Raw genomic sequence first — 64033 nt, 5'->3', positions numbered from 1 at the left:
TTGTAAGCGCTAGGCCTTGGGTTCGATTCCCGCCCGGGGCGGATTTTATCCTGAACGGATAATGTTTGTTCTCGGACCGGCTGGCTTTCTTCTATCTTGTCTTCCTTCTTTCTTGGATTCGGGACGATAAACCCCAACACTATGAACTTTCGTCTGTATCCAGGCAGGGGTACTACATTATTACTTTTTGTTTCTTAGAAGTTTCTCCCTTATTACCTTCTCTACAATTGACTCTTTCCCTCCATGACCGCTACCCCTAAATTCTCTCCCTAGATGTTGGATCACCACAAGCAGCTCCTGGATATCAGTACGGGTGCTCTGTTTCGACCTAACATTCTCCTCACCCGGGGTCCCCTGCTGATAGTCCGGTTTATGGCCAATGGAGGCACCGGGATTGGCTTCAAAGCGGACTACAGCTTTATATCAGGTGAGCTCCAAATTTCGGACAAATTCGTGGCGATAATGTGCCTTATTAAGTTATTATTGAGGGGTTACCTGGGGGAATATCTTTCTGCCTCGGTAGAATACTGTTTAAGACGCTTACCTGGTACCTAAACAGAGGGGCGTGGTTTTAATCCCAGCCGAGGGTTCGAGGTATGGAATTTTGTCAATACGTATAATGCAAGAAATTAACTGGAATAGTGAAAGCCTACTGCTGAAGTAAATGGACTTTTCAGTCTTCGGTTTTAGAGTATGACTGTATGCTACTGGTCCTCAAGAGACTGAGTATGATTTCTTAATCTTAAAGATCTTCGTTCATTTGGTTTCAGCCAACTATGATGAGAGGCAGCTGAACCCGTATACAGGTAAGTTTTTAAAATCACTAATCAGTCATATGAATCTAATAAGTTCGGACTTTGTTCATCAATGGTCATCTGGGCAACTAGCACGCTAGCAGTAGTGGTTCTTGCTAATTACGTTTTAACAATGGATAGAATAGGATATTAACCAATGATTTTCATTGGCGTAACAACAGCGCTTGAGTTTCATGTGAGACATGAATCCTACCGTAAGAGCGATTCTGGTGAAATTGATTCTGTACGCAAAAGGTTAAAATCAGTCATATGAATCTAATAAGTTCGGACTTTGTTCATCAATGGGCATCTGGGCAACAGCACGCTAGTAGTAGTGGCTCTTGCTAATTATGTTGTAACAATGGATAGAATAGGATATTAACCAATGATTTTGATTGGTTCACTTCTAGATTGCGGTGGTCTGGTTGAAAACACAGGGGGCGCAATCACCATGATGAGTATGCCGGAACAATACTACGATTGCGTCTGGATTGTGCAACCCCTGCACAAGATGTACTATCTGAAGACGCACCTGTATGTGCGCATTTCTAGTGCCAGGGGTTTAGGTGAGTACCTTCCTTCCTTTCCATGTCCGGTCCGGTCCTACTTAATTTAATAGTAGGTATCTATACTTAGGGTGGATTTAACCAATGCTTTTTCAGCCCATAGAAAGCTTGTCAAGCTAACAGTCTGTTAAGTTTCAATTGATTTGTATAGGGTTAACAGGGCTGTTAAGCTAACAGGCTCTTACGAGCTAAAAAGTAAGTTGGTGAAACCGACCCTTACCTATCAAGACACCTAACTCCATAATAATACCTACTTAGATCAAAACGCACCTGTATGTGCGCATTTCTAGTGCCAGGGGTTTAGGTGAGTACCTTCCTTGCTTTCCATGTCCGGTCCGGTCCTACTTAATTTAATAGTATACTTAGGGTGGATTTCACCAATGCTTTTTCAGCCCATAGAAAGCTTGTTAAGCTAACAGTCTGTTAAGTTCCAATTGATTTGTATAGGCTTAACAGAGCTGTTAAGCTAACAGGCTGCTACGAGCTAAAAAGTAGGCTCGTGAAACCGACCCTTACCTATCAAGACACCTAACTCCATAAAAATACCTACTTAGATCAATTTATTGTCCTTCATTCCGGACTCGAATTTCAAGACGCTAGTGGGATTTCAACCCCGGACTAGAGAAGTTCTTCAGTCAGTTTTCTAGAAGGTGAAGATATTGTCGTTTTCTTATCTCATGATACTTTTAGTTCAACCAATAGGTACAGTATCACGGGAAAAGACAAATGGAACAGTCAACAGTCTATTGAAACTATGGAGCAAACCAGTCCTAGTCGCAACATTCCTGGGACTCAAAACCAACCACAAAACAGTGGAAGTTGAAGACTGCTGAAGATGCTCATGCTCCTATTATTATTAGAAGACCAATTCTGATTCTGTCTCAATTCTATCCTGTTTCTAGACCAAATCAGAACTTTAGAACTTCATTTGTAATCCTGCTTGGTCATATGGCCTCGTTTTTAGGGAACAACTCCGAGCTTCAAATCCGGCAAGGTATCACCTCAGACCGGCCTCTTCTCGAGTCTCTCGTCTTTCCAGCGGCCGACAGCCCCCGGCCTCGCCGCGAGCATATAGTGCCCCTCCCCCGAGGCTTCTACATTAGTCTGAGGGCCTACTTCACTACGGCCTCCGCCCTGGAGATCGCCTACACGACCTTCTCCTATTTGGACGAGTACCATGTCTCCTTTCCCACGCAGACTCGAGGTGAGAGACCGTTTGCTTGACAGAAAGGTGTGTTAACGTCTGATCTTACCACAGGGAGTTTTCGGTTAATCCAGAGTGTCTCCTATTTGGACGAGTACCATGTCTCCTTTCCCACGCAGACTCGAGGTAAGAAGACCGTTTGCTTGACAGAAAGGTGTGTTAACGTCCCTTACCACAGAGGGTTTTCAGTTAATCCAGAGTGTAAGAAATACTGGCCTGTGTAAATCAAATGGGTGACGTCAGAGAGAAACCCTTGACACCGTGTTAACTCTTAGTGGTAAGATCGGTTATAGAGATTTGATAGAGGGGATCGTAACAATTGTAACAACCTTAAAACAGAAGGTCTTATCGTCCGCAAATCAAAGAGAAAAGGAGGGGCAGGTTTGGAGAAACGTCACGTGAGCTCACACGCTTTCTGTTTGTTCTTCAGATTGCTACACATCGAATGACTTCCTCTGTACAAATCAGCGCTGTATCCCAGGCCATGTGCATTGTGATGGCTTCGACCATTGCGGGGACAACAGTGATGAGGCGGGCAACTGTCATCCGGGTAAGTCTCCCAGTCTAGAGGACAAGGGTTCAGTTCTCGGTAAAAGGCGGAGATTTGTCTGCTCTATATTATAGAATCTATAGATAGCGTATTGAGATCTAGGACGTCAGGTTCTCAGACTAGGTCTCTCAAACGGTCAGGCAGACCCAGGTCTCTCAAACGGTCAGGCAGACCTAGGTCTCAAGATTTTTCCGCCATTCACGCCTACACTGTATGACGAACCCAGGTTTGTGAGACCGGAGTGAGTGGCGGGCCTTATACACACGTCACGTGAGCTCACACGCTTTCTGTTTGTTCTTCAGATTGCTACACATCGAATGACTTCCTCTGTACAAATCAGCGCTGTATCCCTGGCCATGTGCATTGTGATGGCTTCGACCATTGCGGGGACAACAGTGATGAGGCGGGCAACTGTCATCCGGGTAAGTCTCTCAGTCTAGAGGACAAGGGTTCATTTCTCGGTAAATGGCGGAGATTTGTCTGCTCTATATTATAGAATCTATAGATAGAGTATTGTGAGACCGGAGTGAGTGCCAGTTTTTGAGCTAGTTATGTCAGTCTGAGCCATATCAGAGAACAGTTTACAGTAAATTCTCGATGCACTCTGACGTGGAAGGACTGAGATATTAGCGAAAAAAAAGAGGGAGGGGTATGGACTTTGGTGGGACTTTAATGTAGGTCTCGGCTATCATGGGTTAGTGTAGCTTATCTGTACACCCGGACTTTCATTCTTTTCTCTTTGCCCCCCCACAAGCGTAACCATGCCTGCAACTGTGACGTCATACGAATCTCCGAGTCTCAACAGAACAGCGGCTACTCTTCCCCGCCCGAGGACAACGCCTTTGTCCCCTACTGCGGCTTTTACACGTCGAAGATATTCGTGCAACCTCGGTACAAATCGGAAACCCGAAGTGTGTCGATCAAGTTCCTCTATTCGCACAACCATCATCACGCGTTCACCGTGAAATATTCAGTGACCAGTAAGTGAAAGAGCTTTTTTACGTCATAGATGAAGTGAAGCCCTAGGAAAATACCACGTGTCATTGCATTCTGGAGGAAACCAGGACATCACAACTCTCTTAAGATTTGCTCTTTTTTAAGAGTTTTTGTAGAGATATGTAACAAACTGAAACTACTCAGAGTAGAGTACTCAGGTCCCAAAATCGAAAAAAGAAGCTGGGCAGTGTAGGAGAAAGCCAGCCGTTCCGAGCCTTATCTTCTAAGGCAAATCGGAAACCCGAAGTGTGTCGATCAAGTTCCTCTATTCGCACAACCATCATCACGCGTTCACCGTGAAATATTCCGTGACCAGTAAGTAGAAGAGCTTTTATACTCGTGCATATTTTTGCATTTTGTAATAAGGAGCGCGGTAGTGCTCAGCTCAGCCCCGCCAAGTCAAGAAAGTTCGACATACCTACCAACTATTAGCAACTAAGTAATACTGTAGTTAACTGTAGAACTTACTCAGAAAACGACTCCTCATTGGCCTCTTAAGACACATTTTCCTTAATTACTTACTGTTTACTGTTGATAAGTTTTGATGTTTTGACAAATTTAACTCTAGGTTGACACTCGACAACATAGATTCCCCTCGTCGATCGAAACAGCTTTAAAGCATTGCCTTGGTTGTGTCCTGTGACCCATACTTGGGAGCTCTTTGTTGGTTCTGCGATAGCTCTCAAGCAAGGTTTCCGATTTTGATGAAATTTGTCAAAACATCAAAACTCTTCAGGTGTGTGTGGACACTCCTTAAGACGTTACCACTTTCAAACATTCCTTCGCAGAGAACATCCGTCTCTTCGAGGGCAGTCTGGGTGGGGGCGGGTCCATTCTGTCCCCGTTCTTCCCCGTCCAATACCCCCGGGATCTGGCTATGGAGTATATCATTCGGTGTGTTGGGGTTAATGCCGTCAACAACTGCCGGATTCGTCTCGTCTTTTCCGACTTCAATTTGGCGTCGAGTTCTGTTATTGAGGTGAGAGGGAGGGTTTCAAGTTTTAGAAGGCTGTCTCTCGAAACATCACTCTACCGAAGAGTTACGTACCCAAGTTGTTGTTGTTTTTTTTTCAATAGGTTTGACAGAGGGAACTGCAACTGCCAAGGTCTTATCGTCCCGAAATCGAAGAGAGAAGGAAGACCGAATAGGAGAAATCCAGCCGTTCCGAGAACGAACATTATCCGTTCAGGATAAAATCCGCCCCGGACAGGGAGGGTTTCAATTTTTAGAGCCAGCCTAGTTAGCTTGGTTGGTAGCGTGTCTCCGTTGTAAGCGCTAGGCCTTGGGTTCGATTCCCGCCCGGGGCGGATTTTATCTTGAACGGATAATCTTTGTTCTCGGACCGGCTGGCTTTCTCCTATCTTGTCTTCCTTCTTTCTTGGATTCGGGACGATAAACCCCAACACTATGAACTTTCGTCTGTGTCCAGGCAGGGGTACTACATTATTACTTTTTGTTTCTTAGAAGTTTCTCCCTTATTACCTTCTCTACAATTGACTCTTTCCCTCCATGACCGCTACCCCTAAATTCTCTCCCTAGATGTTGGATCACCACAAGCAGCTCCTGGATATCAGTACGGGTGCTCTGTTTCGACCTAACATTCTCCTCACCCGGGGTCCCCTGCTGCCTATATTTTTTTATTAGTCTTTTTTTAAATCTATTTTTTATTTATTTATTTTTGATTGCATTCAGACGGATCAAATATACAATTAACTGCTTCTGGTGACAACAAAATGTCCTTGGTGACAAACTGACAATGGTCTGATGACCAAGTGACAGAAGTGCAGTAACTGGGGGTTCCATCAAGATCGGACGAAATTCAGACGCGACGGCGTCCGATTTTCCGACGATTTCCGACTTTTATGAAACGGCGTCCGATTTCCGACTTTTATGGCAAGATGATTTTTTTTTTTAACAAGAAGACGAAGAAAAATTAGAAGACAATAAATACCTTAGACTACGAAAAAAACCCGGTCCCGACCGGAGTGGTTTTATTCTAAAGAGACAGGCCAGATTCGTTCTCGGAACGGCTGGCTTTCTCCTATCCTGTTTTCCATCTCTCTTCGAATTCGGGACGATAAGACCTCACCAGTTACAGTTCCTTCTATCAAACCTCTTAAAAAAAAAAAAAAAAAAAATAGATACAGGAAATAATAAAAATAATAAAATCGGAGATACCTAGGTATATCTGGGCTGCCTATCAGATACTGAATTTACCAACTCACTTGTTACACAGGCTGTGGCTATGTCACAGGACGTAGGACAAACACAATTATTCCATTTTCCACAAGAACAGTTTCCAGTCATCCAAGTGCAACATCTAGATAAATGGCCTTTACCTAGACGAGAAGAATTCACAGATCACTCAGGTTAAGCAACGCTGAGCATGGACTGTTCATCTTGACGCCGACGTGCGACGGTGAGATTATGAAATGGCCTTTACCTAGACACCATGGCTCAAGAGTTATTCAGATGTCTGATAAGCACAGTCACTAATGTTAAGCAACGATGAGTAAGGTCCATCTAGATTGGGGTGGCGGAGTGGCGAGAGCATGAGATGACCTCTACTCCTCTGTGGCGTGGACTGAACTGGACTACATTAATTCACCAGGAATGACTTACTAATCTCTTTCTACCGATAAAATTCAGGCAAAAATACAAGATTCGGCAAATTGGTAGATATAGATACACAGATTCCATGTTACCTGACAATAAGTAAAATATATTTAACTCACTTAACTACCATATATCTCATAACAACTCATAACAACCATATATCTCATAACAACGATATATCCTCATAACTACCATATATCCAACCATATATCTCATAACAACGATATATCCTCATAACTACCATATATCCAACCACAAGTATATCTCATAACAACCATATATCTCATAACAACCATAACAACGATATATCCTCATAACTACCATATAGGTATCCAACCATAAATCTCAAAAAAAAAAAAAAAAAAAAATCGGAAATCCACCTAAAAAGAGAAGAAGGATTTCCTTGTATTTAAATAGTCGATGCTTGATTATTTCTTGTTCCCAAGGAACCGATTCTGCAGAGCAAGTAGGTACCTTAGCAAAGCATTAGGCGAAATTTCCCAGCAAAAACTCTTGGAAAACTTATTTACAGTTCTAATTAGCTTCGAGGGGAGAGCACCTGCTTTATAACCGCTAGGTTCCGTCCAAAACGAACCTTATCTTAAACAGATAAGGCTCTCGGAACAACTGGCTTTCTCCTATCCTGCCTCCCTTCTTTGTTCTTAATCTATTGGTTTTGTTGTGCAGATTTTTCAAATCTAAATTACAATTTTTCTGGTAGAAAAAGCGAACATCTGGTATATCTATAAGTATCGGCAGATCCAAGAACGATCCAGACCAAGATCCAGTAAGGAGAAACCCATTCCGAGAACGAACCTGTTTAGGATGAAATCCGTCCCGGGCGGAAATCGAACCCGCGACCTAGTGCTTACAAGGTGAACGCGCTACACTCCAAGCTAACTAGACGAGAAGGAGGAGAAGGCATGGTTTAGGACGCGTACGGGATTTGAAAACAGAAATAGCACTAGGCACAATCCTACTAAAGTATGCCCATACCAATATCGGTATCTCGAAGCTAACTAGACGAGAAGGAGGAAAAGGCATGGTTTAGGACGCGTACGGGATTTGAAAACAGAAATAGCACTAGGCACAATCTTACTAAAGTATGCCCATACCGATATCGGTATTATAAACAAGAATTACGATTGTTATGATCTCTTGCTGTCAGCAGAACATAAAAATATTATTCATGTAGAGTGAAGGTACTTGAACGTATAAGTAGGCATAAAAGACAAGACCCAAATACTGTCCAACCTACGTGCGTGCTACACTGAAAATACCTAAGAAGTAGGTACCCCTAGAAGGTAAAAAAAAAAATAAAAAAAAATCGGAAATCCACCTAAAAAGAGAAGAAGAATTTCCTTGTATTTAAATAGTCGATGCTTGATTATTTTTTGTTTCCAAGTAAGCTTACCTGGTACCTAAACAGAGGGGCGTGGTTTTAATCCCAGCCGAGGGCTCGAGGTATGGAATTTTGTCAATACGTATAATGCAAGAAATTAACTGCAATAGTGAAAGCCTACTGGTGAAGTAAAGGAGCTTTTCAGTCTACGGTTAAAGTGTATGACTGTCTGTTACTATTCCTCAAGGAACCGAGTATGATTTACTAATCGGAAATCTCTTCATTATTTTGTTTTCAGCCAACTATGATGAGAGGCAGCTCAACCCGTATACAGGTAAGTTTTTAAAATCAGTCATATGAAAAATTAAAATGAATCTAATACCTAAATGTGGATTTTGTTCGTCAATGTACAGCCAAGTAGCATGGGAGCTGTATTCGTTCTTGCTGATGATGATGATGATGATGAACCAATGGATAGAATAGGATATTAACCAATGATTTTGATTGGTTGGTACCGGTCGCTATGCGCATTAATTTAATGTTACTCATTTTCCTCACGAGGTTGAGTGGGCCCCGCAACAGCCAGTCACGGCCAGGAATCGAATCCACTGAGTCTCTCGCGTCTCAAGTGGCCACTACTCCATGGGAGCTGACTAAAGTGGCCTATAGATTCCTTTTTTAAACTGAATCATTACAAGAATCTATCTATGTAAATAGAGATAACGCCCATTAAGAATTTTTGGGTGTGTCAAAGGAAACAGCAAAAGATGGCACAAAGACAGACATGAGATCGGTCAGCTACAAAGAGACAATAGGGACATGAAAGGCGGTACAAGTGGGAATTCACAGAATTCAACCAATTCTTTGGTAAGACCAACACATTCAACAAGCGTAAAACCCTTCGAGTGCAATGCGTTTGAAGGCTCTACTAATACCGTGGTCATCACAAATTCGCTTCCAAATCGGAAACCCGAAGTGTGTCGATCAAGTTCCTCTATTCGCACAACCATCATCACGCGTTCACCGTGAAATATTCCGTGACCAGTGAGTAGAAGAGCTTTTATACTCGTGCATATTTTTGCATTTTGTAATAAGGAGCGCGATAGTGCTCAGCTCAGCCCCGCCAAGTCAAGAAAGTTCGACATATTACCAACTATTAGGAACTAAGTAATAGGGTAAGTGTACCATTTATAAATAAATACCGTTTCTTTGTGTTATTAAATCTCAACTTTGGTGCTCACTGCAGCATTGAAGACTTTTTCCAAATATCTTAATAATTCCAACACTCAACGTTTCACCTACCATGCTGGTACCGGTCGCTATGCGCATTAATTTACTGTTACATAGCTACTCATTTCCCTCACGAGGCTGAGTGGGCCCCGCAACAGGCAGTCACGGCCAGGAATGGAATCCGAGTCTCTCGCGTCTCAAGTGGCTACTACTCCATGGGAGCTGAGTAAAGTGGCCTATAGGTGCCTTTTTCAAACTGAATCATTACAAGAATCTATCTACGTAAATAGAGATAACGCCCATTAAGTTACTTCCCCAAGTTGAGTTCCTATCCAGACTTTACCTCGGCCACTCTAATGTTCTTCCTCGCAAGTGTTGGTAAGTGAACACAATATTGACGATGTCTTGACACTTGATTTTATGTATATCCATCCTTTAATCCCTTGGATGACGTAGGACCTCAAGTGGCCTAGGGCATGCTACGACACAGGCCACAAGCGTCTAATGTAGCAGTTGTTCCATTGCTACGAAATAAAAACGGCGATGGAACACTCATCTTTTAGAAGAAAAAAAATTATCGCAAAGATCACCCCTGATTGGGCCATTCTATCTGTTTCAGGTCTCATGATAGTTATCTTCACTCTGATTGGTATTCTGTACAAGATGGGATCCCGGGCCCGCCAGCAGAGAGAGCTCCATGATAGACTGCACTCCATCAGTCAGTTCCTAGGTAAATCTCTATTTTATAGTTTATAGCTAGTTTTGCCCAATATAGATTATACTTGAATTTTCTACTTGACACAACATCTACCTTCCATCAGTCAGTTCCTAGGTAAATCTCTATTTTATAGTTTATAATCCATCAGTCAGTTCCTAGGTAAATCTCTATTTTATACATAGTTTATAATCCATCAGTCAGTTCCTAGGTAAATCTCTATTTTATAGTTTATAATCCATCAGTCAGTTCCTAGGTAAATCTCTATTTTATAGTTTATAGCTAGTTTGGCCCAATATAGATTATACTTGAATTTTCTACTTGACGCAACATCTACCTTTTTTTTTTGTTTGATAAAGTTTTAACGTCGATGTATAAAGGTGTGTCCAAACATAGTCGACCGGCCGTCGATCGACGGGGTGAATCTATGCCGAGGCAGTGTGGACAGTTCGGTCGACTATGTGTGGACACAACTTAACAGCCAATGTTTTGTTTTAACGTCGATGTATAAAGGTGTGTCCAAACATAGTCGACCGGCCGTCGATCGACGGGGTGAATCTATGCCGAGGCAGTGTGGACGGTTCGGTCGACTATGTGTGGACACAACTTAACAGCCAATGTTTATAGTGACGGGGCTTTAGGTACCTTCTATTCGGTGACAAGCTACTCGCCTATTCACATTAGTCACTCATACGGATACTAAGCGCAACGTTACTTGACTAAAGTGAAACGAGCTATCGCCGCTAGCTAAACCAACCTTTCTACCTACCTAAAGCCAGCCACTCACTATCAGGTAGACCTGATGACAGTTACACCTGATCAGGTCTACCTGATAGTGTGTGTGCTAATCAGGTATCAGGGAGACATGATAGATGGACCTTTTCAGCCGTACCTGATCAGGTCTACCTGACAGTGAATGGCTGGCCTGAATACAGTTGTAGTTGTTAGTACCCCCAAAAAGGAGCCTCCGGCAGCCTAACTCCCGAGCAGTGTCCGCCATTTCACTTCCAGCCGAGTCCGTGACGCGGCCCAACAGTCCCCCGCCGCACGATGAACCCCCCGACTACGAACCGCCCCCTGACTACGCGGCGGCTCTGAAATCCGAAGCCGGACCTGCGGCGCCCCCGGACACACCCGCCGGGTTTGGGACGTGCGGCCGAAAGCCGGCGAAAAAGAGGAGGAAGCCTCGCCGTGGCGGATCCCTTAGGAGTAGCAGCTCAACGGGGAACTTTTTGTAAGTAGAAGAATACCATTTCTTTTTTAATGAAGGAGCGTGGTAGCACTCCGCCCCGCCAAGTCAAGAAAGTTTGACAGCGCTACTAGAGATATTATACGCTACAGAGAAAGTAGTCATTTTCAGGTAGTTGTAGAGGAAATACTACTAATGATGGAAGAAAACGAATAGAAAATAGAGTAGCAACGGATGTCTTATCGTGACGAAATCGAAAGGAGCAGAGGATAGGAGAAAGGCAGCCACTCCGAGAACGAACCTTAAATGTTTAAGTTCCCTCCGGGCGAGAATCGCACCCGGGACTTAGTTATTAAAACTTCAAGTCATAACTTTTTCACGTTCTCACAATGCTATGGTTGGACTAGAGAACAACCAACCATTAGGAGTAGCAGCTCAACGGGGAACTTTTTGTAAGTAGAAGAATACCATTTTTTTTTTTTTTTTAATGAAGGAGCGCGTTAGCACTCCGCCCCGCCAAGTCAAGAAAGTTTGACAGCGCTACTACAGATATTATACGCTACAGAGAAAGTAGTCATTTTCAGGTAGTTGTGGAGGAAATACTACTAATGATGGAAGAAAACGGATAGAAAATAGAGTAGCAACGGAGGTCTTATCGTGACGAAATCGAAAGGAGCAGAGGATAGGAGAAAGCCGGCCGCTCCGAGAACGAACCTTAAATGTTTAAGTTCCATCCGGGCGAGAATCGCACCCGGGACTTAGTTATTAAAACTTCAAGTCATAACTTTTTCACGTTCTCACAATGCTATGGTTGGACTAGAGAACAACCAACCAAAGCTCTTCTCTAAGGCCAGGCACTCACTATTAGGTAGACCTGACAACAGGTACACCTGATAGTGTGTGTGCTCTTTAAGTATCAGGTAGGCCTGACAGACGGACTTTTTCAGCCGTACCTGTCAGGTCTACCTGATAGTGAGTGGCTGGCCCAAGACATTCTCTTTCACCTAACTCTTCATTTCAGCCCTATCGCAGCCACCTCCACCACCTCCCTTCTCACATCCACGCAAGACCCTCCGACGGCCTTCACCTCCCTCTCACCAAGTTTTCAACCAGGCCTGGACTTGGCCATCAGCTCATTCCGGTGTGCAACCAACCAAAGCTCTTCTCTAAGGCCAGGCACTCACTATTAGGTAGACCTGACAACAGGTACACCTGATAGTGTGTGTGCTCTTTAGGTATCAGGTAGACCTGAGACGGACTTTTTCAGCCGTACCTGTCAGGTCTACCTGATAGTGAGTAGCTGGCCCAAGACATTCTCTTTCACCTAAATCTTCATTTCAGCCCTATCGCAGCCACCTCCACCACCTCCCTTCTCACATCCACGCAAGACCCTCCGACGGCCTTCACCTCCCTCTCACCAAGTTTTCAACCAGGCCTGGACTTGGCCATCAGCTCATTCCGGTGTGTAACCCCTGCCTCGGAAGCTGAAACCATCCCTGATTCGCCACCTCCACCGTACGCCTATGCAAGTAAGTTGGGTAGTACCTACAGAGTGTGTGAGAGGGCATTTATATTGGACACTAGGTATTTTGCCCAATATCTGGGAGGTCATGGACACTCGGTTTTTGTCCTACTAAGTCTTGAAGAATGGTGGATCTCCTAAATCGATGCATAGGTCTGCCATACCAACCTTCAATAATCGGCTTATTGCTGCAGAAATGCGAGGGTAGAGGACCCCTGCCTCGGAAGCTGAAACCATCCCTGATTCGCCACCTCCACCGTACGCCTATGCAAGTAAGTTGGGTAGTAACTACAGAGTGTCTGAGAGGGAATTTATATTGGACACTAGGTATTTTGCCCAATATCTGGGAGGTCATGGACACTCGGTTTTTGTCCTAAGTCTTGAAGAATGGTGGATCTCCTAAATCGATGCATAGGTCTGCCATACCAACCTTCAATAATCGGCTCATTGCTGCAGAAATGCGAGGGTAGAGAGACATTTAGGTCCTATCCCAAGAGGATAAACAAGGATAATGTTAGACGCAAACGACCTACTGTCCGTAGCGTAGTGTTAAAGCGTCAAAGGAGGAAAAGAGGTAAGGGTATTCTCGGTAATTATTCAGAAGCCACAATGAAAAAGAGAGCTCCTTTTTGTGTTTAACCTAACCCTGTAATAACACTGGTCACTGCTCAAATTGTGAAAGCCTTCTGAAGAAGTACTTTCTCACCCTCACCTATTCTTGTGTTCCCAGACTCTCAGTACTACATCTACAACAATATCATCATCAACATCGAAAACGCCGACACCTCCACGTCCACGCGCCACGTGACCACACTGGTTAGACGCAAACGACCTACTGTCCGTAGCGTAGTGTTAAAGCGTCAAAGGAGGAAAAGAGGTAAGGGTATTCTCGGTAATTATTCAGTGACTTCTGAACAAGTACCTTCTCACCCTCACCTATTCTTGTGTTCCCAGACTCTCAGTACTACATCTACAATAATATCATCATCAACATCGAAAACGCCGACACCTCCACGTCCACGCGCCACGTGACCACACTGTCACCTCTATCCAACACATCCCCACCATCAGGACAAACCTCCCTACTCGCCTCCATGGATGAGACACTGATCAACTTGGACCTATCAGGACACACCTCCCTACTCGCCTCCATGGATGAGACACTGATCAACTTGGACCCGGGCACTTCCAACGGAGACGGCCAGCAACGACCAAACCAACTGGAGACGAGGGTTGAGAATCTACAAAGAGATGCGACAATAGACGCCAACGACAATCCTCCAGCGAGAATAGATACCAACACTGGAACCTCCCTACTCGCCTCCATGGATGAGACACTGATCAACTTGGACCCGGGCACTTCCAACGGAGACGGCCAGCAACGAACAAACCAACAGGAGACGAGGGTTGAGAATCTACAAAGAGATGCGACAATAGACGCCAACGACAATCCTCCAGCGATAATAGATACCAACACTGGTGACAATCTAAATGAGGCATTTGAAAATGTATTGGGACGGACAGAAACCCCAATGTTGGACCGTCAGAACGAATCCGTTGTGGATATTGAAGAGCAAGACGTCAATACTGAGATGTCAGCACTACCAGGCACACAGGCAAATGAACGAGGCAATCTTGATAACGTAGTCACCAGTGATACAGCAAATGACGGTCCAAATACAATAGATGCACACATGGAATGGCAAGAAACTCCAAATGATGACGTTGTAATTGACACTGACGACAGAAGCGAAGAGACCAAGACGTCAATACTGAGATGTCAGCACTACCAGGCACACAGGCAAATGAACGAGGCAATCTTGATAACGTAGGCACCAGTGATACAGCTAATGACGGTCCAAATACAATAGATGCACACATGGAAGGGCAAGGAACTCCAAATGATGACGTTGTAATTGACACTGACGACAGAAGCGAAGAGACCACAGCTATGAATAGTGAACACCGAATTTCAAATATCGAATCCTATAGGACGCATGATATTGCCAAACAAAGCGAGGCATTTGAAAATGTATTGGGACGGACAGAAACCCCAATGTTGGACCGTCAGAACGAATCCGTTGTGGATATTGAAGAGCAAGACGTCAATACTGAGATGTCAGCACTACCAGGCACACAGGCAAATGAACGAGGCAATCTTGATAACGTAGGCACCAGTGATACAGCAAATGACGGTCCAAATACAATAGATGCACACATGGAAGGGCAAGAAACTCCAAATGATGACGTAATTGACACTGACGACAGAAGCGAAGAGACCACAGTTATGAATAGTGAACACCGAATTGCAAATATCGAATCCTATAGGACGCATGATATTGCTAAACAAAGCAAACAATCTACATGTTACCAGCAAGATCAAGATGGGAAATTCAGTCAACACAACAATATCAGTGGTACACAAATAACCATGACCACTATTCAGATAGGAAGCGATGACAAAGGTGAAGTAAAGGATAGTTTCGGATTTGCAAATGCTACACTGGATACAAATGGCATGACAAATCTCGGGAATTTGTCGGAATCAGACATCAGTCATTTGAAACAAACAATCTCAACACACTTAAACGAAGCGTCCAACCAGCAATCTAAACTCTTCAATGACCAAGACAGTTCAACTCTTAGTTCTGGATCGAATTCATTGTCTTCACAAAGTGAACTGATAGACAAAACCATCTTGGGCAATGAAAGACTCGGTAGTGACAAACTAACATTTAATGTGAACCAAAATCAGAGATTGACAACAGAAAGGGAGGTAGAAAATTCAAACGCAGCCCTTGGACAGAAAAGACCGGCCAGAAGAAAAGACATAAAAGGGAGACTTGTAGACATAAGAAGAGATGGAAGTGTGGAGGAACCTAGACCCCTGCCTCGGAAGCTGAAACCATCCCTGATTCGCCACCTCCACCGTACGCCTATGCAAGTAAGTTGGGTAGTAACTACAGAGTGTATGAGAGGGCATGTATATTGGACACTAGGTATATTGCCCAATATCTAGGAGGTCATGGACACTCGGTTTTTGTCCTACTAAGTCTTGAAGAATTGTGGATCTCCTAAATCGATGCATAGGTCTGCCATACCAACCTTCAATAACTATCGGCTCATTGCTGCAAAAATGCTAGGGTAGAGGGACATTTAGGTCCTATCCCAAGAGGATAAACAAGGATAATGTTAGACGCAAACGACCTACTGTGCGTAATGTTAAAGCGTCAAAGGAGGAAAAGAGGTAAGGATATTCTCGGTAATTATTTGGAAGCCACAAAGAAAAAGAGAGCTCATTTTTGTGGCTCGTGGTCAGATGAAGAGGTGAAGGGCTTTTCATAAATTAAGCAAATAGTATGTAGGTAGGTATAGGTACATACAAGAAACTAAATAATGTATACTTATAGTCTTATACATGCAATACTGAAATTAGTAGGTATTATTATTAAGTATTACATTTTTGTGTTTAACCTAACCCTGTAATAACACTGGTCACTGCTCAAATTGTGAAAGCTCCTTTTTGCGTTTAACCTAACCCTATAATAACACAGGTCACTGCTCCTTTTTGTTGCTATTTCCATTGACGTGACTTTTGAACAAGTACCTTCTCACCCTGACCTATTCTTGTGTTCCCAGACTCTCAGTATTACATCTACAACAACATCATCATCAACATCGAAAACGCCGACACCTCCACGTCCACGCGCCACGTGACCACACTAAATACGGATTGTTCCGGAAATAACGTACGGTTGGCAACCCTAGTATTATAAAACATGCAGGTATTTAATTCAAAACAAAGTAACTAATCTTATATAAAACATAACAACACACAAATAACATGCTACGAGCGAGAATGGACGGACAGAAACCCCAATGTTGGACCGTCAGAACGAATCCGTTGTGGATATTGAAGAGCAAGACGTCAATACTGAGATGTCAGCACTACCAGGCACACAGGCAAATGAACGAGGCAATCTTGATAACGTAGTCACCAGTGATACAGCAAATGACGGTCCAAATACAATAGATGCACACATGGAATGGCAAGAAACTCCAAATGATGACGTTGTAATTGACACTGACGACAGAAGTGAAGAGACCACAGCTATGAATAGTGAGCACCGAATTGCAAATATCGAATCCTATAGGACGCATGATATTGCTGAACAAAGTAAACAACCTACATGTTACCAGCAAGATCAAGATGGTAAATTCAGTCAACACAACGTCAGTGGTACACAAATAACCATGACCACTATTCAGATAGGAAGCGATGACAAAGGTGAAGTACAGGATAGTTTCGGATTTGCAAATGCTACACTGGATACAAATGGCATGACAAATCTCGGGAATTTGTCGGAATCAGACATCAGTCATTTCAAACAAACAACCTCAACACACTTAAACGAAGCGTCCAACCAGCAATCTAAACTCTTCAATGACCAAGACAGTTCAACTCTTAGTTCTGGATCGAATTCATTGTCTTCACAAAGTGAACTGATAGACAAAACCATCTTGGGCAATGAAAGACTCGGTAGTGACAAACTAACATTTAATGTGAACCAAAATCAGAGATTGACAACAGAAAGGGAGGTAGAAAATTCAAACGCAGCCGTTGGACAGAAAAGACCGGCCAGAAGAAAAGACATAAAAGAGAGACTTGTAGACATAAGAAGAGATGGAAGTGTGGAGGAACCTAGTGATGTGATTGAAGAGCACAGAAGACGTCCTAGAAGAAGAAAACAGGAGCAAGGTAAAGTGGCTTATTTACTTTTTTCAATTTAAATATAAAGACAAAAGTAATAATTTTATTAATAATAATTATGTAAGTACTTACCTACCTATAGTCAAAAAGATAAAGTAAGACTGATTAGTACCCGAAGAGGTAGAGAAAGACAGACAATAATGTTGGTTTTAATTCCGATGGGTCTTAAAATCGTAAAGTAGATGATCCTTAGGTAAGCCAACACAATTAAAAAAACTTTTCTTCTTTCTAGGAATCCAAAATCCATCCACCAGCGTTCACGCCAACTTTGAGACATCACCAGCTAGCTGTTCAACTGCTCAAGCAGAAAAGAGTAACTCTTGCTCGTTTGTGAACCCAAAAGCGCCCGAATTTGGAGGCCCAAATGAAAAACGCCCACGCAACAACGGACATTCAAGTCACAGGGACAGTTTGGTAGGAATGGAAATAGACAATGAACTCAATGATGTACTGGTGGAAACAGGAGACAAATGTGTCACCAATGTCATTCACCATGTCAAGAAAATCAATCTGGAAATCAGCCAATCCTTCCGGGAGAATAGTCAGAGGTCACTCAAACGGTTCAGAGGCAATGGGTGTGTCAAAGGAAACACCAAAAGATGGCACAAAGACAGACATGAGATCGGTCTGCTACAAAGAGACAATAGGGACATGAAAGGCGATACAAGTGGGAATTCACAGAATTCAACCAATTCTTTGGTAAGACCAACACATTCAGTGACAAGCGTAAAACCCTTCGAGTGCAATGCGTTTGAAGGCTCTACTAATACCGTGGTCATCACAAATTCGCTTGAAGGTACACTTCAAACTGAATCTCTATTCCCACTGTCGGTACCAAGCGACACAGATTCCTTCTGTTCCTTCAGTGAAGGATCAACACATCAATCCCTCCTTACACCATGCACGGGACCTTCATCTCTGTCCTCCACTGATTTATCCATTCACACATTCCAATCTAGAAAGGTACACTTCAAACTGAATCTCTATTCCCACTGTCGGTACCAAGCGACACAGATTCCTTCTGTTCCTTCAGTGAAGGATCAACACACCAATCCCTCCTTACACCATGCACGGGACCTTCATCTCTGTCATCCACTGATTTATCCATTCACACATTCCAATCTAGCGTTACCATTGCAACCTGTGATTTCCACACTCACAAGCTATTCAATCGGTGCATGTGGAAAACGACGAAGAAACTCTACTACTTCTCCATCCCTCTATGCCACAATGGGAAAACACATTGTAACCCCTGTGATTTGACTCAGTGGAAAGTCTGTACGACTAGGGTGTGTAACACAATCACCAGTAATGGTGACCAAAGCCAATCCACTGGGGTGAAGAAAAGGGAAAGACTTCAAAGTAGGCCGATCAAATTTTGTAAACACTCTCACCCCAATGTGTATGCAATGGACTTGTTTTTGACAAACAATAATTGGCAACTATTCAGTTAATAGTAGGTACTTGAAAATCTGTTTCATAGGTAGGTACCTAGTACTTTTATTTCATTAGGTAGTCTTTTGATAGATTAAAAAATAAACACTCTCACCCCAATGTGTATGCAATGGACTTGTTTTTGACAAACAATAATTGGCAACTATTCAGTTAATAGTAGGTACTTGAAAATTTGTTTCATATTCATATTTGTTTCATACCTAGTACTTTTTTTTTCATTAGGTAGTCTTTTGATAGATTAAAAAATAGACTGAATCAGTCCAAAAGAGTCTGTGAACTTTTTTGTAATAGGTAAGTAGGTACTTTCAAATAAAAAAATCTCAAAATAAACAAATTTAATATGTACTTTTAATAGAGCTTAAAATTTAATATACAAAATTATATTCTTTGTAAAATTATTTACATTAATTTACAGTAAACTTCTAGGATCTAAAATGACCCCTCTGATTCAATAAAACTATCTAGGATTTTGTTCAACCAAGGTGTCAATTCTTACCTTTTCTACAAACACTGATTCAACAGTCTTCCTCATCTTCATCATACAAATGATTCAGAGCAATTTCTTTGTTATTTTTCTTTTCCTGAGTTCTTGCAATATTAGTGTTCTTTATTTACAGTAAACTTCTAGGATCTAAAATGACCCCTCTGATTCAATAAAACTATCTAGGATTTTGTTCAACCAAGGTGTCAATTCTTAGCTTTTCTACAAACACTGATTCAACAGTCTTCCTCATCTTCATCATACAAATGATTCAGAGCAATTTCTTTGTTGTTTTTCTTTTCCTGAGTTCTTGCAATATTAGTGTTCTTTATTTTCTTAGGTTTGTTGCCTTGTCCTATGACATATTCAGGCATAACATGCTTACTTCCAACATAATGTTCCTGGGAAGATGTACCATTAACTAAGGGTGAGTTATCAGAAGATTGAGGTACTGTTCTTGGAAGGGATTTCTTTTTGAACAAAATCAGATCGGTCTGCTACAAAGAGACAATAGGGACATGAAAGGCGATACAAGTGGGAATTCACAGAATTCAACCAATTCTTTGGTAAGACCAACACATTCAGTGACAAGCGTAAAACCCTTCGAGTGCAATGCGTTTGAAGGCTCTACTAATACCGTGGTCATCACAAATTCGCTTGTTATAGTTTATAATCCATCAGTCAGTTCCTAGGTAAATCTCTATTTTATAGTTTATAATCCATCAGTCAGTTCCTAGGTAAATCTCTACGTATTTTATACATAGTTTATAATCCATCAGTCAGTTCCTAGGTAAATCTCTATTTTATAGTTTATAGCTAGTTTAGCCCAACCAGCCCCAAAGGACGGGTTGAGCTTTTACGAATCTAGTTTAGCCCAATATGAATTATACTTGAATTTTCTACTTGACACAACAACTACCTTTCTTTTTGTTTGATAAAGTTTTAACGTCGATGTATAAAGGTGTGTCCAAACATAGTCGACCGGCCGTCGATCGACGGGGTGAATCTATGCCGAGGCAGTGTGGACAGTTCGGTCGACTATGTGTGGACACAACTTAACAGCCAATGTTTTTAGTGACGGGGCTTTAGGTACCTTCTATTCGGTGACAAGCTACTCGCCTATTCACATTAGTCACTCATACGGATACTAAGCGCAACGTTACTTGACTAAAGTGAAACGAGCTATCGCCGCTAGCTAAACCAACCTTTCTACCTACCTAAAGCCAGCCACTCACTATCAGGTAGACCTCTTGACAGGTACACCTGATCAGGTCTACCTGATAGTGTGTGTTGCTAATCAGGTTATCAGGGGACAAGAGACAGATGATAGCATAGCTTTTCAGCCGTACCTGATCAGGTCTACCTTGACAGTGAATGGCTGTGCACACTGAATATTACAGTTTGTTGTAGTTGTTAGCCCAAAAGGAGCCTCCGCAGCCTAACTCCCGAGCAGTGTCCGCCATATTTCACTTCCCAGCCGAGTCCCGTGACGCGGCCCAACAGTCCCCCGCCGCACGATGAAGACCCCCCCGACTACGAACCGCCCCCTGACTACGCGGCGGCTCTGAAATCCGAAGCCGGACCTGCGGCGCCCCCGGACACACCCGCCGGGTTTGGGACGTGCGGCCGAAAGCCGGCGAAAAAGAGGAGGAAGCCTCCGTGGCGGATCCCTTAGGAGTTAGCAGCTCAACGGGGAACTTTTGTAAGTAGAAGAATACCATTTTTTTCTTTTTTAATGAAGGAGCGTGGTTAGCACTCCGCCCCCGCGCCAAGTCAAGAAAGTTTGACACGCTACTACAGATATTATACGCTACAGAGAAAGTAGAGTCATTTTCAGGTAGTTGTGGAGGAAATACTACTAATGATGGAAGAAAACGGATAGAAAATAAGAGTAACAACGGAGGTCTTATCGTGACGAAATCGAAAGGAGCAGAGGATAAGAGAAAAGCCGGCGCTCCGAGAAACGAACCCTTAAATGTTTAAGTTCCCTCCGGGCGAGATCGCACCCGGGACTTAGTTAATTAAAACATTCAGTCATAACTTTTTCACGTTCTCACAATGCTATGGTTGGACTAGAGAACAACCAACCAAAGGCTCTTCTCTAAGGCCAGGCACTCACTATTAGGTAGACCTGACAACAGGTACACCTGATAGTGTGTGTGCTCTTTAGGTATCAGGTAGACCTGAGACGGACTTTTTCAGCCGTACCTGTCAGGTCTACCTGATAGTGAGTGGCTGGCCCAAGACATTCTCTTTCACCTAACTTCTTCATTTCAGCCCTATCGCAGCCACCTCCACCACCTCCCTTCTCACATCCACGCAAGACCCTCCGACGGCCTTCACCTCCCTCTCACCAAGTTTTCAACCAGGCCTGGACTTGGCCATCAGCTCATTCCGGTGTGTAACCCCTGCCTCGGAAGCTGAAACCATCCCTGATTCGCCACCTCCACCGTACGCCTATGCAAGTAAGTTGGGTAGTACCTACAGAGTGTGTGAGAGGGCATTTATATTGGACACTAGGTATTTTGCCCAATATCTGGGAGGTCATGGACACTCGGTTTTTGTCCTACTAAGTCTTGAAGAATGGTGGATCTCCTAAATCGATGCATAGGTCTGCCATACCAACCTTCAATAATCGGCTTATTGCTGCAGAAATGCGAGGGTAGAGAGACATTTAGGTCCTATCCCAAGAGGATAAACAAGGATAATGTTAGACGCAAACGACCTACTGTCCGTAGCGTAGTGTTAAAGCGTCAAAGGAGGAAAAGAGGTAAGGGTATTCTCGGTAATTATTCAGTGACTTCTGAACAAGTACCTTCTCACCCTCACCTATTCTTGTGTTCCCAGACTCTCAGTACTACATCTACAACAATATCATCATCAACATCGAAAACGCCGACACCTCCACGTCCACGCGCCACGTGACCACACTGTCACCTCCATCCAACACATCCCCACCATCAGGACACACCTCCCTACTCGCCTCCATGGATGAGACACTGATCAACTTGGACCCGGGCACTTCCAACGGAGACGGCCAGCAACGAACAAACCAACAGGAGACGAGGGTTGAGAATCTACAAAGAGATGCGACAATAGACGCCAACGACAATCCTCCAGCGATAATAGATACCAACACTGGTGACAATCTAAATGAGGCATTTGAAAATGTATTGGGACGGACAGAAACCCCAATGTTGGACCGTCAGAACGAATCCGTTGTGGATATTGAAGAGCAAGACGCCAATACTGAGATGTCAGCAGTACCAGGCACACATGCAAATGAACGAGGCAATCTTGATAACGTAGGCACCAGTGATACAGCTAATGACGGTCCAAATACAATAGGTGCACACATGGAAGGGCAAGGAACTCCAAGTGATGACGTTGTAATTGACACTGACGACAGAAGTGAAGAGACCACAGCTATGAATAGTGAGCACCGAATTGCAAATATCGAATCCTATAGGACGCATGATATTGCTGAACAAAGTAAACAACCTACATGTTACCAGCAAGATCAAGATGGTAAATTCAGTCAACACAACGTCAGTGGTACACAAATAACCATGACCACTATTCAGATAGGAAGCGATGACAAAGGTGAAGTACAGGATAGTTTCGGATTTGCAAATGCTACACTGGATACAAATGGCATGACAAATCTCGGGAATTTGTCGGAATCAGACATCAGTCATTTGAAACAAACAATCTCAACACACTTAAACGAAGCGTCCAACCAGCAATCTAAACTCTTCAATGACCAAGACAGTTCAACTCTTAGTTCTGGATCGAATTCATTGTCTTCACAAAGTGAACTGATAGACAAAACCATCTTGGGCAATGAAAGACTCGGTAGTGACAAACTAACATTTAATGTGAACCAAAATCAGAGATTGACAACAGGAAACAAACAACCTCAACACACTTAAACGAAGCGTCCAACCAGCAATCTAAACTCTTCAATGACCAAGACAGTTCAACTCTTAGTTCTGAATCGAATTCATTGTCTTCACAAAGTGAACTGATAGACAAAACCATCTTAGGCAATGAAAGACTCGGTAGTGACAAACTAACATTTAATATGAACCAAAATCAGAGATTGACAACAGAAAGGGAGGTAGAAAATTCAAACGCAGCCGTTGGACAGAAAAGACCGGCCAGAAGAAAAGACATAAAAGGGAAACTTGTAGACATAACAAGAGATGGAAGTGTGGAGGAACCTAATGATGTGATTGAAGAGCACAGAAGACGTCCTAGAAGAAGAAAACAGGAGCAAGGTAAAAATGGCACGTTTCCTTATTTTTGGCGCTTAAATAAAAAAATGCCGATTTTCGGTACGAAGACGGTGACTAGGTGTTTTACCGGAGCAAGGTAAAGTGGCTTATTTACTTTTTTCAATTTAAATATAAAGACAAAAGTAATAATTTTATTAATAATAATTATGTAAGTACCTACCTATAGTCAAAAAGATACAGTAAGACTGATTAGTACCCGAAGAGGTAGAGAAAGACAGACAATAATGTTGGTTTTAATTCCAATAGGTCTTAAAATCGTCAAGTAGATGATCCTTAGGTAAGCCAACACAATTAAAAAAACTTTTCTTCTTTCTAGGAATCCAAAATCCATCCACCAGCGTTCACGCCAACTTTGAGACATCACCAGCTAGCTGTTCAACTGCTCAAGCAGAAAAGAGCAACTCTTGCTCGTTTGTGAACCCAAAAGCGCCCGAATTTGGAGGCCCAAATGAAAAACGCCCACGCAACAACGGACATTCAAGTCACAGTGCTATTAGAATAGCTTACACTTTACAATATTATTATTATACTTTTTTTCATTATTTGAGTCATTAAATTAATTATAGATGTTTTTACACCTAGAATCAGGTGAAGGGCCCCTTCACTCCCTTCACCTGAATAGCCGCCCCTGAGGGTTGGGACTATGGTCAAGGCTCTGTTGCAGACACTTCAATTCATTAGCATAGGTTTGTGTTATTTTCTCTTGGGTCAGTAGGTACTGGCGGAGGGTTGTTGGTTGGTTTTCCATTGTGGATTGTGCACAATAATAGTAAAAAGTCGAAAATTCAATTTTAGGTAGCGCCACTATGCAAGCGCACTAGTGGAGGAGCAGAAAGAACTGCGCAGAAATGTATGTGCACAAACACATTAATGTGTTGCCTGCAAGGGAGCTTTGCTCGGGACATTTGATGTGACGTCTTTGCCTATGGGAGTGTATGCCGTGACATCAAAGTTCATGATTTACCGGTATTTTTTAAATTTTTATCTCGGAAAAAGTCGTAAGAAAAAGAAAAATTCCGTTGGTCCTCATTTTTCCTGCTCTATGACTTTGAAACATCACCCAAGTAAGTGCAACTGATTTATTTCCTGATCTAGGTACTGGCCGAGGGTTGATGGTTGGTTCTCCATTGTGGATTGTGGACGCCTACTTACGCTAGTTGTTCTCCTCCCTGTTTACAGTCCTACAGCCAGGGAGCCTGATAGTAGGTAAATCTAAAGTCCTGCTACTTGCATCTAATGATAATGACCCAGATGACCCTCTTGAGAATCATTTGATTACGGTTTTACTTACCAAGTCAAAATGTTCAAGCTTATTGTTGTTGGGTGAAGAGGGCTGGCTTAGGTCAATGAGTCAATCCAGCAAACTGTCTGATACAGGTACCTATTTCAGACCATTTGGGAAAAACGGAAGACAACTTTCTTCTTTCTTCAAAACTTCAGAGGCAAAAACATTACTGTCTGATACAGGTACCTATTTCAGACCATTTGGGAAAAACGGAAGACAACTTTCTTCTTTCTTCAAAACTTCAGAGGCAAAAACACTTTTTTCCTTCAAGATTTTGATTTTGAAGATTTCAAGTTTTGTTTACATCACAGGAGGTTAGTATGTCTAGACATCGACAAGTAGAAAAAGTGGAGCCAAGAAAAAGCCCGACTCGCACGATGCATATTTTAAAATCAGCTGATTTCGTTATCTGAAGGTCATAGAGGATTTTGTTAATTTGTTTTTATTTTTCGATTTTTTTCGAGAAAAATGGAAGAGAGTCCGATATTTCTCTAATTTTTCACTATTTTTCCCGCACGATGCATATTTTAAAATCAGCTGATTTCGTTATCTGAAGGTCATAGAGGATTTTGTTAATTTGTTTTTATTTTTCGATTTTTTTTCGAGAAAAATGGAAGAGAGTGCGATATTTCTCTAATTTTTCACTATTTTTCCTGTCTTTTTCGTGTTTTCCACCAATAAGACCAGCGTTTGAGAAGAAAATCTGTACGTTTTCATGACACTGACCATCTGAAGAGGACACGCAAAGGTGAATATCACACGAGTCCCCTAATATCTCCCCTTGAATCATGGCAGGTATGTTAGGTTTACGTCTCCTCAGCAAAATACCCAAGTCTAGAACTAGCACTGTCTTCTCAAGATTGATTTCAACTTCCAACAAGAAATCTGATGTGTCTGCCACTTCTGCAACCGGTAGTGCGACCGAAGCTTGTGAAATCAAACAAGAAAAACGTCATTGGCAATCGTATGGGTTCTCGGAAGAAAGTGAACTTGAAGATTTGAATGAAATGCACCACCATGGGTTCTTACTCATTTCACTTGGGTTGTGCTTGAGCATATTCATCCTAGCTTACAGACCAGAAGTCAATCTGGAAGATTGGTCACACAGAGAAGCTTTCTTGGAATTGCGTAGACGAGAAAGGAACGGATTACCATTGATATCCCCTCATTATGCGGATCCCGAGTGTTCTTTATTTTCTTAGGTTTATTGCCTTGTCCTATGACATATTCAGGCATAACATGCTTACTTCCAACATAATGTTCCTGGGAATATGTACCATTACCTAAGGGTGAGTTATCAGAAGATTCAGGTACTGTTCTTGGAAGGGATTTCTTTTTGAACAAAATTAGTGTTCTTTATTTTCTTAGGTTTATTGCCTTGTCCTATGACATATTCAGGCATAACATGCTTACTTCCAACATAATGTTCCTGGGAAGATGTACCATTACCTAAGGGTGAGTTATCAGAAGATTCAGGTACTGTTCTTGGAAGGGATTTCTTTTTGAACAAAATCTTACTAGTTTTAGCATCATCCTCATGTGATGGGCTCACATCCATGTTGATGCTATCATTTTCCAGAGTCCTTTGTTTCTTCAAGTCATTGAGGAAAGATAGGGCAGCATTTGTGTTTGACCTATCTGATAAATCATTGTCAGACACACTGGATAGTGAATATTTTGTCCACTTGTGAGGATTTACTTTGAAGTCTGGTGTTCTATTGCTCACCGGTTTTCTAAACGCAGTTGACAAACATCTATTGTCAGGTTTTTTGAACACACTTTCAGATTTCCGTATGTGTTTGGGTTCTGCACGATTGTGATTGTACTCATGACGTATGTTTCTGTGAACTTTTATTTTTTCTGACATGGTTTCTTTATTTGATACGGAGAGAAATGAATCCTTTTTGATGGTTTCCTTTTCTGTCTCATTTCTAAACGCAGTTGACAAACATCTATTGTCAGGTTTTTTGAACACACTTTCAGATTTCCGTATGTGTTTGGGTTCTGCACGATTGTAATTGTACTCATGACGTATGTTTCTATGAACTTTTATTTTTTCTGACATGGTTTCTTTATTTGATACGGAAAGAAATGAATCCTTTTTGATGGTTTCCTTTTCTGTCTCGAGAAGAACATTGAACAGATTGTTTTGCCGTTTTTTAAACTCTTCATTGTTAACATCTGAAAACAGAGACTGAGATGTTGATTGGTTATTTCTTCTATCATCATCATTGTTGTTGGCCATTTTGATGTTGGGAAATATTTGTCAATTTTTTAAAAGAAGTTGGTTTTGCTTGTTTTTTTGTTGGGATATATTTGTCAATTTTTTAAAAGAAGTTGGTTTTGCTTAGTTTATTTCTTCAAACTTTCTAACTCTGGCTCATCTTTGATGGATGAAAACTGAAATCATAAAACATATTCAACAATTTCATTATAATGTCACAAGTCTTCTTTTTATTGGCCAGGTTATATTTGTGATATTTGATCAACAATAGAAGGATGCAAAAACTTCAAACTGTACCTACCTATAGAACTGAGAGCAAAAAGCTATTTACTTCTATCTGTTTTTAGCCTTAGTTCACAATCACAACAGCAACCACAAACCCTTGCAGAGACCATCAACCATTGCAGAAAAAAATCATAACTAGCATAGCTCTGCTATACATTAGAAATAGAAAGTAATACTTGGCTAAATTTCTTGTTGTTTTTTTTTTCTTCAAACTTTCTAACTCTGGCTCATCTTTGATGTATGAAAACTGAAATCATAAAACATATTCAACAATTTCATTATAATGTCAAAAGTCTTCTTTTTATTGGCCAGGTTATGTTTGTGATATTTGATCAACAATAGAAGGATGCAAAAACTTCAAACTGTACCTATAGAACTGAGAGCAAAAAGCTATTTACTTCTATCTGTTTTTGGCCTTAGTTCACAATCACATCAGCAACCACAGACCCTTGCAGAGACCATCAACCATTGCAGAAAAAAAATCATTACTAGTATAGCTCTTCTATAGTGCTATAATATACATATTAGAAATAGAAAGTAATACTCGGCTAAATTTCCTGATCTTCTTAGAGGGTTGGGACTATGGTCAAGGCTCTGTTGCAGACACTTCAAATCATTAGCATAGGTTTGTGTTATTTTCTCTTGGGTCAGTAGGTACTGGCCGAGGGTTGATGGTTGGTTCTCCATTGTGGATTGTGGACGCCTACTTAACTACTTAAGCTAGTTGTTTTCCTCCCTGTTTACAGTCCTACAGCCAGGGAGCCTGATAGTAGGTAAATCTAAAGTCCTGCTACTTGCATCTAAAAATAAAGACCCTCTTGAGAATCATTTGATTACGGTTTTACTTACCAAGTCAAAATGTTCAAGCTTATTGTTGTTGGGTGAAGAGGGCTGGCTTGGGTCAATGAGTCAATCCAGCAAACTGTTTGTTAAAGGTACCTATTTCAGACCATTTGGGAAAAACGGAAGACAACTTTCTTCAAAACTTCAGAGGCAAAAAGACTTTTTTTGAGTTTTTCGGCTATTATTTTCACTTATTTTATTTATTTTGTCCTCTTTCTCAATCGATTTTTATTTTACAAATGGCATTAAGTAAATTTTACTAACCAAACGAGGAAAATGAGTTTTTCGGCTATTATTTTCACTTATTTTATTTATTTTGTCCTCTTTCTCAATCGATTTTTATTTTACAAATGGCATTAAGTAAACTTTACTAACCAAACGAGGAAGAAAAAACACCCATTCTTTCTTAAAAAGAATTTCGTGCTTCCCCACTTTGTGAAATGTCTTTATTGTTGAGGCTTGGCAGAGAAAGAATTGACTTGAAAATATTCGGATGTAAAAATAACTCCATTTACATGTAAAATTGTAAATGGGGCAAATGTTTCCCAATAATTTAGTCAGTGTACCATCAAACCATTCCTCATTGGTTAGTAAAAACTGCCAACACGGAGGTTCGCGCTCCGCGCTCAAAACTCCTTGCTCGCCCAGCTGTTTTCGCCGCCGGCGTTCGCGCTATTGTTACGCACCTTGACCTTGCGCTCGATCAGCGCCTGTAGCGCTTCCGAGCGCACGGACAGGGTATCTATCTTCTCCAGAAGCTGCTGGTACGGGGAGAGGGGCTGTGTGCCCATAATAACGTGGCCCAGTTTGGAATCGATCTTGGCATCCAGGCGGGCGTTTCGGATGAGGTTGACGATCCAGCACTCGGCCTCGTCCGTGCCCATGTTCAGCTTGGACGCGAGCATTCTGTAGAGAGAAAAACACACATTGTAATTACATTTAGGTCTGCCTTGGACGCGAGCATTCTGTAGAGAGAAAGACACATATTGTAATTACATTTAGGTCTGCCTGCCTAGTTAGCTTGGAGAGTAGCTCATCTGCAGTGTTAAGGTGTGTCCACACATAGTCGACCTCGTCGATCGACGTGAACTGAAACACACATTGTAATTACATTTAGGTCTGCCTTGGACGCGAGCATTCTGTAGAGAGAAAGACACATATTGTAATTACATTTAGGTCTGTCTGCCTAGTTAGCTTGGAGAGTAGCTCATGTGCAGTGTAAAGGTGTGTCCACACATAGTCGACCTCGTCGATCGACGTGAACTGGCACATCGACGAGGTCGACTATGGTATGGCTGGACACAGCTTAAGCGCTAGGTGGCGGGTTGGATTCCGATTTTATCCTAAACAAGTAACGTTCGTTCTCGGAACGGCTGGCTTCTTCCTATTCTGTTTTTCTTCTCTCTTCGCTTTCGGGACGATAAGGCCTTCGTAGTTACAGTCCCCTATATCAAACCTCTTGTTATTAATAATAAACAGCCAAAAAGCGGCCGAAATGCCTCCAACCGCTGCACCCATTCGTTCTCGGAACGGCTGGCTTCTTCCTATTCTGTTTTTCTTCTCTCTTCGCTTTCGGGACGATAAGGCCTTCGTAGTTACAGTCCCCTGTATCAAACCTCTTATTATTAATAATAAACAGCCAAAAAGCGGCCGAAATGCCTCTAACCGCTGCACCGATCATCATTTCTGGACTCATCTATGCGTTTGCCAGCACGCCCACCGTATTCTTTGTTGGTAAGTTCTATCTAAGGATTCTAAGGTCTTAAATGTATCCTCAATGTATGTATCCATTCCATTCATGTATCCACATCAATGTATCCATTCAAACCTCAATCTTCCCTGAAACATGGAAGCTTGCTCTCATACGCCCCATACCCAAGGTCAAAAACCCCTCCAGCGCCACCGACTACCGACCTATCAGTCTCCTGAGCTCTCTCTCTAAGGTGCTGGAGCGGCTTATTCATCAACAGATCACGTCCCACTTAAACCGGCACAACCTCCTCAACCCACTTCAATCTGGTTTCCGTACTGGTCATAGTACATGTTCCGCATTGCTCAAGGTTTCCGACGACATCCAGGCCGCCATGGACAGCGGAATGGCGACCACCCTTGTCCTGTTTGACTTCAGTAAGGCATTTGACCTAGTATCCCATAGCAACTGATTTATTTCCTGATCTAGGTACTGGCCGAGGGTTGATGGTTGGTTCTCCATTGTGGATTGTGGACGCCTACTTAACTACTTAAGCTAGTTGTTTTCCTCCCTGTTTACAGTCCTACAGCCAGGGAGCCTGATAGTAGGTAAATCTAAAGTCCTGCTACTTGCATCTAAAAATAAAGACCCTCTTGAGAATCATTTGATTACGGTTTTACTTACCAAGTCAAAATGTTCAAGCTTATTGTTGTTGGGTGAAGAGGGCTGGCTTAGGTCAATGAGTCAATCCAGCAAACTGTCTGATACAGGTACCTATTTCAGACCATTTGGGAAAAACGGAAGACAACTTTCTTCTTTCTTCAAAACTTCAGAGGCAAAAACATTAAAACACTTTTTTCCTTCAAGATTTTGATTTTGAAGATTTCAAGTTTTGTTTACATCACAGGAGGTTAGTATGTCTAGACATCGACAAGTAGAAAAAGTGGAGCCAAGAAAAAGCCCGACTCGCACGATGCATATTTTAAAATCAGCTGATTTCGTTATCTGAAGGTCATAGAGGATTTTGTTAATTTGTTTTTATTTTTCGATTTTTTTCGAGAAAAATGGAAGAGAGTCCGATATTTCTCTAATTTTTCACTATTTTTCCCGTCTTTTTCGTGTTTTCCACCAATAAGACCAGCGTTTGAGAAGAAAATCTGTACGTTTTCATGACACTGACCATCTGAAGAGGACACGCAAAGGTGAATATCACACGAGTCCCCTAATATCTCCCCTTGAATCATGGCAGGTATGTTAGGTTTACGTCTCCTCAGCAAAATACCCAAGTCTAGAACTAGCACTGTCTTCTCAAGATTGATTTCAACTTCCAACAAGAAATCTGATGTGTCTGCCACTTCTGCAACCGGTAGTGCGACCGAAGCTTGTGAAATCAAACAAGAAAAACGTCATTGGCAATCGTATGGGTTCTCGGAAGAAAGTGAACTTGAAGATTTGAATGAAATGCACCACCATGGGTTCTTACTCATTTCACTTGGGTTGTGCTTGAGCATATTCATCCTAGCTTACAGACCAGAAGTCAATCTGGAAGATTGGTCACACAGAGAAGCTTTCTTGGAATTGCGTAGACGAGAAAGGGACGGATTACCATTGATATCCCCTCATTATGCGGATCCCACCACTATTGTGTTGCCGACTGACGAAGAACTTGGTGATACTGAGATCATTATCTAAACGTGATGTACCTATGTTATGTTTCATTGTAGAGAGATTCTTGTTCTTTGCCTTATAAGAATCTGTTTAAATTTACTTATGTAGGTGAAAGAAATTAACTGCTCACATTAAATCCTCAATTTGCAAATACCTACCCTTTGGCTTTGCCTTATAGCCTTACATGTTCATGGTCAGCTTGGGTTTTCAGTTTAACATTATTCAGGAGTTGGTGTTTTGGGTTTGTAAAATAAACTATACTCTAGAAATGAATTGTAAGATTTGAACAAATTATGATCTATCTATTGATTTCCTAATGTATTACTTTTCAAATAGGGAGGTACTCTTCAGTGTTTCTAATACTATGGTATGAATATTTCCTTTTGGAAAAATTGGTTCTCTATTATAATTATAAGTGATTTACATACCTACTTGAATTCTGTTAATTCAAAATATATCTGTGTTGATAAATAATTCTGTTTCTCTCTTTACTTCTCCTTTATTTCACTTAATTTCTTAGCACACAAAAAATTAATGAGGTCAGTCATTATATTGCATTTCATACCTGTTAGATTTTATTTGAAAGGGAGAAAAATGAGATTTTCATATTCCTTACTTGAGAAAAAATCCCACCTTTTTGCACTCATGTCTGTCTGTTATGTATGAATGACATGCTTGATACTGAAATATTTTTTCTCCTTTTTCTTTCATTCCAGAGCAAAATCCCACTGGTAAAGTATTGTGCAATATAATAACTGGTCCTCCTTCCTGCAGTCCAAATCCAGTGGAAGTAGTCCCCTTACTCCTCAAGGTCTTTCATACCTGTTAGATTTTATTTGAAAGGGAGAAAAATGAGATTTTCATGTTCCTTACTTGAGAAAAAATCCCACCTTTTTGCACTCAAGTCTGTCTGTTATGTATGACATGTCTGATACTGAAATATATTTCTCCTTTTTATTTCATTCCAGAGCAAAATCCCACTGATAAAGTATTGTGCAATATAATAACTGGTCCTCCTTCCTGCAGTCCAAATCCAGTGGAGGTAGTCCACTTATTCCTCAAGGTCCATGAAATTGTTGGAATATCAAAGGAGCTGATTGAGGCTTTGAGACCTGCAGCCTTAGAAGAGTTTCCATCCAACTGTTGGACCAATATTTGTTAATTTCCCCAAAGTCCAAAGAATTGAACAAGATAGCATTCCAGACACTAGGAATTTTTACAAAACCTCTCCCATTTACCTCGTTTTGAAGTGTGCCTATTCAAGTGATTATTCACTTTATTTGTAAAGAAGTGATCACTCACTTGAAGGGATAAAGTTTGCTGAAGTACCCAAATCTCATATCCTCTACTAAATAAGGCATATTTCATTCCATTTTCACCTATTCTACATTTCTTCTGGTCTTTATGAATATCCTGTTTTTCCACTGGCCTGGTTATCTAGTTCTAGCTAATTGATACCTATATCATTTCATCAGTTACCATTAGTGTTCCATCATTTCTTCTTCAGTTTCCACGAGTGTTCCATCATTTCAACAGTTTCCACTAGTAGGTATCTCATCAAATGGCGTTCAAATAGTGAGGCCGGTTCAGGAACATGTCGATAATGAGGTCACGACCTGAAAAAGAAAAAAAGAATTTAGTAAAAAAAAGAGGTTTGATAGAAGGAACTGTAACTGCTGAGAGTGCTGAGGTCTTATCGTCTCGAAATCTAAGAGAGAATGAAGAAAGGACAGGAGAATTATAATGATTCTTCAGGAGATTTCAAAGCCTCAATCAAGGCAGGACGTGTTTGTGTTGGGATTTTAAGCGTTTAAATTGGTCGAGCCGTTTTCTAGTGGAAAAATCTGGTGTGAACATCACAAAACTTTCCTTATCCTATTGAATGGTGCTTATTAGGGTGTTCTGTTGTAACATTTACAATCTCTAACCGTTTAGTCGATATTGCTGAAAACCGCCAAAAAGCGGTCAAAATACCGCCAACCGCAGCACCTATTTTAACCAAACGTTCTGTGTTGCATCCTTGTCACATTTGTGAAATACATACCAAATTTGAAGTCTTTAGCTTATACCGTACCCGAGATATTGTTAAATTACACCGAAAACCGCCCTGGTAAAGTATTGTGCAATATAATAACTGGTCCTCCTTCCTGCAGTCCAAATCCAGTGGAAGTAGTCCCCTTACTCCTCAAGGTCCATGAAATTGTTGGAATATCAAAGGAGCTGATTGAGGCTTTGAGAATTGCAGCCTCAGAGTTTCCATGCACCTTTTGGACCAATATTTGTTAATTTCCCTAAAGAATTGAACAAGATAGCATACCAGACACTAGGAATTTTTACAAAACCTCTCCCAATCAGAGTTTCCATGCACCTTTTGGACCAATATTTGTTAATTTCCCTAAAGAATTGAACAAGATAGCATACCAGACACTAGGAATTTTTTACAAAACCTCTCCCATTTACCTCGTTTTGAAGTGTGCCTATCCAAGTGATTATTCACTTTATTTGTAAAGAAGTGATCACTCACTTGACGGGATAAAGTTTGCTGAAGTACCCAAATCTCATATCCTCTACTAAACAAGGCATATTTCATTCCATTTTCACCTATTCTACATTTCTTTTGGTCTTTATGAATGTCCTGTTTTTCCATTGGCCTGGTAATCTAGTTCTAGCTAATTGATACCTATATCATTTCATCAGTTAGGTACCATTAGTGTTCCATCATTTCTTCTTCAGTTTCCACGAGTGTTCCATCATTTCAACAGTTTCCACTAGTAGCTATCTCATCATTTCTTCAGTTTCCACTAGTATCCCACCACCATCATGATTCACAGTCTCTTCATCATCAACTCCACCAGTGACATCATTCTCGAGAAGCACTGGAAGCGTATCATCTCCCGCTCCGTATGCGACTACTTCTTTGAGGCCCAGAACTCCGTGGCCAAACCCGAAGACATACCGCCCATCATAACCACACCCCATCATTATCTCATCAGCGTCTATCGGAAAGGCGTGTTCTTCGTCGCGGTGACGATGAGCGAAGTCCCGCCCCTCTTCGTTATCGAGTTCCTGGACCGAGTAGTCACGACCTTTCACGATTACTTCAACGATTGCAGCGAGAGTGTGTTGAAGGACAACTACGTGGTGGTGTACGAGATTCTCGATGAGATGCTAGACAATGGGTTCCCGCTGGCCACGGAGAGTAACGTGTTGAAGGAGCTGATCAAACCGCCCAATATACTGAGGACCATCGCCAATACGATGACAGGCGGGAGTAACGTGAGTTCCATTCTACCTAGCGGACAGCTGTCCAGTGTACCTTGGCGGCGTACAGGTGTGAAGTACACAAACAACGAAGCTTACTTTGACGTGCGATGACAGGCGGGAGTAACGTGAGTTCCATTCTGCCTAGCGGACAGCTGTCCAGTGTACCTTGGCGGCGTACAGGTGTGAAGTACACTAACAACGAAGCTTACTTCGACGTAATTGAGGAAGTGGACGCCATCATAGACAAGACGGGAAGCACAATCTTCTCGGAAATCCAAGGCTACATCGACTGCTGTATCAAGCTCAGCGGTATGCCGGATCTGACGCTTTCCTTCATGAATCCCCGCCTGTTTGATGACGTCAGCTTTCACCCGTGTGTCCGGTTCAAACGGTGGGAGGCCGAACGCATCCTGTCCTTCATTCCACCGGATGGTAACTTCCGCCTCATGTCTTACCACATCAACACGCAGAACCTTGTGGCTATCCCGCTCTACATCAACCACAACATTAACTTCAAGCAGAACAAGATAGATATGACCATTGGACCTAAGCAAACGATTGGCAGGACGATTGAGAATATTGTCATTGAAATCCCTATGCCAAGTGTGGTCCTCAACTGCACGTTACTTCAGAACCAGGGCAAATACACATTTGATCCAATTAAGAAGATACTAACATGGGATGTCGGCAGGATTGACATTGAAAACAAACTGCCCAACATTCGAGGCAGCTTCACAGTACAGAGCGGTCAGGAGACCAGGGCAAATACACATTTGATCCAATTAAGAAGATACTAACATGGGATGTCGGCAGGATTGACATTGAAAACAAACTACCCAACATTCGGGGCAGCTTCACCGTACAGAGTGGTCAGGAGAATCATAACTTCAATCTGACCATCAATGTGAAGTTTACGATTAACCAGTTGGCAATCTCCGGGCTCAAAGTGAACCGGCTGGATATGTATGGAGAAAAGTACAAGCCGTTCAAAGGGGTCAAGTATATCACCACTGGGGGTACTTTCCAAGTGAGAATATGAGCTGGAACAAAATAGCATTATACTCCAAATACCTATACTCCATTTTCCAACACTTGCTGGATTTTTTTTTTTATTTTTTTGGTAAGCTCTGGTCTTAGAGCTCACAGGAGGTACAAATATCTGACTATCTGACTAATCAAACAGTCCAGACACTTACGCTCAGACCGTGAGTGGCGGGAATAAATTTATAAGAAAACACATTCCCTTTAGAAGATTTTCTTATCCTTTTAGGTAATAATTATGTAAATATGAATAAATGAAAAATATAAAAGCATATTATTATTATTATTAATCAGAGTATCTTCTAAAACTATGCATATTTCATTATTTATTCGTATTGAAAATTTCCATCTTTGTAACTTATGATGTTGGAATTGGAAATCTAACAATCTGACGCAATGCTATAAAGAGAAATAGAGATAAATAAGACATCAATGTAGAGTCCAGAGAAGAAAGAATGATAAGGGATTTTAATGACTGTACATGTACACATAATAATATAAAAAAGCATATTTTTTTTTTCCAACTACAATAGCTAAATTGAGAAGAAACAAGTCAACCGTAGGTACGAGTAATCAGAAAAATTATTGAAACATCTCGTCTCCTCAGATGTAACGAAGTTAAAGAAGACATCAATGTAGAGTCCAGAGAAGAAAGAATGATAAGGGATTTTAATGACTGTACACATAATAATATAAAAAAGCATATTTTTTTTTCCAACTACAGTAGCTAGACATCAATGTAGAGTCCAGAGAAGAAAGAATGATAAGGGATTTTAATGACTGTACACATAATAATATAAAAAAGCATATTTTTTTTTTCCAACTACAATAGCTAAAATTCAGAAGAAACAAGTCAACAGTAGGTACGAGTAATCAGAAAAATTATTGAAACATCTCGTCTCCTCAGATGTAACGAAGTTAAAGAAACTAATAGAGATAAATAAGACATCAATGTAGAGTCCAGAGAAGAAAGAATGATAAGGGATTTTAATGACTGTACACATAATAATATAAAAAGCATATTTTTTTTCCAACTACAGTAGCTGAAATTGAGAAGAAACAAGTCAACCGTAGGTATGAGTAATCAGAAAAATTATTGAAACATCTCGTCTCCTCAGATGTAACGAAGTTAAAGAAACCCTCTACTGAAAAGATGAGTTTTTCGGCTATTATTTTCACTTATTTTATTTATTTTGTCCTCTTTCTCAATCGATTTTTATTTTACAAATGGCATTAAGTAAACTTTACTAACCAAACGAGGAAGAAAAAACACCCATTCTTTCTTAAAAAGAATTTCGTGCTTCCCCACTTTGTGAAATGTCTTTATTGTTGAGGCTTGGCAGAGAAAGATTTGACTTGAAAATATTCGGATGTAAAAATAACTCCATTTACATGTAAAATTGTAAATGGGGCAAATGTTTCCCAATAATTTAGTCAGTGTACCATCAAACCATTCCTCATTGGTTAGTAAAAACTGCCAACACGGAGGTTCGCGCTCCGAGCTCAAAACTCCTTGCTCGCCCAGCTGTTTTCGCCGCCGGCGTTCGCGCTATTGTTGCGCACCTTGACCTTGCGCTCAATCAGCGCCTGTAGCGCTTCCGAGCGCACGGACAGGGTGTCGATCTTTTCCAGAAGCTGCTGGTACGGGGAGAGGGGCTGGGTGCCCATAATAACGTGCCCCAGTTTGGAATCGATCTTGGCATCCAGGCGGGCGTTTCGGATGAGGTTGACGATCCAGCACTCGGCCTCGTCCGTGCCCATGTTCAGCTTGGATGCGAGCATTCTGTAGAGAGAAAGACACACATTGTAATATTACATTTAGGTCTTCCTTGGATGCGAGCTTTCTGTAGAGAGAAAGACACACATTGTAATTACATTTAGGTCTGCCTGCCTAGTTAGCTTGGAGAGTAGCTCATCTGCAGTGTAAAGGTGTGTCCACACATAGTCGACCTCGTCGATCGACGTGAACTGACACATGGACGAGGTCAACTATGGTATGGCTGGACACAGCTTAAGCGCTAGGTGGCGGGTTGGATTCCGATTTTATCCTAAACAAGTAACGTTCGTTCTCGAAACGGCTGGCTTCTTCCTATTCTGTTTTTCTTCTCTCTTCGCTTTCGGGACGATAAGGCCTTCGTAGTTAGAGTCCCCTATATCAAACCTCTTATTATTAATAATAAACAGCCAAAAAGCGGCCGAAATGCCTCCAACCGCTGCACCGATCTTAACCAAAAGTTCGTTACATCATTGTTGCATTTTTGGCCTATACCTACCGAATTTCAAGTCTCTAGCTCTCTTTCAGTTCTTGAGATAATTTGTTTACAGACACAAAAACGGACCGATGATGGCTGAAACATCGGATTTAGGATCTAGGGACCCTCAGAACGTGTTTTGGCACTAAAAACTGACTGACCATCGAAAATTTTGTCGATTACATTACTTTCCTTCCTGTGGGATAAGGAAAGTAAAAAAAATCGATACTTACTGAATGCTAATACACTGATGGATTCGACAGAACGTCTCGAAGATCATCAGCCTGGCATTCTCCACAAACTCATCCAGACAGGCGACCAGGAAGAAATCGTTGTCCAGAACTTCGGTGCATTCCGTGAGCTTCTCCCGAGCAGACTCGAAGTCAAACGAGACGTACAGGTGCTCGAGAAACTCCGTGATCGGATCCTTGTATGTGTAGGATTCCTGAGGAAGAATAGGATGGAATGAGGAGCCGACAACTAAGAAAAGTGGTGATTGGGATCATACACAGAGTCGAGAGTTGAACAGGCAGAACATTTTGGAGAGGTCTCGTGAATCGACCTGGTTTAAAACCACAACGATGACGGCTGTGATGATTCAGGGCCAAAGTTTCGATAGGTAATGATACTAATGATAATATGTAATATGTCAAAATATATAATACCTGAGTTAGACTGCGGGCGTAAAGAGACTTTTCAGTCCTATCTCAGCGGGATAAACAAGGTAAATTCCATTCTATTCCTGTCAGGGCGGAGTTTGCCGTTTTCAGAATTTTACCTTTAGCCGAAGGTAGCTCCAAATTTGCAGAGAGGTTTCTTATAAAATGTAGATCAAAACTCTCCTTGGACCCAAGTTCGAGAAATGTAAGGTTCGGCCGCTTCTTAGCGCTATTCAGAACACAAAAGTAAGCCTTTCGTTTTTGGATGTCCATCACAGAAAGTGATCAAAAATCAACACGTTCGCTCCGCACACCACTCCATTTAACACGTTGACTCACCTGTTGAATGACCTTGACCAAATCCTTGAGGGCGTTTCGCTTGGATCGGTTGATGATGACCGCTGTCGCAAGATAGCGCAGAATGTGGGGGCACATGGTTTGGATGGCGTTCAAATAGTGAGGCCGGTTCAGGAACATGTCGATAATGAGGTCACGACCTGAAAAAAGAATTTAGTAAAAAAAAGAGGTTTGATAGAAGGAACTGTAACTGCTGAGAGTGCTGAGGTCTTATCGTCCCGAAATCTAAGAGAGAATGAAGAAAGGACAGGAGAATTATAATGATTCTTCAGGAGATTTCAAAGCCTCAATCAAGGCAGGACGTGTTTGTGTTGGGATTTTAAGCGTTTAAATTGGTCGAGCCGTTTTCTAGTGGAAAAATCTGGTGTGAACATCACAAGACTTTCCTTATCCTATTGAATGGTGCTTATTAGGGTGTTCTGTTGTAACATTTACAATATCTCTAACCGTTTAGTCGATATTGCTGAAAACCGCGAAAAAGCGGTCAAAATACCGCCAACCGCAGCACCTATTTTAACCAAACGTTCTGTGTTGCATCCTTGTCACATTTGTGAAATACATACCAAATTTGAAGTCTTTAGCTTATACCGTACCCGAGATATTGTTAAATTACACCGAAAACCGCCAAAAAGCGGTAAAATGCCGCCAACCTTTGCACCAGTCTTAACCAAAAGTTTCGTGTCGCATCCTTGTCACATTTGACAGCTACATACAAAAATTTCAAGTCTCTAGGTCTTACCGTTCTCGAGATATTTTGTTTACAGACAGACACACACACAGACAGACACACACACGGACCAATGGCTGAAACTTTGGAATTAGGCTCTAGGGACCTCAAAAAGTGTTTTGGCACTAAAAACTGACCATCGAAATTTTGAACCGATTTCATTACTTTCCTTCCTATAGGATAAGGAAAGTAAAAAGAGGTTTGGTAAGCTGGTATCATTAATCAATCATGAGTTAAATTCAAATATGTATGTATTATAGGTTAGGGTAGCCAGTCTGATATGTACACCATTTGATTCGACCCCGTTGATCGACGTCGACTGAAAGTACTCTCCCTCGACAACATAGATTCACCTCGTCGGACGACCATCGATCGTCTATGTGTGGACACAGCTGTAGAAGGAACTGTAACAAAGGAGAACTTATCGTCTCGAAATCGAAGCGAGGAGGGCAGGATAGGAAAAATCCAGACGTTCCGAGAACAGACCCCACGTCACTAATCAAGAGTTGATATGTACACCAATCGATTCCCCGTGAAAAATTCTATATGGAAGACACCTTAGGAACCTAGTGATGTGATTGAAGAGCACAGAAGACGTCCTAGAAGAAGAAAACAGGAGCAAGGTAAAGTGGCTTATTTACTTTTTTCAGTTTAAATATAAAGACAAATACAAATAAAAAAAAAGTAATAATTTTATGGAGCAAGGTAAAGTGGCTTATTTACTTTTTTCAATTTAAATATAAAGACAAAAGTAATAATTTTATTAATAATAATTATGTAAGTACTTACCTACCTATAGTCAAAAAGATAAAGTAAGACTGATTAGTACCCGAAGAGGTAGAGAAAGACAGACAATAATGTTGGTTTTAATTCCGATAGGTCTTAAAATCGTCAAGTAGATGATCCTTAAGCCAACACAATTAAAAAAACTTTTCTTCTTTCTAGGAATCCAAAATCCATCCACCAGCGTTCACGCCAACTTTGAGACATCACCAGCTAGCTGTTCAACTGCTCAAGCAGAAAAGAGTAACTCTTGCTCGTTTGTGAACCCAAAAGCGCCCGAATTTGGAGGCCCAAATGAAAAACGCCCACGCAACAACGGACAGGACAGTTTGGTAGGAATGGAAATAGACAATGAACTCAATGATGTACTGGTGGAAACAGGAGACAAATGTGTCACCAATGTCATTCACCATGTCAAGAAAATCAATCTGGAAATCAGCCAATCCTTCCGGGAGAATAGTCAGAGGTCACTCAAACGGTTCAGAGGCAATGGGTGTGTCAAAGGAAACACCAAAAGATGGCACAAAGACAGACATGAGATCGGTCTACGTGAGTTCCATTCTGCCTAGCGGACAGCTGTCCAGTGTACCTTGGCGGCGTACAGGTGTGAAGTACACAAACAACGAAGCTTACTTCGACGTAATTGAGGAAGTGGACGCCATCATAGACAAAACGGGAAGCACAATCTTCTCGGAAATCCAAGGCTACATCGACTGCTGTATCAAGCTCAGCGGTATGCCGGATCTGACGCTTTCCTTCATGAATCCCCGCCTGTTTGATGACGTCAGCTTTCACCCGTGTGTCCGGTTCAAACGGTGGGAGGCCGAACGCATCCTGTCCTTCATTCCACCGGATGGTAACTTCCGCCTCATGTCTTACCACACCCGTGTGTCCGGTTCAAACGGTGGGAGGCCGAACGCATCCTGTCCTTCATTCCACCGGATGGTAACTTCCGCCTCATGTCTTACCATAAGGTACACTTCAAACTGAATCTCTATTCCCACTGTCGGTACCAAGCGACACAGATTCCTTCTGTTCCTTCAGTGAAGGATCAACACATCAATCCCTCCTTACACCATGCACGGGACCTTCATCTCTGTCCTCCACTGATTTATCCATTCACACATTCCAATCTAGCGTTACCATTGCAACCTGTGATTTCCACACTCACAAGCAATTCAATTGGTGCATGTGGAAAACGACGAAGAAACTCTACACCAAAAGTATCGTGTCGCATCCTTGTCACATTTGACATCTACATACCAAATTTCAACTCTCTAGCTCTTACCATTCTCGAGATATTTTTTTTACAGACAGACACACACACGGACCAATGGCTGAAACTTTGGATTTAGGCTCTAGGGACCTCAAAACGTGTTTTGGCACTAAAAATAGGACCAATGGCTGAAACTTTGGATTTAGGCTCGGACCTCAAAACGTGTTTTGGCACTAAAAACTGACCATCGAAATTTTGACCCGATTACATTACTTTCCTTCCTATAGGATAAGGAAAGTAGAAAAGTACAAAAACAGGTCTATCAGCGTGACAGACAGATAAACACAAACATACATACCTACATAAGAAATTTTCTCAATGTGATTTTTGAGATAATTGGTGCATAAAGTGTAAGAATAACTAAAAATTTCAGGATCCGTGTTTTGGCACTAAAAACTGACCATCGAAATTTTGACCCGATTACATTACTTTCCTTCCTATAGGATAAGGAAAGTAAAAAAGGACAAAAACAGGTCCATCAGCGTGACAGACAGATAAACACAAACATACATACATATAGACAGAAATTTTCTCAATGTGATTTTTGAGATAATTGGTGCATAAAGTGTAAGAATAACTAAAAAATTCAGGATAATCTACAAACCTTTGACATGATTGAAGAACACAAACAAGGACCAGTGAATGAGCCAGGTGCGTTGCTGAAGCAAATGAAGCGGGGATTCAAAGTTGGCGCTCCCTCCGTCGATATACTCCCGGAGCTTGTTCAAATCCTCGAGCGCCAGGTCCCAATTCTGGACGAGAATCTCCGAAGCCAGTTTGCCCCACAGGACTGCCAAATAGTGGCGGTCCGAAGTTGGCATGACCAGGAGGTAGAAGTAGAGATAGGACGTGGTGATGGAGTAGTTGCCGCACTCGTAGCGGAACTTGGCCAGCTTGTACATCGACTCCATCATGTCCATCTTGAACTGGAAGAAGAAAATGAACAATAACATAAAAAAGTCTGGCTGAGTAGTAGGACGTTAAAAGTCTGGCTGGGGGACGCTAAAAAGAGAGCAGATCAGCTTGCTTGTACATCGACTCCATCATGTCCATCTTGAACTGGAAGAAGAAAATGAACAATAACATAAAAAAGTCTGGCTGAGTAGTAGGACGCTAAAAGTCTGGCTGGGGGGCGATAAAAAGGGAGCAGACCAGCTTAGTCTGGCTGAGGGACTTTAAACAGGGAGTATACCAGCCTGAATTCCCCTTGTTAAAGGGCACCCACTTGTAAAATTTGTTGCCAAAACCAAATGTCAGCCCAAAGCAATTACTCCAGTTAGGACTGATTGAGAGGCTGACAAAAACCTCCGACCCCATCTGTACATGGGAAAAGGCAAAGAAAAAGAAGAAGAAGTGCATAAAAAAGATTAGGGATGGGTTTTGCCAATGTTCTTTTTAGTCCCCAACAGCCTTTTGTTGAACCTATACCTAGGTAGGTACATATCGATTGGAACTTAACAGGCCTTCTATGGACTCAAAAAATATTCATAAAATCTACTGTACGCGATTTCTAAGTTTCAACTTGACAAAATTCCTTTTGTTAGACTTAGGAAAAGTGGATCCAAACATCCACAGTAGAGATGGGTAATACTGAATACATTCACGATCCGTATCCGCGGATACGGATCGAGCGTCTATCCGATTACTTTAGTGAGTACAAAAGTATTCGAATACTTTTTACTCGTACTCATTGTCAGAGCTCATTCTCTCTTCTGCTTTCAGATTGGAAGGTTCTCTCATTCTCTGCTCCCTCTCTGTGATATCTCCCTATTTCAATCTGTTTTTTCGGAAAACAAGAGTTTCTAGTAGAGTATTTAAGATTACTAAGGTGTCTTCCATATTTAATTTTTCACGAGGAATCGATTGGTGTACATATCAACTCTTGATTAGTGACGAGGGGTCTGTTCTCGGAACGTCTGGATTTTTTCTATCCTGCCCTCCTCTCTTCGATTTCGAGACGATAAGTTCTCCTTTGTTACAGTTCCTTCTACAGCTGTGTCCACACATAGTCGATCGATGGACGTCCGACGAGGTGAATCTATGTTGTCGAGGGAGAGTACTTTCAGTCGACGTCGATCAACCAAATCTACTTCGAGCACCCCCACCACACCCTCTTCAGTGGGTGCCGTGCCCCCAAAACCAGAGGGCTGTATTCGCCCATGTTTCTCACTCAGACTAGCTGAAGATATAGTAACAATACAAACATAATAGGTAGGTACCTATGTGTAGGTGTTAACAACTAGTCACTTCCTCAAAATTGCACTTTGAAATCACGTTCACTCCACGCGTTAACGCAAGGACCTCACAACTCTTTCTCAGTCAGACTACCTAGCTGTGAAGTTATAATTATGTATGGTCAGATAATATGGACAACAAGAAAAGCTGATTGCTTCCTCAAAAAATTTCTCTCTGAAAGCACTCACACACTCGCTGACGAAAGAACATCACAACTCTTTCTCCTCCTTCACCGCCACGCCCGGGGCGACCGCCAACGAACTTTCCGCGTTTAAATCGCTCCTCTTCAGCCAACAGAGAATGTTGATCCAAACGAACGAGCAGGTGCCGACGAAAATAACGCGGGCCGCCGGAGGGAGGAAGAAGAAGTTGATGGTCTGCGCGGGGAGCCAGAAAATGCACGAGGTTTGAAAGGTGGGCAGGAACTTTTCCCGAAGTTCGGCGAAAATGTCGTCCTTACCCTCCATGAGGGACATGCCTGAAATAAGCAAAAAGAAAAAGATGCACTCGAACCTGTAAATAAGAGAACTCTATATAAAAGAGAATGCTGGATATAAGAGAAAATTTTCTGGGCCCTTCATTATGAACCAAACACGTGGATATGGTGGTCCCCTCGATTCTCTTGTATCCGGGTTCGACTGAATTAGCTCTATATTTATGTACCTACCCATGGAAAGAGTCTGTTAAAAAATTTGCCTTGTACTACTAAGTTAGATTTGAGGGTAGCCCGTCTAGTTTGTGAGGGTCGCGGGTTCTATTCCCGCTCGGGGAAACTTTATCCTAAACAGATAAGGTTCATTCTCGGAATGGCTGGCTTTCTCCTATCCTGTCTTCCTTCTCTCTTCGATTTCGGGACGACAAGACCTTGGCAGTTACAGTTCCCTCTATCAAACCTCAGAAAAAACTGACCATCGAAAAATTTGTCCGAATACCTACTTTCCTTCCTATAAGGAGAAAAAGATGCACTCGAACCTGTAAATAAGAGAACTCTATATAAAAGAGAATGCTGGATATAAGAGAAAATTTTCTGGGCCCTTCATTCTGAACCAAACACGTGGATATGGTGGTCCCCTCGATTCTCTTGCATCCAGGTTCGACTGAATTAGCTCTATATTTATGTACCTACCCATGGAAAAAGTCTGTTAAAAAATTTGCCTTGTACTACTAAGTTAGATTTGAGGGTAGCCCGTCTAGTTTGTGAGGGCTGGTCGCGGGTTTTATTCCCGCTCGGGGAAACTTCATCCTAAACAGACAAAGGTTCATTCTTGGAATGGCTGGCTTTCTCCTATCCTGTCTTCATTCTCTTTTCGATTTCGGGACGAGGAGAGCTCCGTTGGTAGAGTTCCCTCTATCAAACCTCTTAAGAAAAAACTGACCGTCGAAAAATTTGTCCGAATAGGTACCTACTTTCCTTCCTATAGGACAAGTAAAAAAGCCTAAAAAGGATTTTACCAGCGGAGCGGCTAGGTTAGGCTAGGTTTTCATACTTGTGTAGACCTAACAAGCGGACCTGATAAGGCGTACCTACCTGATAGTGAGCGGCTGGCCTTACTTACTTGTGTAGAAGATAGCGTACAGGGGTGGCGTCATACAGAATTGATCAATGAGGACTTTCTTCACAACAATCTGAGCGGATTTGCCTGTGAACGCTTTGTCTAGCCATTTGTACCTGCGGAAAAAAAAGAAAATGATAGAACGAAGTGAGATTTAAATTTTTACCTCGATTTTTCTTTTAAGGCCGGAGGCAATCCAAATTTTGGTTTAAGTTTAAACCTCGGATTAAGTAAACGGATTCATTGATTCCAAACTTTCTAGACAAGAGTCGAGGTTTGATAGAGGGAACGGTAACAAACGGAGGTCTTATCGTACTGGAATAGAAGAGAGAAATAGAACAGGATAGGAGAAAGCCAGCCGTTCCGAGAACAAACCTTATCTGTTTAGGACAAAGTTCGCCCCGGGTGGGAATCAAAACCCCGACTTAGCGGATAATACAAGGCAGATGAGCTATACCCTCATTACCCTCCACTCCAAGCTAATTAGGCTCAGGAACTTGATATTCCTACCAGAAGTAGAGTATGTTTGGGTTGATACAGGTTCCTAGGATGGCATATCGACCTAGAGCAGCCGTATCTATGGGTTCTGGAGGAGTTGTAGGATTCTGAAATGAAAAACAGAAAACAAATTTTATTTAATAATCATAGAGGTAGGTACTTAGGTACTAAGAGGCCGGCTAAGAATATAAGTTTTTGAGCTGAAAAGTACCATTACCTATGCCAAAAATGCTCCATTGGACTCACAAGGTACCCCTGAACTGTCGGTATCCTGAAATTGCGTCACTATATTGGAGGCACACTACAGCTAAGGTACCTAATAGGTACCTAAGGTACTACCTATAATATTGTTTTCAGTCGAACAGCTAACCCAAGTGTCAGTAGCAATCAAACCTAATAAAAAGCAATTGAATCATCATCATCGCCACTTCAATTCAGATGAGTTACAGAGGGAATCAATTTAGTTCCTTCAATTCCTGGGGCCAGCCTAGTTGGCCTGGTTGGTAGTGCGTCTGCCTTCTAACCGCTAGGCCGTGAGTTCGATTCCGTCCGGGGCGGATTTTATCCTGATGGGATAATGTTCGTTCTAGGAACGGCTGGCTTTCTGCTATCCTGTCCTCCTTCTCTCTTCGATTTCGGAACGATAAGACCTTAGCAGTTACCTGACAGGCGGACCTGATCAGCTGTACCACATTGTGAGTGGCTGATCTAAGTAACTTACCAGGTATCTCTTGGTAACATATTGCTGTGAGGCCTCAGCTCCCACACACATAGTGCCATACACCGCACAATTGCTGAGGAGAGGGTAGTTGTTGAAGAACCGTCGAATCATGATGGTGGACACTGGACAGGAGAAAGAAGGCTGAAATGTAAAACAACGGTACCTATAAGAATCAGTGTCAATGTCCACCACACATGTTCCAACCGTCTGGCAGACCAAGTGTGTGACGGAGAAAAGCTTCAGGCCGAGGTCTGTCAGACCGCCTGAGAGACGTAGTTCTCAAGATTTCCGCCACTCACGCTCACACTGTCTGACAGACCTTGCGATCTGATCGCATATTAGGTACCTAGGTATCTAACTACCTATCTACGTTCAGATTGTATGACAAATTGTTTGTATTGACATGAAACTGTGTGAAATTTCTGAAGGTTCCTACAAAATAGGTACCTACCTAATAGGTAGGTACCTATGTGTACCGGGCAATTTTATGTGATTTACCTACCTAGGTTGTATGACAAATTGTTTGTATTGACATGAAACTGTGTGAAATTTCTGAAGGTTCCTACAAAATAGGTACCTACCTAATAGGTAGGTATGTGTACCGGGCAATTTTATGTGATTTACCTATACTTATTACTTTATTAGATAGGTACCTTAGGTAGGTAGTATTTGTACCCGGAATTGATTTTAAAATAACTGATAAGGTGATAAGAGGCTAAAACACTTCAAAAAGTAAAAACCCTAATACCTTGTGGAATCCGGAAATTATTGAGAGAAATAATATTTATAATGAGTACGAGTATACCTATGAATATTAAATAAAATACCTTTGGTAATCTAATTAGGTAGTTTATTAATTAATTTTACAAATTAAAAAAAGATCGAGCACAAAACTAGGTACTAAAAATATTCAGTCTTCAAGGAACTGTATAGTTAACACGACACTCGAATTCAATCGAACTGCAGACGAAAATGCACTTCCTACCACAAAAAATGCACTTTTTACAGCAAAAGAACCGTCATAAAAGTTACATAACTACCTATAAAAATATCAAAACACGAACTCTTCTAGTAAGAATTGTCTCAGACACCGGTCTGAAGTCTACTGACTATAACACAAACACAACTACAGTCATGGCCCATGGTAAATGGCACTACACTGATAGGCCACAAAACTAGGTAGGTACTAAAAAATAGGTACTCAGTCTTCAAGGAACTGCATATAGATAACACGACACCAAATTCAATTTAACTGCACAAAAATGATCTTCCTACCACAAAAAAATGCACTTTTTACTGCAAAAGAACCGTGATAAAAGTTACATAACTACCAATAAAAATATCAAAACACGAACTCTTCTAGTAAGAATTGTCTCAGACACCGGTCTGCAGTCTACTGACTGACTACTGACTACACAACTATACTGGAATACAGTCATCCCATGGCAAATGGCACTACACTGATAGGTTAGGTTTAGAATTAGTATGAGTGAGTGAGTGAGTGAGTCAGTCAGTCAGTCAGTCAGTCAGTTACACAAGGGGCTGTATATATTTAGGATATGGATACCCATCTATTTATATTATACAAGTAACTTACCAGGTATCTCTTGGTAACATATTGCTGTGAGGCCTCAGCTCCCACACACATAGTGCCATACACCGCACAATTGCTGAGCTGAGTCTACACAAAATAAATTCGTTCCAATGTTCTATTTTCAAAGTGATCTTTTCTTACTACATTAGAACTCCAACTCAACACCTACCTAGCGACTTATTACCTACAGTTTGGGTTTAAATTTTCAAGGGAGTTTTACAGTAAAGAAAATAAAAGAGATCTGAATTGTTTCATAAACGCCCACCTGATGAGGGACATAAAAGAACCCCTGATGAGGAAACATGATACTGCTCTCTAGAAATAGGTACTTACATCAAACTCTTTTGTCAGATAAGTGCACAGTGTTTTCTGGTCTCGGACAGATTCCATTTGTTTCATCACTGCATCATTGGATAGTAGATTGAGCACGACAGTGACACTGGTATTGAGTTCTTGCAGTGCAGTGACTACTTGGACACGTCTCTGTTTTAAGGTCTGCAAAAGAAAATTGATTAGATGTTACTTTTTTAACTTGATTTTTTTTTTCTTTTTTTTTTAATAAGCAAGGTATGAAAAGTAAAAGTAATTACAAATTCATAATGTACCAAGTACATAAGACATTGTATAGACTGCACATGTAAAGGGATTTTACAGTCTTATTCTAGCGGGATAAACAGGGTATATTCCATTTTTGGGCTCAAAAATATTACCAAAACAAATGTTACAGTGACACAATGGTAGTTTGAAAAAACAGACACACATGTCAGAAGAAAGCTCTATAATCACAGTATAACTGCCACAGTTTAAAGTGACTCTGGTTTTACTCTCAATTCAATGACAAACTATAAATCTCCTCACAAAAACCACACCCAGTCTGAGCTAGGCTGTGAATAGACAGCAACTTAAGATTGACCAGGTGGTCACCCATCCCTGATACCAACCATGTACAACATAGTTTAACTTTAGTGATTCCTTGGGAACTACTGTTTTCAATATGCTATTGCAACTGGCTGATTTTTTATTTCTTAACAAAACAATACTCCGAGATCGAGGGAAGGTTGTTGTAGGATCGGCCGAAGAAGGACTGGAACAGAAAAGATGGTGCGACAAAAATTAGTACCTATAGGTGTTAAGTAAAGGGATGTCTAGTATAGGTAGTTATGGTAGTGTGTCTGCCTTGTAAGCGCTAGGCCGTGGGTTCGATTCCCGCCCGGGGCGGATTTTATCCTGATGGGATAATGTTCGTTCTAGGAACGACTGACTTTCTCCTATCCTGTCTTCCTTCTCTCTTCGATTTCGGAACGATAAGACCTTAGCAGTTACCTGACAGGCGGACCTGATCAGCTGTACCTCATAGTGAGTGGCTGGCCGAGATCGAGGGAAGGTTGTTGTAGGATCGGCCGAAGAAGGACTGGAACAGAAAAGATGGTGCGACAAAAATTAGTACCTATAGGTGCTAAGTAAAGGGATGTCTAGTATAGGTAGTTATTTATACCTAATAATAACTGTAATAAGCTAATGAGTTATTAGTTATTAGGTACGAGAGACTAAATGAATTAACTAACAAATTAAAAAGTCAGACAAAAATCCTCAAAAACATGATCGAGTATCTATGTGGATTCAGAAGATAAGGCACTATTTCAATAACAAGTTTTTAATCAATACCACCACATCAGTACCTAGGATTTTAATCTGGTCACAAAAATCCGGATTCAGAAGATAAGGCACTATTTCAATAACAAGTTTTTAATCAATACCACCACATCAGTACCTATTATAATCTGGTCACAAAAATCGGGATTCAGAAGATAAGGCACTATTTCAATAACAAGTTTTTAATCAATACCACCACATCAGTACCTATTATAATCTGGTCACAAAAATCCTTCTGTTTTTCACATTTCTCAAGACCTCTAAGCTCTTTCACCACGATGCGCTTGTTTTACTCATCCTCACAAAACCCACAATCTGTCCACCAGTATAAAACCAATTACCCAATATTTTCTACGAGAAGTCATCACAATCACACAGCAACACAATACATGGTCACAAGCTCATAAGTGTCATAACGACCACCCTAATCATAGATAAATTGGACAAAAATCGTTCTGTTTTTCACATTTCTCAAGACCTCTAAGCTCTTTCACCACAATGCGCTTGTTTTACTCATCCTCACAAAACCCACAATCTGTCCACCAGTACAAAACCAATTACCCAATATTTTCTACGAGAAGTCATCACAATCACACAGCAACACATGGTCACAAGCTCATAAGTGTCATAACGACTACCCTAATCATAGATAAATTGAACAATGTAAAACATCTAGACAAGCTAATTATAAGCAATGCAAGAAACATATTGTCCACCAGTACAAAACCAATTACCCAATATTTTCTACGAGAAGTCATCACAATCACACAGCAACACATGGTCACAAGCTCATAAGTTTCATAACGAACACCCTAATCATAGATAAATTGGACAGTGTAAAACATCTAGACAAGCTAATTATAAGCAATGCAAGAAACATACCCAACACCTTTACAAGCATTGGACATACAAGAAACCGTCATAAAAGAGTTCTGCGACACCTCCGTTTTTCAGTCAGATTGCTATAGAATTAAAGAAGTATTTCTGCTATAGAAAAATGTGTTTCGCTTTTTTTCACGGCTATGAATGGCTTCACCTACATCCAGAATTAGATTGAGTAAGGTTTAACTTTTGTTCTAAAGTGATGTACATTAGATCATTATGCCTTGATGCAACATTGAAAACAATACTCGCCAGTAAACGGATATGTTGCAACTCCTGGACAAGATAGGTTGGAGTTGGAAACGATTCTTTTAAATTTATTGTTTGCCATTTACCTACATACTGGCTATTATGCTAAAGATTCTTTTCATTTGATATTTTACAGTATAGTATCTATTTATATGGATATGGATACCCATCTATTTATATTCCCGGGCGGGAATCGAACCCGCGGCCTAGCGCTTACAAGGCAGACGCACTACCAACTAAGCTAACTAGGCTGGCAGGACACAGCTTTAAACCTAGGTAATGCCTAAATCAATTTACCTACTGTCGTACGTGTGAAGGAGCCTCCATGGCCGAGTGGGTATCACACTAGGTTTGCAAACCGGAAGTCCCGGGTTTGATTCCCGGCGGGGCCGAAGTTTTTTCGATTCTGTGCTTGAAATCCGAGGTGCACTTGTGAGGACAATAGAGTAGCTGCTTTAATTGAGTAGCGACCAAGGGCTCACTTATGGGGTGGTGATTATTTGTAGATAAAAAATGACAACATTGGAATTAATAGACAATTTTAATAGCCTTTGTTTTTTTATTGAACTAACAAGTAAATTTTAGTGACGGGTTTTTACAAATTGAAGGCAAACTTTTAGAAAAAATAAAAACAAAAAAAATATAAATAAAAATCGTACTATCTAAGTAGCGCCTTCACAGGCACTTGAGGTATGCAAACGTTCATACAAGATAAAATTCCAAATTGCATAGCGTAATCATTACGATTTACTTGAAGGCGTAACAAGAGATATGGTTTGTACTTTATTGAGTCAGAGACGGATTTAGTGCCTAAGACTTTCAGGAGATCTGATGTAGTCACGAGATGAAAGAAGAAGCTTCTAGCAAATTTTATTAAGTTGGCGCCTAAAAGATTATAAAAGCACCTAAAGTATTACAGAAGCACCTAAACCTAAATGATCCAGTAGAATGTTGTTCATAGGTAGATAACAAAGAGCTTTTCACAGGTACTTTGGAAACCCACCTCAAGAAAAAATTGTAAAAGAAGCACCTAAATGATCCAGTAGAATGTTGTTCATAGGTAGATAACAAAGAGCTTTTCACAGGTACTTTGGAAACCCACCTCAAGAAATAATTCTAAAAAGTTACCTACATACCTACTACTAGACCAATAAATTAAAGGAACCAAAATTTAGCTAGTGTTAGAAAGAAGCGCTCTCCAATTCGTGATTTTGAAAATTAAAATTTAATCATGAGAAAAAAAACGTGTAATTAATACTATTTTTACTACTACATACAAATCTAAGTTTTTTTATGAAGACCAAATTAGTGAACCGAATGAAAGAATCAGTGCCAGCAGGATGGTCAAGTTTTTTTTTTCTTTTTTTAGGTTTTAGTGAAAACTACGATTTGGATTCATCATATTTTGTGCCCAAACAATTCTGTATTGGTATGACAGTGCTGAGTTGATCCATCACCCACTGGCTATTATGCTAAAGATTCTTTTCATTTGATATTTTACAGTATAGTATCTATTTATATGGATATGGATACCCATCTATTTATATCATACGGATGGCTGCAGAAAGAAGTTCAAGTGCAAACCTTCTATCGTGAACTATGATTATGGTAATGGGGGAGCCTGATTTGAATCCGATTATGCAATCGGTGTTACACGCTTGTTTCCGGTAACCGAATGAATGATGGAAACGTGGTTCAAGTTGGAACGCAAACGTTTCTTTTGCAATAGGTTTGAGGAATTGAGGATAAAACTACGACTTTTACTGCCAAAGAGTCCACTGAGTAGCAGATAATCCCTAGAAAAGAGTAGGTACTTACTCAGTCAGTGAGCCAGTCACTCACTCACTCACTCACTCACTCACTCACTCACTCACTCACTCACCCACACTCACTCACATTTTTACACCCTACGTATAGGTAACACATTTACTCACTCATTTATCTACACCCCACGTAAAAACCACTCACTCACTCAGCCACTCACTCACCAATTGAGGATTGGTTTGGATTTTTCCTTCCACAAAACTTCAACAGAACTGATGGTTCTGATAAAATTTGATTAATTTCATAAATTACCCACCATAGAATCATAGATAATATACCTAATTTCATTTTGACGAAATTCTGTTCATTTGTTCATATTGTTGATTTTTGTTGTCTTTTAAGAGGCATTAGAAAAAGCCCTTGTTCAATTCTATTTCTAAATAGTTTGCTAGTTAGCGGATACCTGCATCAATCTTAGTAATTTCTGTCTCAAATCAAATTGTCTGAGATAGTTGCCAATGTAAACTCTCATTTGAATTAATTTGTCTCGAGAGTTAATAGCTAGTCTTCATTACCTACAATTGGGAATAGGTGTCTGATGACTTCAAATGTTCAAATAATAATTGGGTGTGTCTGATCATCAGGTTTGTCCTAATTATTATGAATAGGGCAAGTAGTTTGAGCTCAGATTTGGATTTTTCCCAACTTTTTACATAGGAACCGACCATTTATTCATAATTTTTACCCATTTGCAACTCCTCCATTTCTTTGTTGTTGAACTTAATAGAGTCATATTCCCGTCTACTTAACTACCGAATTACTAACTTTTAGTAGTTAGACTGGAATCCCATTTTTTCGTGGTCAGGACCGCCGAATCTTTTGCTGATGGGTTCATCATCTTTTGCTGCATTAATGAGCGTCCTAGCTTCCTTGGGTGATCTTCAAAAATGCACATTAATCTTTTGCTGTATTGATGTGCGTCCTTGCTTCTTTTGGTGATCTTCAAATGAGTTCAGTTTGAGTTCTTCAAAGAGCCTAATGTTCTAGGTGCGAGGTGCATACTGCATACAACTCGAACTTTAACAAAGAAATCCGCAGTTTTTTGTAATTGATAACTACCCAGCTAATTATAATTAATACCTAGATAGATATGTCCATTATAAATAACAGATAGGTAATAAATGTAATAATACAATTAGATATAATAATATTTTAATAATAGATAGGGTGACTGTACCAGTAGTCGATCATTTTTCACGTTTTTAAGTTTCAATTAGCTCTGGTTCTATTGTTGGACACTGTCATATTTTAATTTTGGTGTCAAATTAAAGCTAAGACTTCAAATTTTTTATGTATCTTGTTTTTTATAGCAATATCTTTTGTTTTTATGCTTTTTTTATAGCTCAAACTCATTTTTCAGGAAAGCACTAGTTCTCGATCAGTGTGTATCTAATTTCGATCAAAAAATGCACTAGTTCTCGATCACCTGTTCTAGTTGTTGATCATGCATTGCACTAGTTGTCGATCATTTGTGATTTCATATAGTTTATTGGGCTGTTGCAAGGAAAAGTTATAGTTTAGAATTAAATTTAATCAGAATTCTTATTTTCACCAACATTAACTTTGGGAAAAATTGAATAAATTGATATACCGACCTATTATGCTGCTGGATCAACATGGTTGACAATAAAACAATGACGTTTCTATTCCCGATCAAATTGGCCGACAATAAAATCACTATGTCCGAAATCTTGATCAAAATTATCGAATATAAAAACACCATGTATTAGTAGTCGATCAGACTGATCGTTTATGGAATTACCATGTTTCGATCAAATCAAAGTTCGGTCGAGAATTGAAACCAAAAAATAAAAAAAAAAAAAAAAAAAAATGTAAAAAAGATGCAATAATACATCCTAATTAAGTACCTAACCTCCGTGGTCGAGTGGGTCTCATACTAGGCTTACACACCGAAAGTCTAGGGTTCAATATTGTATATTGTAAAGAGTAGAACTAAGTTGTGGCGAACCTTATTTTTAATCAAAAAGTTAGAAACTTTGGTTCGCTGGCCTCATTCCTACATACATATTTCTTAATTTTGTTTCAGCCGTTTGTGAACCTCCATGTCAGCATGGAGGTATCTGCAGTTCACCTAATCATTGCTCTTGTCCTGTGGGAACTTCAGGACCAAACTGTGAAACATGTGAGTCATAAACTCATCACACTTAACACCAGAATCTCAGATCTAGTCTTGTCTTGTTATTCTTATTGCCCCGAAAGCGAAGTAGTAGAACGCCAGTCATTCCGAGAACCTTATCTATTTAGCTAACTAGGCTGACAGCGAAAAAGGAGTGATCGAGTGACATTAGAGCCCATTTTCTATTTTCGAACTTACTTACAGTACAGACCTATATTATTGAGTACCTATGTGTACCTTTGACATAATGTGTATCTACTCAAAAGCGTCTCCCAGACAGCCGGAACGTGTGTGGCCGAAAAATCTGGAGACCTAGGTCTGTCAGACCGTCTGAGAGATCTGGGCCTGAAGCTTTTTCTGCCACACACATTCCGGCGCGCGGCGGTCTGACAGACCGTGGTCTGTCGGACGGTCTGATGGGTGGCGGGAATTAAATATTTTCCTCTGTTCCAGTGAACTGTACTTCAGAGAGCTGCAATAATGAATCCTGCAGTTCAGCGAACGCCAGTTCAGTGCAGTGTCCAACACTCACCTGTACTCCCCCATGTCAGAATGGCGGGACATGTGCTTCCAATAATGTGTGCTTGTGCAATCATATCACCACGGGGGATCGGTGTGAAACCAAGTAAGGCCCTCTCCAAAATGTAGACTAGAATATATTTTGTGTATCCTGTCCAAATAGGACTATTATAAGAACGAGATCCATTCACTCATTCACAGTTCACATTTCACATTTCACACACTGATCGCTCTATCTCTAGAACCACAACACCTAGAAAGTTGAAATTTGGTAGGAATATTCCTTTTATGGTCTGGGTGTGCAATAAGAAAGGATTTTGCGAAAATCTACACCGATCCTGAGATATGATCAATTTTTGATCGCTAAAATCTCCCCATAAGAAATACACAGAGTGCAGAGACTGCGGGAGAGAAAACTTTTCCTCGCTCGCCTAATATTTGAGTTTCGTTTATGTTTTTAGTTTGATAAATACAAGTTCGGCCATGCCTTTTCCAGAAGTTTGGCCATGCCTCGGGATGAACTAGCGGGATTCCGGAGCGAAGCGACGGAATTCAGCTAGTATACTTAAAAATATAGGTACATAAAAATAAGTAGTACCCATGTACTTGTACAAAAAGGTATAATAATTATGCTTCTTATGCAATTTCACTGACTGACTGACTGACTGACTGACTGACTGACTGACTGACTGACTGACTGACTGACTGACTGACTGACTGACTGACTGACTGACTGACTGACTGACTGACTGACTGACTGACTGACTGACTGACTGACTGACTGACTGACTGACTGACTGACTGACTGACTGACTGACTGACTGACTGACTGACTGACTGACTGACTGACTGACTGACTGACTGACTGACTGACTGACTGACTGACTGACTGACTGACTGACTGACTGACTGACTGACTGACTGACTGACTGACTGACTGACTGACTGACTGACTGACTGACTGACTGACTGACTGACTGACTGACTGACTGACTGACTGACTGACTGACTGACTGACTGACTGACTGACTGACTGACTGACTGACTGACTGACTGACTGACTGACTGACTGACTGACTGACTGACTGACTGACTGACTGACTGACTGACTGACTGACTGACTGACTGACTGACTGACTGACTGACTGACTGACTGACTGACTGACTGACTGACTGACTGACTGACTGACTGACTGACTGACTGACTGACTGACTGACTGACTGACTGACTGACTGACTGACTGACTGACTGACTGACTGACTGACTGACTGACTGACTGACTGACTGACTGACTGACTGACTGACTGACTGACTGACTGACTGACTGACTGACTGACTGACTGACTGACTGACTGACTGACTGACTGACTGACTGACTGACTGACTGACTGACTGACTGACTGACTGACTGACTGACTGACTGACTGACTGACTGACTGACTGACTGACTGACTGACTGACTGACTGACTGACTGACTGACTGACTGACTGACTGACTGACCGACTGACTGACTGACTCACTCACTCACTCACTCACTCACTCACTCACTCAGCAACACATTTACTCACTCATTTATCTACACCCCACGTAAAAACCACTCACTCACTCAGCAACTCACTCACTCATCTATTCCACTCAATCCACCACTGAACCGGTCTAAGTAATTGGTAAATAGGCCAATGTTATACTCATGTAGTAATGAACTTAGAGTACACTGGTTCTATTGTTTCATCACCAAGACGTATGATGATGACTCTATGAAGTACAATTATATCATTTTTATTTACTTGTACTATAGGTACTATAAACTATACTAAGTTCTTTAAGTAAGCTATTTAGCCATATCATTATGATTTGGACTGGGAGTCTCGTCTTTATTTGGACTCGAAGTCGAGTTGCCAGCCTTAATTCGGTAGAGTAGTTAGCTTGTGGAGGGTAGCGGCCATGTAAACGCTAGGTCGCGGGTTAGATTCCAGCCCGGGGTGAATTTTATCCTCAACAGATAAGGGACGTTTTCGGAAAGGCTGGTTTTCTCTTATCCTGTCCTTCTCTTTTCGATTTCGGGGCTATAAGACTTCCGTTGTTACAATCCCCTCTAATATGAAAGGGCTGACCTCTGGGCAATGGCGGTCTGCTGGCTTTTCCAGGATCCACTCAGGGTGGGTGAGATTAATGTTACGAGGAATTTGTCACCGGAGGGAGGATAAAACATAAAACCCCTGTCACTAAACCCTTAAAAGTTATACAATGACGTAAATGCCCTATCAATCAAACAAACAAACATAAAAACTATCTGGATAAAAGTCCCCGTAATTTTCGCCCACTTTTCCGATCGAACCAATCTCTCACCCAATTCCATCTCGGGTCACGAACCACGGACCATCTGATCTTTCATCAGACGGTTCAAGGTCGCCCGAATCAAGAAAAGTGAGGCAACCAGGAGGAAAGTAGCGTGACTGGATGGTAAACCAATCCAATCCGATACTGGCAGGATAAACAAGGTATATTCTATTCTATTCCAAACCGGAGCAAGTGGAACAATTGAGTCAAGGTCCATCCTCCCCCTGGAAGTCGGATGTCGGGAGCCGAACATCGGGCCGATGAAGCGACGCTGAACGGACGATTTGCCAGCTGCTGTAGGTATAAAAATCGGTCTTATCTAATCCAAGCTCTAATCTAATTTAAGTTGCAGAACTTAAACGACCTCTCTATCGTCCTATTAGACTTAAATTCAAGATATTATCCACATCGACACAAGTATCTGAGAATCTCCTACTTATGCAATCACGAAGTCTGCTAATTTATGCATGAGGCGCTCAAATTTTTGCCAATTTTGTAGCCAATCTTTGAATCTTCCCTATCTATACACAATCACACATATCTATTTAAGGCTATTTCTTCGTTTTTTTGATTCTCTGTTTCTATATTAATTTTTATGACACCCAGACTAGGGTTAGGTGCCAATTTTGTAGCCAATCTTTGAATCTTCCCTATCTATACACAATCACACATATCTATTTAAGGCTATTTCTTCGTTTTTTTGATTATCTGTTTCTATATTAATTTTTATGACACCCAGACTAGGGTTAGAAGAAGTGGCGTCGGCGAACGAAGTAAGGTCTGAATTGCCAGCCTAGTTAGCGCGCCTGCCTTCTAAGCGCTAGGTCGCGGGCTCTATTCCCGCCAGGGGCAGACTTTATCCCAAACAGATGAGGTTTTCCTGGAACGGCTGGCTTTCAGCTAACTTGCCTTCCTTCTCTCTTCCATTTCAGGACGATAAGACCTCTGCAGTTACAGTTCCCTCTATCAAACTTTTTTTTTTTAAATTTATTTAAGATGTTCGATAGAGGGAACTGTAACTGCTAAGGTCTTATCGTCCCGAAAGTGAAGAGAGAAGAAAGGACAAGATAGGATAAAGTTATCGGCCGTTCCGAGAACGAACCCTATCCCTTCAGGATACCCGGGATGGATGGGAATCGAACCCACGCCCTATATAGCGATTACAAGGCAGACGAGCTACCAACCAAACTAACTAAGCTGGCCATCTTACTTATTTTCATTTCCGTAAAGTAAAAAACCAACAAATTGATGTAATACACAAAAAATAAGAACTTGTAAATCATGTGATTCGCTTCAACACAGTCCGGTGTGCGCCGGGCCCAGGATCTCGCGAAGCATATCCCCTCTGGCGGGGAAATTGCACAACTTAGTTCCGATCCGCCGCTCCGGAACACGACAGGATATCATTCGGTGTGCGGAGTCACTCAGGTGAATCCGCCATGCGACTCGGCCAGAATCCTGAGCCTTGCGCTACTCTTTTTTTTTTTTTTTTTTTTTTTTTTTTTAAGTAATAAAGGAAAGTATTTAGGTCAAAATGTTCGACAGTCAGTTTTTAGTACCAAAAGCCTGCATCTTGTCCTATCGTCCCGAAAACGAAGAGAGGAGGACAGGATAGGAGAAGGCCAGCCGTTCCGAGAACGAACCTTATCCGTTCAGGAAAAAGATCGCCCCGGGCAGACAAAACCAATTCGGTTCACCATAGGTTCACCTGATATTTGACGGTTCATTGCCCCGGCCAGCCGGACTTAAAGGGCGAGATTATGTTCAGATACTTAAGACAGGTAGGTATCGTTAATTAAAATCAATTAGGTACCTATCTATTTGTGTGCAGATTATAATTTTATTATGGTGACATTCTAATTGTTTTTGGTTATTTGACTAATGAAAGATTTGCACCCAGTGTCGAAGGAAGAATTGGGGCGGAGGTATGGGGAGAAATTAATAAAATTCAGTGGTGGAGAGATTGATGGTTAGTTTAATCCTAGATTCTATGGATCTATTTGTAGAATAGAATTGGGTAGAATCTTGCAAAATGATTTTTTATAATGAAGAAAAATTCGAATTTGGCGCCTTTTTTTACAGTAGTATCAAAACAACACGAATATTCAAAAAATGTCATCAGAAATTAAATAGGATATACGCTTATAGCTTAAAATTAACTAAACATGACCAAGTGATCGACTACTGGTGTAAAGTCGACTACTGGTACATTCACCCTACCTCCTAGGAGAAGTTACTTTGTTTCTCATTTAAATACTAGGATATCTATTTATACATATTCCTTTTATAGATATAAATGTAGGTAGGTATGAATCTCTATGTACATATCTACGATGATAAAAATATAGAGGGCCTTGCATGCGCTAGTTCATGGGTTCAATTCCTGCCCGCGGCAAATTTTATCCTGAACGGATAATGTTCTCTCTTAGACTTTGGGACCATAAGACCTTAGTAGTTACAGTTCCCTCTATCAAACCTCTCAGAAAAAAAGAGGACTGACTGACTGACTCACTCACTCATACTAATTCTAACCCACTTCTAGATATCTCAGAAAAAAAGAGGAGTTTTCTTCTTACCTTGCATCCCTCACAGGTGAAAGCACCGAAATGGAACCCCGCAGCCGGCTCTCCGCACACTTTGCACCTATTTAAGGCTATTTCTTCGTATTTTTGATTCTCTGTTTCTATATTAATTTTTATGACACCCAGACTAGGGTTAGGCAGGTCAAGACAGTCTGTACCTAGTCTCCAAGTTCGAGAATTTATGAACCCTGGTTTATGGCCTGGTCCAAGTGAGTTTAAAGGTTTAATAAACTCGGTTTAAGTTTCAATATCGGTTATAGGGTTAGGCAGGTCAAGACGGTCTGTAGTCTCCAAGTTCGAGAATTTATGAACCCTGGTTATGGCCTGGCCCAAGTGAGTTTAAAGGTTTAAACTCGGTTTAAGTTTCAATATCGGTTTAAGCAATCTGATTATTTGTGTTAAGAGCCTTTTCACAACTTCTGTGGATATCACAGCATTACTAAATGCTGCCTTTGCAATCAATTTCCATGATTCAATAATCTTTTTATATTTGTAATGCTGCCACTGGTCGCTGCACTCGCTGCTCGATTAAAGTATCTACTCAATTGTCCTCACGAGGCTGAGTGCACCACGAACTCCCAGCGCAGAGCCGTAAAAACTTCTACCCCGCCGGGAATCGAACCCGGGACCTCAGACGTGCAAGCCTTGTGTGATATCCACTCGACCACAGTGGTATATTTACAATATTTAAATTTGGTTTATATCTGCAAGGGTCTCAATTATCCTGTCTTCCTTCTCTCTTCGATTTCGGGACGATAAGACCATAGCAGTTACAGTTCCCTCTGTCAAACCTCTTAAAAAAAAGTCACACTGGGACTTAGGGGTAGGGACAAACAGCGCTAAAGGATGGGTTACGATTACGAATCTACACAACAGCAATATTTTCATCAGAAAAATTGTTTCTCAGCTATCCAGATTTTCATCAGAAAAATTGTTTCTCAGCAATATTTTCATCAGAAAAATTGTTTCTCAGCTATCCAGAAATGTTTTTACTCCCTAGACTGAAACATTTTTCTTGGCTTTAAGGTTCCTGTCTTCCTTCTCTCTTCGATTTCGGGACGATAAGACCATAGCAGTTACAGTTCCCTCTGTCAAACCTCTTTAAAAAAAAAATTGTTCTTATTGTTGTTTAGAAATGCAAAGGAATTAGCTAATAGGCCATTTTCCTACGCGCGTGCCAATATTTTCCCACAATATCACCGGTAGCTTCCATCAATTTATCAAGTGTACAGCATTCCTGGGAGTAAATTAAACGGAGTTGGAGTTACCTACTTTTCGGTGGCTTAGAAGGTGTCTACAACGGAGAATCGATCATTTGGATCAGTGGAAAATTTGCACCTATAAAGACAAGAGAAGTAAATGACTGGGATTATTTATGACAACAAATGTCTTCAATATATATAACAGTAGTATCAGCATGTAGACAACTAAAATACCTACATACACACTGACTTACATCATAAATTTGCTGGCACTATGCCCAAGTTTTCAGTCTTTGGGGAGCATACCTACCTATCTATTTTTCTTGATTCGTCCCATAAAATCTGTCATAACATAAAAGTCTAAAATCACCATAAACCATAACATTCCATGTTCAGATTCTTCGTCTAGGTATGCACAATGACTTGTTTTGTGAACACGTATGTGACTACAATATTCTGTTAGGCCAGCCACTCACTATCAGGTAGACCTGACAGGTACACCTACTCAGGCATACCTGACACCTGATGAGCACACACACACTATCAGGTACGGCTGAAAAGGTTAGAACGCCAGGTCTACCTGATATCTGATGTGCACACACTATCAGGTAGAACTGACTCTGTCCTGAAAGTGACAGGTACACCTACTCAGGCATACCTGACACCTGATGAGCACACACACTATCAGGTACGGCTGAAAAGGTTAGAACGCCAGGTCTATCTGATACCTGATGTGCACCTGATCAGGTAGAACTGACTCTGCCCTGAAACCTGATCAGGTCTACCTGATAGTGAGTGGCTGGCCTTAGATGTAATGTTCAGGTGTTCGAGTAATCACACTTTCGGTCGAATATTTCATTAGACTAGGCGGCTGAGGAGTTTTTTCTTCCACTTAGAAAGTAACACTATAGCAGTAAGCTCCATATTTTAACAAGCTGGGCTCGTCCCTCCGGGAATTTTTTAGCCCGTAGTTTATTCGATCGTGATTAGAGAAAATCAGCACCTACCTAATTTGTTTAATATTCAGTTTATTATTATTGTTGATTTGATTTTTTTTGACACGTACACTTACTCAGGCATACCTGACACCTGATGAGCACACACACTATCAGGTACGGCTGAAAAGGTTAGAACGCCAGGTCTACCTGATACCTGATGTGCACAAACTATCAGGTAGAACTGACTCTGTCCTGAAACCTGATCAGGTCTACCTGATAGTGAGTGGCTGGCCTTAGATGTAATGTTCAGGTGTTGAAGTTGGCAGATGATCCCATGTCAAAGATCAAGCGCGGTAAAGCACAAAGGCCGTCTAGAAATGAAAAGCAGTCGAGAATGATCCAGTAAAGAAATCTCGCAGATGATCCCATGTCAAAGATCAAGCGCGGTAAAGCACAAAGGCCGTCTAGAAATGAAAAGCAGTCGAGAATGATCTAGTAAAGAAATCTCAATAGGCAGAAGGCAGAGTATGTTCGAAAGTTGTTTCGTCAATGGTATCACATTACATGAATGTTACATAAAAACCGAGTTGAAATGCCAGGAAAGTACTTCGGTGAGGGGCCGTAAATTAACGGTACAAGACAGTCGAACAAGTTTGACAAGGTGTTCAAACAGTGATGCAAACATCATAACGAAACTCTGTTGCCAATGAAGTGATGCGCTCAAGTAATAACCAAGTGAGAAATTAGAATAGAGTAACGTGTTCAAACAGTGATGCAAACATCATAACGAAACTCTGTTGCCAATGAAGTGATGCGCTCAAGTAATAACCAAGTGAGAAATAGAACTAATCAGTAATACTAAGGCAAGTTTCTGGAAAACAAACTTTTTTAAATTATTAAAGGGCGTCAACAGAAGATAGAGCAATTTATCTGACTTCTCTCTAAGCTTTCCGGGAGATAATTATAGAAATGAAATCTTAAACAGGTTTGTAATCCAAAATGACAATACTGCTAGTTGCC

At 41.1% G+C, this 64033-nt stretch overlaps 8 protein-coding genes across 13 annotated transcripts; 5 read left to right on the top strand and 3 right to left on the bottom strand.

Moving 5' to 3' along the window:
* Positions 1-16595: 16595 nt before the first annotated feature.
* Positions 16596-19461, top strand: LOC113469768. 2 transcript variants are annotated; one of them, XM_026827677.1, is made up of 4 exons: positions 16596-17484; positions 17729-18292; positions 18460-18956; positions 19112-19461. In XM_026827677.1, the coding sequence occupies exons 1-3, from the start codon at positions 16605-16607 to the stop codon at positions 18948-18950; spliced, it is 1935 nt and encodes a 644-aa protein (XP_026683478.1). In that variant the 5' UTR covers positions 16596-16604; the 3' UTR covers positions 18951-18956; positions 19112-19461. The 2 variants fall into 2 exon arrangements, with proteins under 2 accessions (XP_026683478.1, XP_026683477.1); XM_026827676.1 differs by having other exon boundaries at positions 17729-18443; positions 18611-18956.
* A 489-nt stretch (positions 19462-19950) lies between these two features.
* Positions 19951-23364, top strand: LOC103514807. The gene is made up of 4 exons (XM_026827675.1): positions 19951-19998; positions 20910-21064; positions 21710-21897; positions 22280-23364. The coding sequence occupies exons 1-4, from the start codon at positions 19951-19953 to the stop codon at positions 23362-23364; spliced, it is 1476 nt and encodes a 491-aa protein (XP_026683476.1).
* Positions 23365-25592: 2228 nt separating this feature from the next.
* Positions 25593-26217, top strand: LOC103514806 (NADH dehydrogenase [ubiquinone] 1 beta subcomplex subunit 11, mitochondrial-like). The gene has a single exon (XM_008479717.3). The coding sequence runs from the start codon at positions 25804-25806 to the stop codon at positions 26215-26217; it is 414 nt and encodes a 137-aa protein (XP_008477939.1). The 5' UTR covers positions 25593-25803.
* A 104-nt stretch (positions 26218-26321) lies between these two features.
* On the bottom strand, positions 26322-27320 carry LOC103514805. Its single transcript, XM_026827674.1, has one exon. The coding sequence runs from the start codon at positions 27258-27260 to the stop codon at positions 26322-26324; it is 939 nt and encodes a 312-aa protein (XP_026683475.1). The 5' UTR covers positions 27261-27320.
* Positions 27321-31074: 3754 nt separating this feature from the next.
* Positions 31075-36338, top strand: LOC103514801 (AP-3 complex subunit mu-2). Its single transcript, XM_026827678.1, has 6 exons — positions 31075-31259; positions 32442-32536; positions 32789-33278; positions 34505-34990; positions 35104-35736; positions 35859-36338. The coding sequence occupies exons 4-6, from the start codon at positions 34546-34548 to the stop codon at positions 36026-36028; spliced, it is 1248 nt and encodes a 415-aa protein (XP_026683479.1). The 5' UTR covers positions 31075-31259; positions 32442-32536; positions 32789-33278; positions 34505-34545; the 3' UTR covers positions 36029-36338.
* LOC103514800 (NADH dehydrogenase [ubiquinone] 1 beta subcomplex subunit 11, mitochondrial-like) lies at positions 31132-32199 on the top strand. The gene has a single exon (XM_008479702.1). It carries the CDS (start codon positions 31300-31302, stop codon positions 31747-31749), a length of 450 nt encoding a protein of 149 aa, XP_008477924.1. The 5' UTR covers positions 31132-31299; the 3' UTR covers positions 31750-32199.
* Positions 36339-37188: 850 nt separating the features above from the next.
* Positions 37189-49204, bottom strand: LOC103514804 (eukaryotic translation initiation factor 3 subunit E; the record flags this gene model as incomplete). The annotated part of the gene is made up of 5 exons (XM_026827679.1): positions 37189-37813; positions 38516-38727; positions 39281-39438; positions 42689-43010; positions 49019-49204. Coding segments are annotated over 5 exons (1158 nt in total), but the record flags the coding sequence as incomplete, so codon positions are not given.
* LOC103514802 (mpv17-like protein) lies at positions 44192-48761 on the bottom strand. Of its 5 annotated transcripts, none has more exons than XM_008479709.3 (5): positions 48293-48487; positions 47092-47232; positions 46383-46477; positions 45876-45988; positions 44192-44797 (listed from the first exon to the last, which is right to left on the bottom strand). In XM_008479709.3, exons 2-5 carry the CDS (start codon positions 47200-47202, stop codon positions 44529-44531), a joined length of 588 nt encoding a protein of 195 aa, XP_008477931.1. In that variant the 5' UTR covers positions 47203-47232; positions 48293-48487; the 3' UTR covers positions 44192-44528. The 5 variants fall into 5 exon arrangements, with proteins under 5 accessions (XP_008477931.1, XP_008477933.1, XP_008477930.1 ...); XM_008479711.3 differs by lacking the exon at positions 48293-48487 and adding an exon at positions 47840-48184; XM_008479708.3 differs by lacking the exon at positions 48293-48487 and adding an exon at positions 47919-48183.
* Positions 49205-64033: the final 14829 nt, after the last annotated feature.

Source organism: Diaphorina citri, unplaced genomic scaffold (assembly GCF_000475195.1).
Source record: "Diaphorina citri unplaced genomic scaffold, Diaci psyllid genome assembly version 1.1 scaffold1225, whole genome shotgun sequence".
Taxonomy (NCBI): Eukaryota; Metazoa; Arthropoda; class Insecta; order Hemiptera; family Psyllidae; genus Diaphorina; species Diaphorina citri.
Note: the sequence above shows the minus strand (reverse complement) of the source record. Positions and strands in the feature narration are given on the sequence as shown.

Excerpts from the sequence above, each read along its gene's own strand:
- LOC113469768 (XM_026827677.1), top strand. The coding sequence starts at position 16,605 with ATGTTGGACCGTCAGAACGAATCCGTTGTGGATATTGAAGAGCAAGAC. Across the intron at positions 17,485-17,728 it reads AAGAAGAAAACAGGAGCAAG|GAATCCAAAATCCATCCACC; the intron begins GTAAAGTGGCTT and ends TCTTCTTTCTAG. Across the intron at positions 18,293-18,459 it reads CATCACAAATTCGCTTGAAG|GTACACTTCAAACTGAATCT; the intron begins GTACACTTCAAA and ends CAATCTAGAAAG.
- LOC103514807 (XM_026827675.1), top strand. The coding sequence starts at position 19,951 with ATGAAAGGCGATACAAGTGGGAATTCACAGAATTCAACCAATTCTTTG. Across the intron at positions 21,065-21,709 it reads TTTGGGACGTGCGGCCGAAA|CCCTATCGCAGCCACCTCCA; the intron begins GCCGGCGAAAAA and ends TCTTCATTTCAG. Across the intron at positions 21,898-22,279 it reads TCCACCGTACGCCTATGCAA|ACTCTCAGTACTACATCTAC; the intron begins GTAAGTTGGGTA and ends TTGTGTTCCCAG.
- LOC103514806 (XM_008479717.3), top strand. The coding sequence starts at position 25,804 with ATGGCAGGTATGTTAGGTTTACGTCTCCTCAGCAAAATACCCAAGTCT.
- LOC103514805 (XM_026827674.1), bottom strand. The coding sequence starts at position 27,260 with ATGGCCAACAACAATGATGATGATAGAAGAAATAACCAATCAACATCT.
- LOC103514800 (XM_008479702.1), top strand. The coding sequence starts at position 31,300 with ATGGCAGGTATGTTAGGTTTACGTCTCCTCAGCAAAATACCCAAGTCT.
- LOC103514801 (XM_026827678.1), top strand. The coding sequence starts at position 34,546 with ATGATTCACAGTCTCTTCATCATCAACTCCACCAGTGACATCATTCTC. Across the intron at positions 34,991-35,103 it reads CATCGCCAATACGATGACAG|GCGGGAGTAACGTGAGTTCC; the intron begins GCGGGAGTAACG and ends GTGCGATGACAG. Across the intron at positions 35,737-35,858 it reads CAGCTTCACAGTACAGAGCG|GTCAGGAGAATCATAACTTC; the intron begins GTCAGGAGACCA and ends CCGTACAGAGTG.
- LOC103514802 (XM_008479709.3), bottom strand. The coding sequence starts at position 47,202 with ATGATTCGACGGTTCTTCAACAACTACCCTCTCCTCAGCAATTGTGCG. Across the intron at positions 46,478-47,091 it reads ATGTTACCAAGAGATACCTG|AATCCTACAACTCCTCCAGA; the intron begins GTAAGTTACTTA and ends TTTTCATTTCAG. Across the intron at positions 45,989-46,382 it reads CCAAACATACTCTACTTCTG|GTACAAATGGCTAGACAAAG; the intron begins GTAGGAATATCA and ends TTTTTTCCGCAG.